This window comes from Fistularia commersonii, chromosome 1 (assembly GCF_037954325.1).
Source record: "Fistularia commersonii isolate RoL2024-O1a breed Wild chromosome 1, RoL_Fcom_v1.0, whole genome shotgun sequence".
In the NCBI taxonomy this organism is placed as follows: domain Eukaryota; kingdom Metazoa; phylum Chordata; class Actinopteri; order Syngnathiformes; family Fistulariidae; genus Fistularia; species Fistularia commersonii.
The window spans coordinates 27,353,960-27,414,907 of NC_141284.1; the positions used below are offsets into that span (position 1 = coordinate 27,353,960).

The window sequence follows — 60,948 nt, forward strand, 5'->3', positions numbered from 1 at the left end:
CCATGGATCTCAAGAAGAGTTCAGCTAATAAAATGTCAACTTTTCTCACTGTGGGTCTACCCGTTTGGATGCTGCTTATCAGCGCCGGAAGCGCTAAATACGAAGCTAACTGGAAGTCCATCGATTCCAGGCCGCTGCCGGACTGGTACGACCGGGCCAAATTCGGGATCTTTATCCACTGGGGGGTCTTCTCGGTCCCGAGCTTCGGCAGCGAGTGGTTCTGGTGAGATCCGGGCTCCATTTCCGAACAATTCTGCAGCTCCCTTTAGCCATGGGAGGATGACGTCACAGTTGGTTTCCAGGCAACCACAGACCCTCACATGATCATGTGATCTGTTTGTTTTGGTTTTTTTGAGGGGGGATATAACCCAATTAATAAAATATCAAAACTCTCAAATTCTGCAGAAGCTGAGAAATGTATCATACAAAACATGATAAAAAAAAAAACACACACGGATGGGGGGGGAAAAAAACAATAGCGATTGTATATTATATAGTTATCAGTATCAGAATCAGAACCAGAAAAAAATGTATCTGTCCCTGATGGGCAATTGGGGGGCAGCACAAAATTGTGAACATCAAGAATAAAAAAAAATATATATATAAATTATATAACTCTATAAATGTAATGTAAATAAATACAAATAAATAAAAGTAAATTATATATAAATGTGTAAATACATACATATATCTGATTATATGTATGTATGTATAGATTAATTGTGCAAATTTGTGAGTAAGCTCGCTCTGCATTCATATAATAAATACATCATGAGCGGCATTGCACTCGGTGTTGGGGGTTGGTATGGTGATGAGGGGTTTGCAGTTTTGCTGGGAATTGAGGAGTTGGACGGCTCTTGGGACGAAGGTTGCCCTTCTTCTCTGGTTTTTCAGGTGGTGCAGCGAAGTCTGCAACCAGAGGAGAGCCACTAAAAGGCCGGGTAGTAAGATGTGAGACCAGTCTGCGAGGATCTTTTAGGCTGTTTTTAGTATTTGAGTGTTATAGTCATCGCGCTTATTCACATAATTCATATTGAATGTCTCACATCAGAAATGCTGTTTTAGTGCCTCACATAGACAAATAGATTTAGATAATCTTGATTTAGATTAACAGTGGAAAAAAAACATGAAGTCTTCCCAGTTGACTCTGAAGACCAATTCTCCTTGGTTGTGGTCTGGAGGCTTCAAGCATTTGCATCATATTTGGTGAAACAGGAATTTTACTTGCAATACTTGCAAATATTAGAAAAACTTAATATCTAGTCTTGAATGGGATGAAAAACATGATTTACAGTTTTGATCAAATGACCATTTTTAGCATCTCCATAACCATTTCTTCTCTTCAAACTTGCATAATATTTGATCTTTTATAAGATAGGATTCTGATTATTTGACAGCTTTTTCCGATACCTTATCCCAATATACCTGAAACAATTTTAGTCAATTGTTCAGTAATGATCAGAACTTGTTTCGTGTAAAAGAGTATGTAACTAAAAGTGAAATCAGTGTGCAGTATCTGCAGAGCAGTAGCCTCACCTGTATTTGTTTCCCGCTCCAGGTGGTACTGGCAGAAACAAAAACTCAAGCCATATGTGGATTTTATGCAGAAGAATTATCCTCCCAATTTCAACTACCAGGATTTTGCACCTCTGTTCACCGCCGAGTTCTTCGATGCCAAAGAATGGACAGACATCGTCGTTTCATCGGGAGCGAAGTACGTCGTCCTGACCACCAAACACCATGAAGGTCCTGCAATCTCACCACAACACATGTTGACGTTTTCATTTCTAATTGCCGGGTAGGCAGCAATAAAATAAGGCACAATCGAGCCCATCAGAGGGACAGCACATGTCCAGATGTTCTGGAGCTGGTTTGGACATGTATAGAGGAGGGATAGTGAAGATCTGGGTGGAAGGATGCTGAGGTTGGAGCTGCCAGGCATGTTGTGACATCAGACATGAAGTTGGATGATGTGAGAGAAGAGGTTAGATGGATGCAATGATTAGCTGTGGTGACCGCTGAAAGGAAAAGAGCAAAGTCTTTCTTTTTTCTCTGTATTTTTGGCTTTTAGGTCTACAGGGCTGTTTCAGAAAATTAGAATATTGTGATAAAGTTCTTTATCTTCTGTAATGCAATTAAAAAAACAAAAATCACTTTTTCATGATATTCTAATATTTTGAGATAAGATTTTTGAGTTTTTTTAAGATGTAAGCCATAATCTGCAATATTAAAATAATAAAAGGCTTGCAATATTTCAGTTGATTTGTAATGAATCCAGAATGTATGACATTTTTGTTTTAGCATCACAGAAGATAAAGAACTTTATCACAATATTCTAATTTTCTCAGACAGTCCTGTATATCAGGATGATGTTAAAATTCACTTTAAAAGAAACCAGTGTCAGACGTCTTTCCAGATTTTTTGTTGAATCAAAAGAAACTATGATGATTTTCAGCCACACACAATCTTCGTCTTGTCTCTCAGGTTTTACACTTTGGGGCTCAAAAGCCTCCTGGAACTGGAACGCCGTGGACCTCGGACCCAAGAGAGATCTAGTGGAGGAAGTGGCGAGCGCCGTCCGTGCCAACGGCAGCCTAAGATTAGGGCTGTACCACTCTCTCTTTGAGTGGTTTAACCCACTCTTTGAACAGGACGCCGCTAACCTCTTCACTACCGACTACTTTCCGACCAGCAAAAGCCTGCCGGAGCTTTATGAACTCATCGCCAAGTACAAACCCGAGTTGCTGTGGTCCGATGGCGACGGAGACGCGCCGGACACCTATTGGAACAGCACCGGGTTCCTGGCCTGGCTTTATAATGACAGGTAACAGTTTAGCAACCTCACACCTCCTGGAAAGTCACGAGGTCTTTATTTATTATTGATCTATTTTTGTTATCGTTACCTAGGTCTGTTAAGACCTTAAAACACTTGATAGCTTAACCTTGACACTTTATATCTTATTGTATTTCTTATTCTCCCTTCTTCCTACTATTATCTATAACTGTTATGTTTTGCTTGAAACTCTGGCACAACAATTTCCTTCGGGATAAATAAAGTTGTTCTTACCTTATCTTATCTTATCTTATCTTATCTTATCTTATCTTATCTTATCTTATCTTATCTTATCTTATCTTATCTTATCTACTGGAAAGAAATTTCCTTAACGTTGGCTCAGACGTTTCCTTCTCAACCCCAATATAAAAAAAAAACACCAAAAATGTGAAAAATTGGTACAAATGGGGTAAAAATATAAAAGAAATTAACCGAAAGCTAACAAGAAATCCCCCCAAACCATCCCTGATGCTTACCTACCTGTCTATAATAAAAGGAAAGAAACAGTAAAAATAAATGTATGATCTATGTCTGAAAACATATGTGGAAAAAAAAGAAAATCCCCTCCCCCAACAAATTAATTGCCAAAAAATAAACATGAAAATACCCCCAAAACTAGTTTGTTGTGTGAAAATGTATCACAGTGAATATTAGAATGAGGTGCAGGAAGTGCTGAACACATTATCCTCCGTCACAACAGCCGCTTTGTAGCGGATAATGCAGAAAATAGCGTAAACCTTGTTGTAAATACAGCTTCTCATGGCTTCCCTGTTTCCTCCGCAGTCCCGTCCGCGACACGGTGGTGACAAACGACCGGTGGGGCAGAGGCTCCATCTGCACCCACGGCGGATATTACACCTGTGCCGATCGCTACCAGCCGGGACAGCTGCTCAAACACAAGTGGGAAAACTGCATGACCATCGACACAAAGTCCTGGGGCTACAGGCGAAACGCTCCCCTCGGGGACTACCTCACCATCCAGGAGCTTGTGGCGGTAAAACTCCATATTTTCAGTCCATCTGTCATTATTTACTAAAAGTCTTATGCTGCAGAGATTTCATAATAATAATGATTTTAATTCTTGTCTTGTCGTGGCAACCGGACTTCAAGACATTTCACCTCTCTCAGTCCAGATGCCTCAACAAGAAGATTACAAAATTAGCTATGAGCTACAATCTGGTGCAAACATCTCTGCCTCTGTGCTTAATGTAATCGTACACTGTCCTAATAAACTTCTAAACAAACAAACGACAAGAATTCATCATGACCTGGATGACCTATAACCTTCACAGAAATAATTTTAAATTCAAATTTTAAAATTCCAGGAAATTTGGTAAAAATTGGAAATAAAATGTCAAATGAAAAAATTAAGAATTCAGACCCAGATTTTGAGCAAGTTAGATTAAAAGAAAAAAAAAAAGGAATAATGATCTAAAAATTCCAATAAAACTCTCCCAAAAAAGAAAAATAATATTTGGATTCAAAAAAAAAAAATCTTTAATTAACCCATTATTATTGTCAAAGCATTTCTATTCTACTCAACAAAATTAAATGAAAATGCACAAATACAAGACACAAAATAGCTATCAGAAGGATCATTGTATGGATGAAAAGGCGCTTGTTTGTTAACAGCATCGGTCAAACCTCGCTAGCTGTCTTCCAGACGTTGGTGGAGACGGTGTCCTGTGGCGGGAACCTTCTGATGAACGTTGGCCCGACGCACGACGGACGGATCGCGCCGATCTTTGAGGAGCGTCTGAGGCAGATGGGTCGATGGCTGAGCGTCAACGGGGAGGCCATTTACAACAGCAGCGCTTGGCGGGCTCAGAACGATAGCTTGACCCCCAACGTCTGGTGCGTTTGCATGATCCAGGCTTTCAAACACCCCGAGATTCACGTTTAAAGTCATTTCCCGCAGTCCAAATACTGTACCCGGAGACTCAAAGTCATCCTGTATTGGTTTATTTACCAATTTAAAGTGCAAATTAATGACTATTTCGTAAATGGGCCAGTATTAGCCAATCGGCTAATTTTCCCCCCTTCGATCTCGCATCCTGTGTGCAGGAAAAGTGCTGAAAACTGAATATATATCATAACAACTTTAAACCTCTGAAGCGAGTTGTGTAGAAAACCAAAACCATCGACAAATAAGATCAAATATGTTGTGATTTTTTTTTTTCTTTCATTTTCCCACAGGTACACTTGCAGACCGCAGGAAGAGGCCATCTTTGCCATCTTACTGGAGTGGCCCGATGACAGTTATTTGACTCTCCACGAACCAGTGGTTTCACCAGGACTCACACAGGTGCCGTCAAACTATCGCTTTTCTTATCGGCGATATTTCGTCCCCAATCCTCCTCACACCCTGCCAGTATTTTGTTCCACGTTTCTGACTGAGATCTCCTTCAGATATTACATTTAAGGGCTAAATTACAAAGCCTGCAGGACAGAAATGCTCAAGAGGTGGAATCAGTATGAAAGAGTAACGTCACAACTGGTCCAGAATAAACCTCGAAAAATTCTTATTAAACATATCCGTCAAATGCATTTTTAAAACCCATTCATTCACATAAATATAAGGAATTTAAAAGCACATTGACAATTAAATTCCTCGTCGTAAACGTTGATTAGACGCACAAAGAATCTACCGCTCCGACGTCAATAAAGCCTTGAGCTTCAAAATAATTTCTGGAAAACGATGTTTTAATCGATTTATAAAATCACAGGACGTTTTTTTTTTTTTCTGATAACCGACTAATGAAGTGAGTTAGGCTGACGAGGAGGAAAGAGACAGCTAACTGCTTTCTAATTAAAGACTCAATATGTCGCCATATTGAATTATCACGCTCCATCAGAAACAGAAGGACTCACGGCCCGAGAAGAGCGGCTCCTTCCTTCGCGGCCACACCTCGACTTCACCGGCCCGTTCCTTCTCCACAGGTGGTGCTCCTGGGCCACGGGCCCCTGCAGTGGAAGCCCCTGAGTCCCAGTGGGCTGACGGTCCTCCTGCCTCGGCTATCCTTCAATCAGATGCCGTGCCAGTGGGCCTGGACTCTGAGAATGACCGGTGCCGCTTAAAGGCGACATGATGCGTTCGGGGAAAAGCCTGATAATTCTTTTAAATATTATGTGTTTTTTTTTTTTTTTTTTTTTTTTTTTTTTACTGACCAGTTGTAAATGATGCTGTTTGTGTAAAAATATATGACGAGAATTCATATGAAATGTTCTTGCTTGGCCTTTGGTATACAGGGCGGTCTTAGAAAATTAGAATATAAGATAAGATAAGATAAGATAAGATAAGATAAGATAAGATAAGATAAGAACAACTTTATTAATCCCGAAGGAAATTGTTGTGCCAGAGTTACAGAAAAAAATAACAGTAATAAATAATAAAAAGAAAAAGGCAGAATTAGAAATAAGAATAAACTATAAACTATAAAGTGTCTCAGTGAAACTATAAAGTGTCTTAGTAAACAAGTGATAAAACCATAAAACTATAAGTGTCTTAGTAACAAGTGAGGTGAGTAGTGCACAATAGAATGATAAAAGGAAAAATTGTAGTGTAGCTGTTATGAAATGAAAATATTGCACAAATATTGTGATAAAGTTCTTTATCTTCTGTAATGCAATTACAAAAACAAAAATATCATATATTCTGGATTCATTACAAATCAACTGCAAGACTTTTATTATTTTAATATTGCTGATTATGGCTTATGTCGTAAGGAAACTCAAAAAATCCTATCTCAAAATATTAGAATATCATGAAAAAGTTTTTTTTTTTTTTTTTTTTTTTTTAATTGCATTGCAGAAGATAAAGAAGTTTATCACAATATTCTAATTTTCTGAGACAGTCCTGTATTTCTCAAAAGGACAGGAAGTGATTTGTGTTGTATCTTTCCGTTTAAGTCCCGTCCACCAGACTCAACAGCATAGGAAATATTTAGATTTGTAAAGAAAGTAAGAAATTTGAAATGTATCTTTGGTTTTGCCTGCTTTTTTTTATGTTTTTGTTATTTTCTACATCAATAACCTTCTAGCGGGGCTTTTTTACTAATTCTCGCAAGATCAAAAAGAGATGTATTTGGTGGGGTTAACCCACAATGCTTAGAAAATGCTTATCTGGATTTTACTAAATGTGTTTTATAGGAACAGTTGGAAACTAATACACAAAGGGTTAAACAACTGAAGACGAACACATATTACATACATACAGGACTGTCTCAGAAAATTAGAATATTGTTAAAAACATAAATGTCATACATTCTTGATTCATTACAAATCAACTGAAATATTGCAAGCCTTTTATTATTTAACTATTGCTGATTATGGCTTACATCTTAAGAAAACTCAAAAATCCTATCTCAAATATTAGAATATCATGAAAAAGTATTTTTTGTTTTTTTTAATTGCATTACAGAAGATAAAGAACTATATCACAATATTCTAATTTTCGGAGACAGTCCTTTACATGCAGGCACACACCTTCTCCACAATAAGCACAGTTTAAAAATGAAAAATTAAATATTTGTCAAGTCGTAACCCAGCAGTAAGCCTTAGGGAGCATAACTAGAGGCTAGCTTAGCTCAAACTATTAGCTTTCTCAAAAAATAAAGATTTTAAGCCTATTCTTACACAAATAATGAGTGTCCAGATATTAGCCATTTTGAAAAAAATCTAACGCATCAAATGAAGAAGGCACTTTTGGAGCCCGAAATAAATGGAAATCGATTATTCCCTGAAATTGACACGAATTTATCAATTGCACATCTGAGAACCGCAAACATATAATACATACAAAGAACCCAGAAAAATAATCCCAAACGATTTGATCTGAAGTATAAGTGATCAACATATAACATTCAGATTAAGTGTTGTTTGATGAAATCTATCTATCTATCTATCTATCTATCTATCTATCTATCTATCTATCTATCTATCTATCTATCTATCTATCTATCTATCTATCTATCTATCTATCTATCTATCTATCTATCTATCCATCCATCCATCCATCCATCCATCCATCCATCCATCCATCCATCCATCCATCTATCTATCTATCTATCTATCTATCTATCTATCTATCTATCTATCTATCTATCTATCTATTTACAGTGTATGTACACATATACATGTGTATGTAATGTTATCGTATACATGTACTTGTACATTTGCAATAACATTCCATATTGTGGCGAGCTGGGGTTTTCCCCACGCTACTATATATATATATATATATATTTTTTTTTTTTTTACATACCTTTATTTTCATTTCTTTCTTTCTTTTTTCCCTTTTAGTAAGATTATTATTCGCTATGTAAATCCTTTTTATTTGTACTCCTATTTTGATTCTTCCCCACATTGGCAGGAGCTGCTTTCATCAAAATGCAAATTTCCCCCTGGAGAACCAATAAAATAATTTAATTCTGACACACACACACACACACACACATAAATATATAATCAATATGATTATTTACATGTTTATAACTCCCTCCCTCTTGATCAGTGCTACTTTGCCTCTAGCGCCCCCTAGAGGCCACCATGTGTAATTACACCATGAGGAAACCCACCATCCGAAGGCGACCGTGGAAAAAACAACATTCCCTCATATGCATGTCACACACATCCCTGTGGGTGTGTTGGTGAAGGGAGCAAGTGTGTGTGTGTGTGTGTGTTTCAGAATGACACACCGAGACGGGTAATTCTCCAGTTTCTTCCAACCGCCCGTTCTACGCATGCGCAGAAGCAGCAGGCGTATTTGTCACCTGAGCCGCTCGGTGCGTCCGGTACGCGGCGGATCCCGGTGTTGTGTCTGCACCCGGTCGCACGCCTTTAAGGCGGGAGGTCCCTCCTCCGCAAATGTTCCATGACGTGCGGATGGGGGGTTCGCAAGGGGTTCTCGGGTCCCTGCCGTGTCACTACCGACCCCCCAACCCCCCTTCCAGCCCCCTCCACCCAGCTGGATATCCCGAGACCGGGACCCGCGTCTGACCGTCCGACGCCGAGAAGCGGAAAAGCTCCGGGGATGCGCGTCGAACCCGCAGCCGGCCGGTAGGCGCCTCGACCCGGATACCGGCTGCTGCTGCCCCCGCTGCTGAGGTAAGGAGAGCTCCGGAGGGAACGAGTGCGTCGATATGTGGACGTTTGAGGTCGTGAGTCCTGCAACATATATATATATATATATATATATATATATATATATATATTATAATAATAATGATGACAACTTCAAAACCCTCCATGTTGAAGTTGGTTGCGTTATAATCCTAATATTATTTTTTTCGTTGTAAAATGAAATGATCAGTGAGGTGCAGTCAGGGGAGGCAGGAGAGGCCGTGCCTCACTTGTCAATCTTGGATAGAAAAAAAATGTAAATGGTAATATGTATCCGTGATTTGCACTATAAAGGCGGTTTTCATTTGATTTCATCGGTTTTCGCTGGATTTTCACATTGACTGTTTAAATACTGAGAAGAGACCCGCGGTGAGGCTGCCGACCGTCGAGCCTCAGCGTAGATTGCGCGATGATGGCTGACGGCTGTCTCTCTGTATGTCGCTATTAAAATGTTTAAACACTTTTGCTATATGAACTACATTTGCAATGTATAGAGTCTTTTTGTCAACAACTGTATGTGTGATAGTTACTAGTTTCTTGTGCTGAGGGATCATGAAACGGCTTCAAAGAGCTGCTAGGTGAGGCACGCAGTTCTCCTGCCTCATGGTAGGGGGCACTCGTGATTCCAGGGATTCCCCTTGCGACTCCTCGGCTGCAAAATACAGAACACATACGTTTGTAAATGTGATTGCAATGAAGCCATGAACTTCACCGCACGTCACTGGTAATGACGTATTTTTTCTAAAAATTAAAATGGATCAAATATACGTACCATGGGCGTAAACAGAGAAGTTGCCAGTTACGTTAAGGTGATTCATTTGTATTTAAAAATATATTTTTGAAAAAAATGAAGCAATCATACCAACTGAGGACTTGCTGTAAATTATAATCCAAATTTTTGTCCTCTTTCAGTGGAACAATTCGTTATCGTTTGGATTATCATAATGTCAGTAACCTGTTATTGAAAGTGTCACCTACATTGTTTCATCAATGCAGATTAAAAGAAATGAAACAAATCAGATTAACCCCAACAGTAGGTGTGTTGATGGGATTCCTCATAATCTGATAACAGCATTTATCTGATGAAGGATATTGGGCCGGGTCGTTGATCCGACCGCTCCAATCATCTGATAATGACCGGTTTATTACTCTGGATGTGAATGCCGTCGCTAAAAGCTGGATCTGATAGGCGCCCCCGGTGTGCGGGGTTTGTAACGTCCCAAATAAATTTGTGCGAGACGAGAGGCACCCATATATGAAACCGTACAAAATATAGATTTACTATTATGCTAGAGCATTCAAGGAGGGGCGGTTGCGTAATTTCATGTCCACACCGTCTTCATATACGGTGTGTACAAATTCATGAATCGGGGGGGGGGGGGGCGCTTCTATATTACCGGGAAAAGGAAGGTTAGCTTCTTTTTGATTTGTGATTTTACATTAATCCACGCTGCGAATACCAGTGTTTTCACTTCCCCTCATCCAACCTGTAATCACACTCCTGCACGACCCGCCCGAAGGCTTCCGTTACTCCTGCCGCCTCGCCGCTGTAATCTCCGTCGGTAATTATACATGTAGAAAGGAACCGGCAAACTGTTACAGACGGTTGGCCGGGTCGCCATGGAAACACACAATCATGTCAGATTATTTTCAGGTACCGCGGCGATAATGAGGAGAGCGGGCCCGTTTGAGAGGCTGATTTAAAAAAAAAAAAAAAAAAAAACTGAAAGTTTGCAGGCTGGCGTGTGCGTGTGTGTGTGTGTGTGTGTGTGCAGGGTCAGCGACATGAGGGGTCAGTCATGTGTCGGGCCACTACAGCTGAGGGCGTCATTCCTTTCATTCATAAATACCCCCTCCTTTCTCTCGCCCTGCTTATGTTTTCCCTTCCGTCACCCCCCCCCCCCCCCAGCACACACACACACACACACAAACACACACAGACGCATGCATCTGCTTTAATTTCACCCCCCCCCCTCTGCTCCTGTGGTCTGGCGGACTTCAATCACATGCAAATTCTGCAGCAGATTTGAGGCGGTCAGCAGAGCCCCCGGTGTGGCTGTTGATAGTGGAAATGCCGAGCGGTGTGGAACATCCTGGGGGACAGACCATTGTATTTATAGAGACGGGTGACTTGACCTTCACTGCACATTGAGTATCAGCCATTTTAGCGCCGCTCCTCCAGATACTGAATACAGCATAATGGATCTCAGCTGCAGTGCAGTTAGCCGGCTTCAACTTCATCCTCACTTTGTTACAGGCTATAGGCTATCTAATAATAGCTCTCTGCAATTCCATACAGCGGAGCTGCACCGTCAATACACTCTCTGCATGTTTTTTTGTTGTTGTTTTGCCACGGAGCAGGTTGTTCTGAAGCGGAAAGGGGTGATATTGCACTCGCCGAGACCCGGGGGATGAGATTTGGAGTTCGGATAAAAAAGTGCGGATATACAGACTTTTTGTAGAAGGTGTAAGACGGCTGTTGAATGCGCCTTAACGCTAAGCACAGCTGGTGTATCCACAAGCCAAGGACTCCTATTCATAGAGGCGGCCAGTTGTTCTCACCCAGTGGCCCGGAGTGAAACTGAGCAGGATGGTCAAGACGGGTTAGGTATTTATAGTTGTATAAATGTTGTCGTGTGTCACATAGTAAAGTTTTACACCGACGCCTGGGGTGACGGGATCAAGAAAAAATTAGGAGTGATCAATCGCACGGGCTCATCATACCGCAGACTGTTACGTCTTGGTTGACGTTCAAACGTCTTCATAAACACTCAGAAATCAGCGATCAGCGGAATGGCAGAAATCACAGAAAATACATTTTTAAAAACATTTTGAACAAATTAATTTATCCAACTTTGCAAGGCAATTATATGGTACCGAGCTAAGCTAAGCTAAGCCAAGCTAAACATTTTTAACAAGTAAGGAGCAATTTGAATCTGTAATCACATATATTTGGGGTTTGCCATAGGGTTTATATAATGAGATCCACATGAATAAATGACATAATATTGAATATTGATGCTACAAAATCTATTTTCTCCCACTGACGGAATTTTAGCACTCAACATTCTGTTTTTATATTAAGATGATAGTTCCTCGGTAACTTGTGAGAAAGATATTATCTTGTGTTGTCAGATAATGTTGTCAATCCAGTTTGTCTGTTTGAAGTGTGAAGGTTTGAACTACAGTAGCATGAAATTTCTGACAGTAAACTAAAGTGCACATGTGTCATTATGATACCAAGAGTGTTTTAATAAGCGCTCATTTCTATTTTGTGGCCATATTTCTCTGTAGCCCATGAAAGTCATAACCAGACAGAAAAAAAGATCCAGATCAGAGTAAAAAAAATACATCCCTCTAATCCTTGTTGGGGATCATTTAAGAGGAATCACACATAATTAAAAAAAAAAAAACACCTACAAATGATCTCTGTCCAAATATCCAAAACCCCTGCTTGTGTTTTTGACCACAACAAGTTGGTCAAGTTCTCAGTTTTCCTGTGAATGCTAGCTCACTGTGGATGCCACAATAATAATGATAATAATAGATGCTAATGATCTCAACCTAGATGGTGCTTTCATACCTTGTGCTTTCAAAGTGCTTTGCACTAGATAGCATTCAACCATTCTCCACACACACACACACACACACACACACACACACATAGACACACACACACACACTGATGCCATGCAAGGTGCAAAACAGGGCATCAGAAGCTACTTTGGGGGGTCAGTGTGTTGCACTGACACTTCGACATGTAGACAGGAAGACCCAAGTGGGAATCCAACCACAGACTCTATGATTGGAGGGATGACCAACAGCTGTCCCTTAATAATAATAATAAAATTAATAATAATAATAATATTAATAAGGCTCCAGCAACCAGATGATGGATGGATGGATAATTATAATCATAATAATAATAATGATTATTATTATGATTATTATTACAACAAAAACATCAACAATAATCATAATAATAATAATAATAATATATTATTATTATTGTTGTTGGTGTTGTTGTTGTTGTTGTGTTTTGTTATTATTATTAGATGAGATGAGATGCACTTAAATGATCCCATGCTTGGAAAATAGTTTTGCAGCAGCAGCAAGAAATACAAGGATAAGAAAAGCTAGAAAAAAAAAAAAGTTAAAAATAAATAAATAAATAAATAAATAAATAAATAAATAAATAAATAAATAATAAAAGTATCAAGTAAAATCTAAAACAAATGTCTCTCCATATTTACCAATATACAGGAATAAATCATGAGCAAAGTGGCCATGTGAAGTAACTTATTAGAGTGACTTATTGTATAGGTTTATGGCATGAGCTAAAAAAGATTTCCTGTATCTTTCCATTCGACTGTGGAGTTGTAATAATAATAGTAATAGTAATAATAATAACAATAATAATAATAATAATAATTTCGATTCCCACAGGAGGCCTTTCTGTATTTTGCATGTCCTCCCCGTGTCTGCGTGGGTTTCCTTCGGGTTCCCGCCCAATGATAGCTGGGACAGGCTCCAGCATTTCCCTTTGACCCCAAGTGCAGGATAAGCAGTAGATTAAAGATGGATGGCTAATAACAAAACAAAAAAAAATAAAATAATAATAATAATAATAATAGTAATAATAATAATAATAATAATAACCCCACTGGGGTCCCTGAGGGCCAGCTTTGTGGGCTGACCCCTGTTTGTTGTTGTAATACTCAATTCAACCACCATCTTTATTTAAAGTGAAAATACCTGAAAAGCAAGTGAGACTTTTTTTTTTTTTTTTTTTTTAACCCCCCCCTTCCCTCCATCCCTCCATAAATCTCCTTGATGGAAATAAATGGGCAACAAGATGTGTCTCATTATGGGCGTAAATCTGCAGAAAATGCAAGAGCTCAACTCTTGGCACCACTAGAACTGTCATTTTCTGGAGGAAAAGTGTGCACTGTGTTGGGGGGGAGCAAGGGGGGGTGTGTGTATATGTGTGTGTGTGTGTGTGTGTGTGTGTGTAGGGCTGCGGTGCACCGGATGAGCTCCGCAGCTGCCGTATTGTTCCCCCCGGTAATGACACCCTCCGTCACGACTCTCTCCATTCACAAAGCGGATCCTCAAATATAAAAAAAAAATAAAATAAAAATAAAATAACAGACGGCGAGTGTCTCAGAGAGAGAGAGAGAGAGAGAGAGCACGGAACATGCCTCCCGGTCCTGCAGCATCCTGGTGAATAGGCCACACACACACACACACACACACACACACACACACACACACACATCGAGAGGCTCTTGTTGAATCCTCCTCCTCCTCTTCTCATCCCATCCTGCTTGCACGCTTTTCCCGCATCCCCGGGATGAATGAACGCGGAGAAAGGTGCGACGTCTCCCGCGTCTTGACTTCCGGTCCCGCGCACGCACGCACGCACGCACTCACGCACGTATGCACGCACGGCGTGCAGCCGCGCCGGCTCCGGAGCGCGGAAAAAGCGCCCTGAAACGTGGGCTGTTGTGTAATCCCTCCCAGGGCCCCTTTGCTATTTTTGTGCCTGGGTTTCGCACGTCACGGCCGGGTATTTTCTCCGGTGACTCGCTCGCATCGATAGATCTTGTAACGTGGACGCGCACGGCCGACGGGACTTTATCCGGTTAATTTCCCGGGGGCGGCGGAGAGGACGGCCGCGGCAAAGGGGGGGGGAGGAACGCCACATGTGACCCGGCGATGTGGGACGGGGGATCCAAATGTCAGGTTCGTATGAGGATTATAGTGGAAAAAAAACAAAAAAAAAAATTAAAAAAAAAAATTTAAATGTCAGCTGCTTCCCCTCCCGCATCGTACCATGTGCTTTATGTCACTCCGGCTTTTTTTTTTTTTTTTGCGTGAGATGCGTTTCCGTCGGGAGCCGCTCGTCTCTTTTCTGATATTTATGGACTTGTTGTGCAGCTTCGGATCTCCACGTCTGTTCCCTTAAATGTCCAACTTCTCCTCTAATGATGTAATGCGGGGGCATAACGATGCAACGACGTCTGCGTTTCGATCGATTGTCCATCCGTGCGGACATACTGTACCCCCCCCCCGACACACACACACACACACACACACACACATTCACAGAGTCTCCTGCCGCCCACCTGCCTCCCGCGTCATTGCTGCTGTGTCACATTATTTCCGTGAATACATTAAAAAAAAAAAAAAAAGAGGCGAACCCCCCCCCTTTTCCTTCTTCAACCCCCCCGTTTCTCTGCTTGGAGGGTCTTATCTGCCCACCCTCCTCCTCCTCCTCCTCCTCCTCCTTCCCTCTTGTGGCTCGGAGAGGATGGAAACTAAGCAATGAGGTCAGGCCGACCTTGAAAGGGAGCTCCCTACAAGGCCTCTGTATTTTTTGTTATTTTTGTTCCCCCCCCCCCCCCGGGCAAACCCACTTAGATCGCCTCTTCGAAAACGCCGATCGCGCCGATTTCCGAGGCGTCCCCCCCGCCCGCCTTCCCATCCTCCCCCCCCCCCCTCCAGTCTGACAGCGGAGATCTTAAGTGGAAGTGCCTCCTTCGACCCCCCTGAAAAAAAAAAAAAAAAAAAAACAGGCGAGGAGGCAAAAAAAAAACAAAAAAAAACAGATTCTTTCCAAACCTTACATCTGCTTTCAGGCATCTGACCGCATCTCCAGAGTCACCTTGGATTCGTATCCTCTGGTTTTTATGTCCGAGGAGCGCGCGGCGGCGCTAACAAAGAGAGAGAGTCGGAGGATGTCCTAATTAAGGGGAACTCAGAGGGTTTGAACCAGATAATCTTACGTAACCTCGTTTGGGAGGACGCTGCGTTTGATAGCGAGAAGATGAAAATGACGTGCCCTCAGAGATCCGTCCCCCCCCCCTCACGGCGTGCGGCTCGAGTGTGAAAAAAAAAAAAAAAAAAAAAAAAAAAGGAAGGAAAGGTGTAAAAATCACGGAGGCCGCGGGATTAAAAAAACAAAAAAAAAAAAAACAAAACAGCGGTTCACGTCAAAGGGGTGGGAGAGCGGCGGGATCGGGTGTTTCTTCGGCGCCGCCGTCGAGTGAATCTTTTTTTTTTTTTTTTTTTCTCTGTTTTCGAATGAAATAAAAATCCGCAGTGCCGACGGGAAGGGGAGAAGTCGAACTCGCGGGGAAAGAGGTCGGCGGGGGGGGGGATTTTTCGACTTCGGGACTCGGTCGGCGAGCGTCCCTCGGGCGGCGAGGCGTCCGCGAGCGTCCGAAGGGGTCGACCGGGGTCGTCCCGGAAATCCGTCGGTAACGAGACCGACTTTTAAAACCCCCCCCCCTCGCGTTCACGACCCGGCCTAACCCTCGTTTCTGTCTTGTCCATTTCCAGATGACCCTTCCCTGCGATCGATCGATATTCAAGTTAACATCCCCTCTTCTACGCAAGAGATATTAACAGCTTCTATCCTTGAAAATTGGTCGCAGATCGAGCGACACCGGATTCATGGAGTCACCGGAAACTGCCGCGGGGGTGAAAAGCTCGACGGAGAGTCATCACGCGGGAGCGGGGAGATGCGAGTCCGAGGCGTCGGTGGAAAGGGAAGGTAAAGGTTGGCGCCAACAGCTGCGGGACGCCGGAGACACGTGCGGTTACAAAAAGCCGCCCGACTCAGGGAAATCGCCGAAATTCGAAGATCCGCACTCCCGGGTCTTTCAAGACGGCGAGGCCGGGGCGTCCGTTCCGCCGCCGCCGCCGCCGGCCGCCAAACCGTTCCCCGTCGGCAGACAGAAAGCCGTCGGCGCGGCGGTTTCCGCTCAATCCCCCGCCGGGCAAGGAGCGGCGCCGCACAGGAAGTCGCCCGGTTCACCCGAACAACACGCGGGGATGGACGCCGAGGCGGTTTGCAAGGCGGAGCAGAAACCCCAGAAGGCCGGGAGGTATGTTTGCGATTACTGCGGAAGGGCGTGTGCCAAACCCAGCGTGCTGAAGAAACATATTCGCTCGCACACCGGAGAACGGCCCTATCCCTGCGTCCCCTGCGGGTTCTCTTTCAAAACCAAGAGCAATTTGTACAAACACCGAAAGTCCCACGCTCACTCCGTCAAAGCTGGAACCGTGCCATTCTCAGAACTGGGTTCCTACAACGCCAACATGGATCAGGGGTCTTTCGAAGGGGAAGGCGAGATATTCTCCGACGGCGAGCAAAGCACCGACACGGACGAGGACGCTCTGAACGACCCGCTGCTGCTGCTGGATTCTCCGGCGGAGGGATCGGATAACACCGCCGTGAAGGTGCTGAACCTCATCGCTCAGAAAAAGGGAGCCGCGTCCACGTCGGCTCAGGACGGTTCGTCCCATCCGCAGGAAATCAACGCGCCTTCGAGCGCCGCCGTCGAGGCCAACCGCGCGATGCAGTCGTGCACGATCAAACAGAGGCTCGCGCTCCGGCTGTCGGAAAAAAGAAGCGGCGACTCCGACCAGAACCTCTCCCTCCCGAGTCAGTCCAGCAAAGGCAGCACCGACTCCGGCTACTTCTCGCGCTCCGAAAGCGCCGAGCACCAGACGGGTCCTCCCAACACCAACGCCAAATCCTACCAGGAGATAATGTTCGGGAAGTGTTACAGGCCCAGCCCGAAACAGACGGCGGCTTTCGCGTCCTGCGCCTCGGAGTCGGCCGAGCGACGCTCCGACAAAGGGGTTTCCCGCGTTTTCACCCAGGAGAAAGACACGGTGGAGTCCATCAAAATCAACACCAAGTCCTTCGCGAGGGAGGAGGCGAAGGATCAGCTGTCGGACGGCGGCTCGGACGCGGGGCCTCTGCTCCGGAGCAACTCCATGCCCGCGTCCTCGGCCGGCTGCCTGACGATGCCTCCGGCCCTGAGAGGCAGCCACTCCTTCGACGAGAGGACCAGCAACGGAGGGATGAGGAGACTCCGGCGGCAGGCCGCTTTCGAGGTCTCCCCGCACGACGGCCACGCCGATTCGGACGGCCACGGAAGGACCGGCGAGGGCGGCGACGTGGAAAACTATCCCCCCCACCAGAAGCACGCCGTGGAACTGGCGACGAGGAAGCGTCGGAAAGAAAAGAGGGAGGAGGAGGAGCCGCCGGGGCGCTACCAGGTGCATCTGGAGCAGTGCGAGGACATGTACGACTCGAGCAAGGACTACGACGCCAAACAGGTCGGCCTCCTGAAAGGACACGGTTCAGGTACGCTGGAAAGGGGTGACTCGGAGATGCCGCCGAGCCACGACGTTGCCGGGCGGAAAACGTTAGGGAATATGATTTCGGTGATTCAGCACACCAACTCGCTAAACCGGCCTCACGCCGAACAGCCGGACGCTCACAAGTATCACGGGCAGAGACGGGAGAGCGGCTCGGCGGTTCAACCGATGGAGGAGTCTTACGAGGCGGAGCGGCGCGACGGCAGGCCGCAGCAGCCTTTTCAAATCGGACCCAAACTCGTACGCCAGCCGAACATACAAGTCCCGGAAATCAGGGTCACGGTGGAGCCCGACAGTCCCGAAAAAGCCCCGGAGGTGCAGGCGAAGGAGCCGGAGAAGCACGTGGAGGAGTTTCAGTGGCCGCAGAGGAGCGAGACCTTAGCGCAGTTCCCTCCGGAGAAACTCCCGCCGAAGAAGAAGCGGCTGCGCCTCGCCGATATCGAGCACTCCTCGGGCGAATCCAGTTTCGAGTCGGCCTGCACCAGCCTCTCCCGCAGCCCCAGCCAAGACAGCAACTTATCGTACAGCTCCACCTTCTCCTTCGACCGGGAGGAGAGCATGAAGTCCGTCTCTCCGGCCAGACAGGATGAATTTGGCAAACCGCTGGAGCTCCTCGCCGTGCCGGGAAGCGCTCACTCCCTCTCCGTGCTCAACCAACGTCAACAGCACGAAATGAGACGCTCGTCCTCGGAGCAGGCGCCCTGCAACTTGCGCAAGGAGTTCCCGGAGGTACGCAGCGTATCCTTCGACTACGGCAGCCTTTCTCCGACGTCCAAAGTCAGACACGCGGACGTCGGCGCCGGCCACTCGGCCTCCAAGGAGGGTCGCCGCGGAAACCTGGTGCGGCAGGAGTCGCTGAATATGGACACGGAGATAACGCCGGCGTACCCGCCGTACCTCGCCAGCCCCTCCCCTCCGTTCACCGCCGTCGCTCTCCTGCAACAGACGCTTCCGATGTTTTCCGCCGCCAACCCCCGGCCGCCGCATCCCGGCTTGTCGGTTCCCGTCAGAATCCAAACCCACGTGCCGTGTTACGGCAGCCTCACCTACACGTCGGTGTCGCAGATCTTCGACAATCAGTCCGAGAACATCGGCCAAGCGTTACCTCAGAGTCAGAACTCGCACCCGTCCGGAAATGTAGACCCGCAAACCAAACCGCCCTCCGGTTGCCACCTCAGCGTGGAAGCTCTAGACCTGTCGTCGGCCAAGCTGAAGACCGGCATCCCCCTTTCCCTGACCTCCAGGACCATCTCCACCACCAACGCGTCCAGCGGCGGCGCCAACAAGCGCATGCTTTCCCCCGCCAGCAGCTTGGACCTCTTCGTGGAGGTCAAGCAGCAGAAACGCGTGAAGGAGGAAAGAATGTTCGGGCAGATCGTGGAGGAGCTCAGCGCGGTGGAGTTGGGGAAATGTAACCTGAGCGAAGAGCGAGGGCTCAGGTCGGAGTTGCGGGACGACTCACGTAGGAGCGCCTTCGTCGCGCTTCGGCAAAAAGCGACGGAGGCCGCCGAGCGCGAGTCGGCGATGGAAAGCAGCTCCTCGGACACCGGCGAAGGGAAAGAAGCCGGTCGAGACGTCCTGATCTCGGACGCCGAGCGTTCCGGCCCGCTATCTCAGTTCCCGAGCCTTCGCACGACGACGGGCGTCAGCTGGTGTTTTCTCAACTACACCAAGCCGAGCTGCTCCCATGACAACGCGCCTTTCTCCTCCGTTTACGCCACCTGGTGCGTTAGCGCCCGCAATCCCAACCCGCTTGAACTGAGCACCGGCGCCGCCCTGGCTCTGCTGCGGTCCAAACAGAAGGGCGACAAGGTGATTTACACCGTCGCCGCCATGTGTCAACCCGGTAAAGGGAAGCTGGTTTCCTCGCTTATCCTGTGGAGGCAGACGGTCGAACAGGTGAGAAACGCGACGCGGCACGAGCCTCGGGTAAATCTACGTTTTCACCCCAAAAAAAAAATAAAGACTCCTTGTTCGGCGAGGCCGATTGAAAGGTAGAAGTTTGAAGGACGACTTTCGGCCGAGGGATCGGACGCCGTTCGCCTTAATTTCTCCCCGAATGATTCATCTCTGAAAGATTTTTTGGCACCCAAAATACCAGACGGTGAAAACGCACTCAGGTGGATATTATGGGACAATAAGGTTTCAATCTTCACCGCTATGGGGTTTGTCCTTTTTTTTTTTTTTTTTTTTTCCCAAATTTTATTTTTATCGCTGATTCAATTTTACCGCTTGGCACGGAAGACCGATTCACATTCGCAAATGTGTCTGCGATTACCGCAGGGCGTTTTTTTTTTTTTTTTTTTTTTTTTTTTTTCCCTGACGCGCGTTCAACCAATACGTGCAGCAAAGTGTGTGACGTTGCGCAGACGCATCTGTCTTATTAACAAAAGCTCAAGATGCATTTTTTTTTTTTTTTTTTGTCCCGTCTCCCGTCTTTAGAGAAAATATCCATCTGGGGTTGTTTTTTTTTTTTTTCAATCCGCTAGGAAAGCAGATTCAGCATCTTGGTTGTCGGTGAGAAAGCATCAGCTGCGCATTTGTCAGTCAGGACATGAAAAAAAAAAAAAAAAAAAAAAAATTAAAAAAATTTAAAAAAACGCCCCGGATTTGTCGCTGCGATCGTCTCGTCGAAGCTCAGCTCGGGCGTAAAGAAATAAACTCAAGACTTGAAAATTCCTCGGTTTGCAGACCGACAAAATTTGATTTTCTTTTTGCACGTCTATAAGAGAGACAGACATTTGAATGAAAAAATGTTTACATATTACGAAGGAGCTGCGTTTTTAAATCGTCCTCAGACCTCAAGAGCGCGGTCTCCCGCTGTCATGAAGCACTAAAACTGATCAGAGGAACCTCATATTCCTACTGATGGTTATATAAACTAGAACGATGATCAGAGAGTGGAGATCGGCCAATGTGAAAAAAAAAAAAATTAAATTGAATAGATCTGCAACCAAATTTTTTCTTTGGGTCTCGTGAAAAGTTATTTCGCGTCATCCCGCTGACAGACACACCAACAGATGTGGGCCAAAAAAAAAAAAAAAAAAAAATGTAAAAACCTCACAGAAGGTAATAAAAACCATGCTTTCCACTGGAAAAATCTCCCGAAAAAAAAAAAAAAAAAAAAAATCAATCTAATTGAAACGGAGGTGAGCGGGGAGGAGGGATTTCCCAGCAGCGACATCGCTTGTGTTTGCACAACTAGCCGTGTAAAGCCGATACGCCGACCGCTCGGAAAGGGGATGTTAACAAAATGTCTGCTCATCCGATTCAGCTGCAGAGGAAACCGGAGCCCAAAGAGGTGGACGTCACCTACGGGAAGAAGGTGAAAGAGGCCAGCTTCAGACTGAAGACTGCCAAGGAGGAGTGGAAGGAACGGGAGGCTGCCACGACCCAGACGGTGCCAACACGCATTAAGATCTTCGAAGGAGGGTCAGTCCGGATATTAGTTATCATGACGCCTCGCCGCCTTATCCAACTATTCCTCAATCGAAAGGCCCGACTATCTATCTTCCAGGTACAAATCCAACGAAGACTACGTGTACGTCAGGGGTCGAGGTCGGGGGAAGTACATCTGCGAGGAGTGCGGCATCCGCTGCAAGAAGCCCAGCATGCTGAAGAAACACATCAGGACGCACACGGATGTGAGACCCTACATCTGCAAGGTCTGCAATTTTGCCTTCAAAACCAAAGGTGAGCGCGTGGATTTAAATTCGGCGTTTAAAAAAAAAGGTGGAGAATGTTTAGGTAGAAAAGAGGAAACGAGCAGTGACGAAAATAGGTGGATCCGAAATTAAATTGAAATTTTAATTAAAAAATCACAGATTTCCAGCTTCGAGAAGAAGAACATTTGAAAGCGATGTTTTTTTTTTTTTTTTTTTACACATTTGTCTTTTGTCCAAAAGAAAAAAAACGACGTCGGCTGGGAATTGTTTACCGCCTTGTCGTCGTGCACGATCAGCTCATTCGTATCTACTCCCACCTCGCGTTCTGTGCAAAGCGGGGCGAAGTTATTTATAAAACGCGGTACGAGAGAAAAGACAAAGGACCTTTTTTTTTTTTTTATTTTTTTTTTTTTCCTTAAACATGGGTGGGACCTTGTTTACTTAGCCATCCGTGTCTTTTTTGAGGGGGTAAAAAAGAGGGTCCCGATCGGAGGGGGCGACGTTTATTTTCGCGAGGCGAGGAGGCGAAACGGGCCTCGGCTTGAAACAAGAGCGTCGGGTGGAGGCGTGGAGGGGGGGGGGGGGAAGCCGGCGACACCGGAGACGGAGCTAAAACACAAACTCGATACGCGCTAATTACACAACGGACAAGCGCACAACAGGAGGGCCGGTGGGCAGCTGATAGGAAGGGAGGACAATGGAGACAACAGGGACGGAGACTGATAAGGTGACAGGACGAGACAAACGGGCGGGGAAGTAAAACACGCTCGGACAGGATGAGGAAACATCGAGCGCCGACGCTGATAAAACACGCGTGATTTGCGAGTTTTCTTTCCGTCGTTCTTCGCCGGGGTGACGAATTGTGGGGTCGGATTTTTATTTGTAAAGTTTGTAGTTTCATGGCGCGGGAAGCGGCGGGCGGCTTTCTGTCTCGAGCGGTTGAGATAGAAAACTAGCGGCGGTACAAGCGCTAACAGTTGCACGCTAATAGAAAGAAGAAAACATTTCACCCACGCCGCAACTGAAAATTGTCTATAAAATGATTCTATGTAAACGTCAGCGCGATGTTGTATCCTTATTAACGTGTCAGAAAAGAAAAATAGTGCAATAAATAATAACTTATAACATTTACCGAAGCGGCTTTCATAAAGCGGTCGGGAAAAATTCAGCATGTTTTCGCTAAAAAAACTCAAGCGGCTTATCAGCGTAATAGCGGTGTGACGTCTTGAATTTATTTGGCTTCACGCTGTTTGCTGACAACATTTTTAGAGCCGACAACATTTTTAGAGCCGGTAAACAAACCGGTCTTTCCTCGCGGTCACGAGGCCTCGAAGCCAAACGCTACATACGTTTAGCTTTCATCTTAGCTTTCGTCTGGCTTTTTCCAGTTACCTCATTATCTTCGTCTCTCGCCGCATTTCTTATCGTCCTTGTTAAATATTTTTCCGCGGTGTCTCTTGAGGGTTTGTTCACCGCACTTCATATCTCCAGCTTCGTGCTGTGTGTGCAGATGCTCGTTGCAAAAACAAAAAAACCTACACCGTACTGCTAATGCTACACCGTTAGCATGTTCCCAGCTGCCCAGCTTCGTGCTGTGTGTGCAGATGCTCGGTGCAAAAGCAAAAAAAACCTTCACCGTAATGCTAATGCTACACCGTTAGCATGTTCCCACGCGCCTCCCCTTGCATCACAACCATTATTTGAGAAGCACTGGGTTGCGGTAATTGAAAGGCTACGGCAGCGTAGCTAGGTAACTAGGGGCTAGCCTAGCTTTCTCAAAAAAGCCTATATGTAAACGAAATTTGAATTAATTACTTTATTTAATCTTAATTCCTCTCCCTTCAGCCGCAGGAAATCTCAAAATCTTAAACTATTAAAAAAAAAAAAAAAATCTCACCCACTTACTGTAAATCGTAATAATTTATCTGTATATATTCATAACTGTGCAACATTTTATTTCATAACAGCTGCATGTGCAATATTTTTTCCATACTCTTTCGCACTCCTTAGCCTTGACTTGTTACTTAGACACTTTATAGTTTTATTTGTATTTATCCCCCCCCCTTTTTTTTTTTTTTTTTCATACAATTGTGTTCGTACAATTTTCTACTATTATTTATTATTGTTACAATTTTCTTGTAACCCACAACAATTTCCTTTGGGATAAATAAAGTTATTCTTATTTTTAAAAATGAGATTCGTTAAGGAGCTCAGTAACCCAACGTTCTGCTTCGGCAGAAGCCGTGTCTCAGGATCGCCGGCTTCTTTTTCTAAATTTGTCTTTTTGTTTGTTTTTAATGCGCCGTCCCCAAACTTTTTTATACCAGGGACCACTTTTAAGCATGACAATGTTTCCGCGGTTCACAGTATTTAATCTGAATACAATTATTACACTTTATATATCAGGCAATTCCAACCAGGTGAAGGCGGAAACAGTTGTTTTTCAAAATAAGATCCAGAGGGTCGAATAAAAAAAAAAAAAAAAAAAGAAATATTTTCTTTAGGGACTGCTATTAAACGTGCCGCAGACTGGGGGTTTGTTTTTTATTTACTTTGTGCCTCAAAACCAGGAGCATTGAAAGGAAGCTATCAAAAGACAGCCTTCATCTCCCAAGTTTTTGGCTTTTTTTTTGTCCCCCCTTTTCAAGTCTTCCTTTACATTCATTTTCAAGTTTATTGTAAATCATTCATTGTGTGCACCGCTTATCCCGCGCTCAGGGTCGCCAGGGATTTCACACAGTTTGGGCAATGTAGGGTCTCCAAATGAACCTCCGCCTTGATTTTGGACAATATCGAAATCATTACCGGCCTTCCAGACGTAAATGGCTGCAAAATGGAAATGTTTTGGAGCACAGCTGCAGGCGGGGAATCATGCGTGATCGCAACAGGGAGAACTTAGGGTCCAGAACGTAGGAGAGAGTGGAAAAGTGGTGAAGCAGGTTGGAATGGGTGGAGAAAAGTGTTAGAAGACTATCAGCCAGAAAGGAAAGGTGGTGAGATCACCGTATGCCCAACAACAGGGGCGGGCAAACTACGGCCCGCGGGCCACATCCGGCCCGTTGGTCTTTTTAACCCGGCCCGCCAAAGATCGGTACAGAATTCATACTTGATTGAATGTTTGGATCAGAGATTCTTTCATTTTTGGAGCTACTTGAGCTACTTTACCTAAACTGAATGACTCTTGGCCTTTACTGTGGACGTACTGGCACATTTGAATGAGCTGATGTGAAGGGAAAAAAGCGATATGTGCATGAAATGCAAGCAAACGTCAGAGCCCTCAAAACTAAGCTGGTTTTATCATGTCTTGTTCGAAATGCTTTTTTTTTTTTTTTTTATATATGTACGGTATCTTGTGGTGAAGTCAATGCGGCCCCTGAGCCAAAAAGTTTGCCCAACCCTGACCTACAAATAAGAATAAGAATAAGAACAACTTTATTCATCCTGAAGGAGATTGTTGTGCCAGAGTTTCATGTAAAAACATAACAATTATAAATAATAGTAGGAAGGAGGGAGAATAAGAACTACAAATAAAACCATAAAGTGTCAAAGACAAGGCTATAAAGTGTTTTAAGGTCTTAAAAAGTACAAAGATTTGAAGATTCCCTTCGGCTGAAGGAAGAGGAATTAAAAAGTCTTGATAGCCTCAGGTAGGAAAGACCTCCTGTGGCGTTCAGTGGAGCTCCTCGGAGAGAAGGTCAGAGATGGTTGGGTCATGTAGTGAATATATTGGTAGACGGATGCTGGAATTGGAGGTCTAGATGAAGACCGAGGAGAAGATTGATGGACGTCTGGAGAGAGGAAGATGCAGAGAAGTAGGTTTAGATGGAGAAGGTTGATTCGAAGGGAAAACAAGGAACAGAAGAAGACGGGGAATAATGTGTGAAAACAGTGACGGGGGTTTGGAAGCCGTCCACGGTGGCTCAGACACCAAGCGAAACCAGAGGGATTTAATTTACAAATTGACGTCTGCGAAGATCCTCGGTCGCCCCCGGAGATGCTGAATCACCGGCGGCCGATCAACAAAATGCGTCCAGTCGCCCTCGATTCAACCCTGAATCGGCTCGCGGAAACTAAAACGCGGAAATGTCCGAAAGGTCGGGGCGGGACGGCGGCGCAGGGAACGTAAAATCCATGAAAAGAAAGTAAATCACCGATGACCTACAAACGCCTCGCGGACGCTTCTCTGCTCCAGGGAACTTGACGAAACACATGAAGTCCAAGGCGCACATGAAGAAATGTCTGGAGCTGGGCGTGTCGGTGTCGATGGACGACGCCGAGATCCAGGAACACGGTAAGAACCCGACATGCGCGCTTTTTCCAAAAAGAAAAGTACGCAATCGCTGTCCAAATCCTCTCGCGGCGGCGAGCGGATTTGAATTTCTTCACTCGAAGACGAATCGGCTCGAAGGAGCCTCTCTTAAAGTGAAGAAATGACCAATCCGACGAGAATTCACCGTAACCTGGATGACGTAAATGGATGAATAACGAACGTACGACAACAAGAAACCGGAAAGCGCGTTGGACTCCGGCGTGACCGGTGGTTTTAGTTCGGCAGGAAATGACGTGACGCTTCTGGATCCGTCGCCAGGAAAAAAACAAAACAAGATCGTTTTATCGGGCTTTAGCCGTTGACGGACGACGCACGTCTTAAAAATCGTCCCTTTTCCCGACTGCGCCCGATCCTACCTTTCTCTCTCGCAGTGGACGACGTCCAGCTGGAGTCCAAGGCGGAGGCGACGGTCGCCGCCAAACACCAGTTCTCCGACGCCGAAGACTCGGACGGCATGGACGAAGAGGTGGACGAAAACGACGAGGAAGACGACGAGGACGACGAGTACGAAGGCGATTCCACCCCGAAGCTTCGCTCCAGGAGCACCAGTCCTCAGCCGTGCGGCGTCACGTCCCTTTCGGTCACCGCCGGCGCCGCCGTCCACGGCTGCTCCCTGGCGTCCGTCCGGCGGGGCGACCGGAGCGTCCTGGCGGCGGAGCACAGGGAAAAATCCGTAGACGAGGACTCCCTGACGATGCTTTCCCCGGATCAGTCCAGCTTCCTCTTCGACCCGTACTCCTTCTGTCTCCTCTCTCCGGGCTGGGAGTCTCCCATCAGGGAGCCGTCCCCGTCGCGGCTACGCTACCCGTCGCCACGGCGAGAACTGTCCCCGCGGGGTCGGTCCTCCCCGCTGAGGCCCGCCTCCCCCGGATTCACCCACTTCTCCCCGGGCGCCATGGAGAGGCCGCTGTCCCCCGGAGGCGAGCTGGCCGGGAAGCGTGAGACGGCGGTCCGAGGCAGGCAGAGGGTGGTGCTGAGAGCCATCTCGCCACGTAGGGGGTCCCATCAGCACAAAGGCGTCGGGGACAAGGCCAGACATCACGCCAAGATGGACGCCGTCCAGCAACAAGGCGCCTTTGAGATGGAACTGGTAGGTGGACGCCGCCGGTTTTGACCGGAACACCCGATGCGGTTGGGTTTTTTTGCGATACGCACGGCTAGAACAGAAACGTGGCGTTGATTCGGTCGGACGTCGGGGAGTCGAGGCCGGTGAGGTTTTTTTTTTTTTTTTTTTTGGAAAACAAACCCCAAGGAAATATAAAACCCGCAGGTAATCCGATTACATTCCCAAATCTTTTAAAAGATCACTTTGCAGGACGGCTTCAGCCATGCTCAGTCGGTGCAACTGATGCCTTTGAGTGCAGCTCCTAATAATAATAATAATAATAATAATAATAACAATATTAACAATAATAATAATAAAAATGACCTGTGTTGCATTTTTAATTTTTTTTTTTACTTAATGTGTTGGTTTTTATCTTGGTAAAAAGCATGCATGGGATTTGCTATTGCACAAAAATAACAACAATAACAATAACAATAATGATCATAATTTTGACAATAATAATAACTGTGATTATTAAATAATCAATTAATAATAATCACAATAATAATTGTGGTTATAATATAATATAATATAATATAATATAATATAATATAATCACAATAATGATTGTGATTATTATTCTAAATAATATTCAAATAACAGGGAAAATATTTTCTTCTTTAAAGCGCAATTGTAAATATGTAGACACAAACAGTTCGGTCAGTTTTTTTGTACATTTTTGAAGTTAACTATCCGCAGTGTTAACTTGGAAAAAAGTATTTTTTGTATTAAAATACATACGGGCATAAAGGGTGAATGATGACACTTAAATATTTCTGCCAACACAGGAAAAGATAAGGAACCTCAATCTCGGTCGTACTTTAGCGTTTTCATTTTAGAAAATAAACTCTTTAGCTTTTGTCCCCAATGAGGTCATTAGCAATTGCGCTAACTGGTTTACGGACAGAATATCCGACTGGAAATAACGTAATGTTTAACATCGAATCGAGGACATCTTTTCCAAATGAGAAACGGTCTGAACTGGTGTTGTTCCAGGATCAGAGGATCTTCCCGCCCGTCGCCATCGCCGCCGCCGCCGCCGCATCTCCTCAGAACCTCCTCAGCCACCTCCCTCTCCACTCGCAGCAGCAAACCTCCACTCTGCTGCCCGTCGTCCCCGTCGGGGGTCTCCGGGCGTCGCGGTCCCCGCCTCCCGCCGCCGCCGAAGCCGCTCCCTCCAGCCCCCCGAGCATGGAGGGCTCGGCGGCGGCGAGCGAAGAGGAGCGTCCCTGCGGCGACCCTACCGTCAAACAGGAGGAGAGCGTCCAAACCTGCCTGAAAGCCATCGCCTCGCTGAAGATCACCGCAGAGGACCCTCAGTAAGACCTCCTGAACCTTCTGCCCTCCTTTTTCAGGCCTCGCTTACCGTCCTCCGCTCCCTCCGGGCCGCCACGTATTTCGGCGGCGGGGCGGCGGGGGATCCACGCTTTCGTCCCACGCGCTCGCCTTCCCGGGAGCCGAGCGGCAGGAAGCGGAATCGGGACGGAGAATCATTAATGGGTGCAGGTGCAATACGGAGAGATATTATGCTAATATGCCTTTTGTTCGACAGTAGTTTGCGTACAATTGCACATAAATTATATTTATGGATCCTGTACAAATCAAAACGTCCTTAACGTATACTCCTTCTTAGATGCATACAAACAGTGTATTTTACTGTATGTGTACTTTGAAAATAGACTGTTGTTTCATGTAATCATATCGAGGTGTGACGCAGTAGTGCAGTAACTATTTATAAGGGGAAAAAGTGTGTATGTGTGTGTGTGTGTGTGTGTGCGTGTGTGTACTATGAAAAACAAGTCTGACCAAAATTTGAAGTAGACGCTTCTTGTGCGGTTCGGTGCTTCTGATCAAGCGGCAGAGGGTCTGTGCCTTTACTTTGCTTTTTTCGGGGACGGGGGTCGGTATCGAGGTTTTCGGGAGCGTCCGTTAAAGAAAGGCTTTTTTTTTTTTTTTTTTTTTTTTTTTTTTTCCCGCCCCCCCCCCTCCACCCGGATTTTACGTGAAACAATCTTAGAAGAAGAAAAAAAAACAAAAAAAAAAAAAAAAAAAAAGGAAAACGGTTACCTATGTTGCATTTTTTAATTTTTTTTTTTTTTTCTTAATGTTGTGGTTTTTATCTTGGTAAAAAGCATGCATGGGATTTGCTATTGCACAAAAATAGAGGAAGTTAATATGTAATTATGGATCCTGTAAGATGTATTTATATATTAGAACGTAAGCACTTATTGATACTGGTAAATATTTGACTACTATTTATATGGTATATCTGTACTTATGCAGCAGTGATGCAGTTATGCAGTGAGCCAGGCTGGCGTCGCTTTTGATATCTTTGCTTTGATTAAACGGATGGCTTTTTCTTTTTCTTTTTGTTGCCCTCTCTCTCTCTCTTTCTGTCTCTTACACAGACGACCACAAGTATTTTATGAGTTTTATCGATGCACTTTCATCCTTTTCATCTTTGATGTCGCGCTGACTCGGTCAGCCGAAAAGAAAAAAAAAACAAAAAAAAAAAAACGGGAGTGAAACATATTATGTTCTCTTGTGGTTTTTTTTTTTTTTTAAACATTCCAGCTGTTTCTTTCTTTCTTTTCTTTCTTTCTTTCTTTCTTTCTTACATGATCTCACCGTGTGAAACTTTGCACACCAATCCAAGGGGCTATAATAATCAGTCAATGGTATTTTTTTTTCCTTTATTTCTTTTTTTTCTTGCATTTCTTGCAAACCACTTCACTGTAATTACCATGACATAAACGTTAACAGCGATTGATTATTTCTGTGCTTCAGCTCCAAATGTAAGTAATCATTCAAACAAATGCATTACTTGGTCTCTGTATATATATGTGTATTTTTATGATTTAAACTATTTTTGCAGTGTTGAATTCTAAAAAAACAAAAACATACAAAAAAACCAAAACAAAAACAACAAAAAAGAACTTTTTATGTGGATTGTTTATATCTCTTTAAGAGGTAAAATTGTTGGACATCACGCGGGTTCTGGGGGTGGGGGTCACGAGAACAGCGCCGTGCTGACCTCAATCTTTTTTGAAGGAAAAAAAAAACAAAATATGAAAAAAAAAAAAAAAAATCAATTGGTTAGTTTTAAGACTGGATTTCAAAATCAGAATCGTTCACTCATGTTTACATAAAAAAACATTTAAAGGTGCACTGCTTTCTTTCATTTCTGAAGGTGTTTGTTGCTTTTTTTTCGTCGTGAAGCAGATGAAATGTAAAGGGAATTATTATTATTATTATTATTATTATTATTATTTTGCTTTGGCATATGTATTCAAGATTGTGTTGGTGTTTCCGTTTGGATCGTGCATCTTCATGTCACAAATCCCTTCACCTCCCGGCCGAAGATCCAAGGAGTGGCGGGAAACCTCAGTAGCCAATCAAGATTTCTTTTAGCGATTAGCATCAGGAGCGGTCGATCGGGACGGAGTGCCTCTTTCTTGCTATGAGGAATTTATTTGTTTGGTGCTCTACTTTTTCAGATTCAATTCAAAAATTGTTAAAAAAAAAAACAAAAAAAAAAAACAGAATATACTTCTAACCCAAGAAATCGTGTCGCAGCTTATTTCATGTGTCGGATGGAAGTGGGAGGAAGGGAGGGAGGGAGGGAGGGGGGGGGAGGGGGCGGGGCTTCGGGGAAAGGGATTGGGACTCACTGGCGACACCTACTGGTGAAAGAGTGTTACTGCAGTCATACCATGGCACAAGAAAATAAATGAATCCTTCCAAAAATAGTTCTCACCTTGTGGCTAATATTCCTCCGGGCTGCTGCAGCAGCACAGGCACTGCTCGGATAAATCTGTAGGTGGATGCACCGGACACACACACACATACACACACACGCACACACACACACACACACAAAGGTAGAATCAAACATGTCACAAATTATACATTACACGTACTATATTTACACCCCCTCCCCGTAATGTCATTTTTTTAATGGTTAATCATTACAATATTTGAAGAAAAAAAAAATACTTCTAATGATTCATATTAGAAATAGTTTTTGCAATTCTCATTGTGTTTTCCGGTGACTTTTAGGTTAATTATGAGAAAGTGGTTGGATCTTAGGCTTATCTGCCAACATCGCTTGTTCACGCTTGAGGTTTTTCTCGTTCACCCCTGGCTCGTTTCTTATTAATTTGCACTGTTATTTTGTAAAAAAAATAAAAAAATAAAATAAAATAATGAAGCTGTAATTACTGACACTTTCACGGGACGTCTCATATTAATATACCTGTAGTGCTTTTTTTTTTAATGCCATTTCAAATCTAGTTTTCAGAAAATGATAAGTTAATTACAGAAAATTATTTTTCTTCAGGCTTTTCACACTGGCTCCGACACTCCCCTCCAGGGTGTGTGTGTGTGTGTGTGTGTGTGTGTGTGTTCTAATTCCACCCAATCAGGGAGACGGTCAATTTTTTTCCCCCCTGCTCTGCAAGGAGGCCTGTCAGATCCATTTGTTAGAATAATTGCACGGCTGTTAAAAGCATCCTGGCCTGAAATAAAAAAAAACCTGGGTTTGCATCGCATTAAGATCTGAGAGCTGTAAATGTTCCTCGATTGTTTTCCACTGCTTTCGTGTGTGTGTGTGTGTGTGTGTGTGTGTGTGTGTGTGTGTGTGTGTGAAAGAGGCGTCTTGTTTTTCCCTTTATTTCTTTTAAAGCGTGGCGTCCAGGACAGGCTGACGGTGTCTCTGTCCTCCCTTCTCTTTGCTCCCGGGGTTTATTTTGAGGTGGTCTTATCACAGCTGTCGTGTCTGCGGCGGCTGCCTGAACGAGCCCCCTACACACACACACACACACACACACACACACACACACACACAGTCAGACACACACACTCTTCCTCTTGCCCCTCTGACTGGCCCTCGGTCCCGGTAAGACCCCGTTCGCTCTTTAGCGTGACATTTACACTTAAAAAGAAGCCCTTTTTCATCCTTCCGCCTGCTTCTTATTCCTTTTTCAAAGCTCTTTGTTTTCCTAGTTTCCTTGTTTTCGTGACTGTGTGAGAGCATGTGTTTGTGCGGGTGAAATTTAGCGAGACGTCTATGTATCAACATTTCACGACAAGAATCCAGCTTGTTTTGAACGAGAACTCGATTTTTGTTGTTTTTTTTTTTTTTTTTTCCCGGAGAAATCAGTCATGCATATTTCCCGCGGATTTCAAGCTAACTCCGGGGCGCCGACGGGGTCACTCCCGCTTTTTCCTCACGCCGCGTGTTTTTTTTTACTGCTAAAGAGTGAAATGCAGCCTTTACGCTCTCAACCGCCGACACCCGACATCAATAAGAGCGGATTAGAAATAAATAAATAACTTTGCCATATTAAGAAGTTCCTAAAATAGCCTGGAGTACTGGAACAGGTGCCATGTGCTCGGCTTGTGAAAGAGCAGGCCGCGTGAAGGCTCTGCACTAATTTTATGCACGTAAACAGGCCGGGGCTGCAAGGCTCAACCACATGAAACGGCTGCAGGGTGCCGGCGAGGCGCAGTTTTACCTTTGCGTGAAGTTTACGCGCCTGTCAGATCACTGACGTTTAAATCGACTGGTTGTCAAAAAAGAAAAAAAAAAAAAAAAAAAAAAAGGAAAAAATAGAGGCAAAGCTTTCCAGACTGTGACTGGATCAAGAAACACTAATACTGAACTGATTAAAAGGAAAAAAAACAACAAATACAACCTTTATGTAATTGTATTTCAACTGGAATACTTTGGGGTATTTCTGATGATATGTTATTAAGCTTTTCCTTCCTGTGTTCCCGGTAAAGCTAATCTGAATCCAACCACAGAAATTATTTCATATTTAATCACAACATCCTCAAAAACACTGTTATTAAATAGTTTTTAATTATGATCAAAAATAAATTCTTAATATTGATTGACTGAATACTTTGTAGGTTTCATTCTAGACTGATTCCACTCTTGATCATTGAAATTATTCCCATGAAAAAAAGATTTTTAGATAAAATAAAAAAAAACAGAAAAAAAACAAAGGTGTCATAAATATGATATTTATGTGGGAAAAAAAAATCTGCAAAAATATGATGAGGAATGCCTGAACTGGATCTTTTAAATCTATTCTTGGTTTTAAAATTTGAGGACATTTTGGGTTGAACTTCCAAGGTAAAAATCCTGATATTTCACCTGAGTGTGCCATTCCTCTGTCAGATATTACTGCCCTCAAGCAGTATTCAGTACTTGTATTTCTTGTCTCTGAGTATTTAAATACCTTTGGGTGGAAACAGCGCCCCCTACAGGCCAGAAAGATATGAGAAGGTCAATTTCCGGCCGCGATATTTCCCCTTTTTACTTTTTAATCTGAACATTTGTAGTCGTTTCTTTTCAGATTTTAACAGGAAAACTTGATGTGAAACGCAAGACAGTTTTAGCAGATTTATTTTTAAATAACTGAAGCAAATTGGCACAGAATGATGTTTCTTTTTAAAATTTAAAAAAAAAAAAGGAGCTGTTTTTTTTTTTTCTACCCACAAACAATGAAGCTCATCTCAATGTAAAACGATGCTTTAGATTTTTTCCAAGTGATAAAATCAAATAAAAAGGAGATAAATCCAGTAAAGTAATGCATCACAGTCAGAGAATACTGGCTTTGTATTGATCATTGCCATGCAATGCAAGCAGGAGACAAAAACTGCATCGGTTAAACCTGCAATGATATTTTCAATTTGCGCCTTTTGACACGGTAACCGAGAAGGTCCGGTGACTCCAACCATCTGTTGGTCAGCTCTACTTCCACAGAATGGAGGCGTGTCAGGAGAACAGTCCCGCCCCGGCGCCGGCCGAGTGCCGGCACATCGACCTGACGGAGGACCTGGGCAAGCAGCTGGAGGACATCATTAGCACCTACCAGGCTGCGGAGATCCTGGCTGACGGCGAGGACGGCGAGGAGGTCGCCCCCGCCAAGGAGGCCGACAGCCGCAGGGACCAGAAGCTGGAGAAGAAGATGCTGAAGAACTTGGGTTTGTCTTGGTCGCGTCAGGACGTCAAATATCAGCTGACATTCCTTATTTCACTCACCGAAATCCAGGAGGGAGATGGCTTGAGGTAGATGTTTTGGAGATGAAGTCAGACTGAGATGGTTTGGACGTGGTTTGGAGGAGGCCTGGAGCTGAGGTTAGAGTCGGAGGCCTGAGAGGAGATTTATGGCTGGAGGGAAAGAGGATATGAAGTTAGTTGTTGGGGGAAGATGGGAGGGAGCAGCGCAAAGGAAAAGAAGAAGACAAATCCAAATCTAGCTCTAAATGTAAGATAAGGTAAGATATGGTAAGATAAGGCAAGATAAGATAAGATAAGATAAGATAAGATAAGATAAGATAAGATAAGATAAGATAAGATAAGATATGGTATGGTATGGTAAGGTAAGGTAAGGTAAGGTAAGATAAGATAAGATAAGCGTTTTGATCCCCATAGGAGAAATTCCTTTGTCCCGGCAGTGTAACAGTTATAGTACCCTTAAATATGATAGACAATTAGAAGATAGGAAAAGACTTCCTAAATGAATAGACAGCAGAGAAAACAACAACAACAACAACAACAACAACAACAACAACAACAACAACAAGGATAAGAATAACAACAAGGATAAGAATAACAATGAGGAAAAAAACGCACAACCAAAACGACAACAACAGGGATAGCAACATAAACAGTGACAAGAGCAATGAAGCAAATAAACAAAAAAATAAGCAGGATGTGAATGGGCTGAAACCAGCAAGGGTACCCAAGAAGATACCCAAGAAGATACCCAGGAAGGCATCCAAGAAGATACCTAAGAAGATACCCAAGAAGATACCCAACAAGGGTACCCAAGAAGACACCCAAGAAGATACCCAACAAGGGTACCCAGGAAGACACCCAAGACGATACCTAAGAAGATACCCAAGAAGATACCCAACAAGGGTACCCAAGAAGATACCCAAGAAGAGTGCGCTGGCTACCATAGACCGGTAGAGGGTGTTTTGGAGCTACAGACGCCAAACCACCTCAGTCTCCTTGGGAAGAACATCCTGTTCCGACCGTTCCTGCAGAGGGCATCCATGTTTGTGTGTCCAGTCCAGTTTTCTGTCCATGTGGACCCCAATGTACTCATGTCGTCACTCCAATTGACGTTTTAGCCGTCTTCGAAACGGACGACTCATCGGGTTTCCTCCTCCTGGTGTTTATCGGCGTCTGTTTCGAGTCCAAAAGCAGCTTCACTTGTAGAAATGACCTTAAACGATAAGTAACCAGGAGTTTAATGAAGCCGGAACTTTGCAAATCTGCGTATTTTCTTGACGCCGCTTCACATGTAAAGAACATCCGCCCACGTTTGGAAGAGCAACATGAACATCTTTATGTCAGCAGAAAGTCAGAAATGTGTTTCCGCTCAACCCGAGACCGTGAAGTTCGCCCGATCTCAGACGGGTTGTTCCTCGGTGATATCCTCCCAGATTATTTACTTTGAGATTTACATATTCAAACATCGCTTTGCGTGTGTTATTAAAATAAATTAGACTAAACCAGGATCCTGAAGTTCTCTGCCGCTCCTCAGGGAAGGAGGCCATGTTGCTCATGCAGAGTCTGAACAAACTCGACACTCCGGAGCAGAAACTGGAGGCCATCATCAAGAAGCACGCCGAGCTGGTGGGTGGATTACGCACCGGCCGGGGAGATGGAATAAAACGCCAATTAATCCGGTGATAATCTCCACGCTGTGTGTGTGTGTGTGTGTGTGTTTTGCAGCTGGAGGACCACCGGAGCGATCAGAAGCAGCTGAAGGTTCTGCAGAAGAAGTTGCTCCAGGTGATGAAGGAGAAGGACCAGCTGCAGAGCGAACACAGCCGAGCCGTTCTGGCTCGCAGCAAACTGGAGGGACTCTGTAGGGAGCTGCAGAGGCACAACAAGACCCTCAAGGTGCGGCCGCTGCGCCCAAACTTCGCTTTAAATCGGGGAGGGCGATTATTTTGGCTTTTTTTTTTTTATGCGCGGGCTGACTAAGCATCATGTAAATCATACAAAGTGAAAATTTCAATTGAAATATTTTAATTTTTGGGTATTTTATTTCAACTTTAAAATCGTTAATGATTATATAAATGTGCCGATGTTATTTTGTATGTAAACATCCATACAAAAAGAAAAAAAAAGGAGTTTCTAAATTCAATATGGATTGAAAATGATGAAGAAAAATTGCAATTGAAATTTTAAAATTTTGGGGGCATTTTATTTCGACTTTAAAATGATTAACGATCATATAAACGTACCAACATTATTTTGTATGTAATCATCCATACAAAATTAAAAAGCAAAAAATTAGGAGTTTTGAAATTCAATATGGATTGAAAATGATGAAGAAAAATTGCAATTGAAATTTTAAAATTTTGGGGGCATTTTATTTCGACTTTAAAATGATTAACGATCATATAAACGTACCAACATTATTTTGTATGTAATCATCCATACAAAATTAAAAAGCAAAAAATTAGGAGTTTTGAAATTCAATATGGATTGAAAATGATGAAGAAAAATTGCAATTGAAATTTTAAAATTTTGGGGGCATTTTATTTCGACTTTAAAATGATTAACGATCATATAAACGTACCAACATTATTTTGTATGTAATCATCCATACAAAATTAAAAAGCAAAAAATTAGGAGTTTTGAAATTCAATATGGATTGAAAATGATGAAGAAAAATTGCAATTGAAATTTTAAAATTTTGGGGGCATTTTATTTCGACTTTAAAATGATTAACGATCATATAAACGTACCAACATTATTTTGTATGTAATCATCCATACAAAATTAAAAAGCAAAAAATTAGGAGTTTTGAAATTCAATATGGATTGAAAATGATGAAGAAAAATTGCAATTGAAATTTTAAAATTTTGGGGCATTTTATTTCGACTTTAAAATGATTAACGATCATATAAACGTACCAACATTATTTTGTATGTAATCATCCATACAAAATTAAAAAGCAAAAAATTAGGAGTTTCGAAATTCAATATGGATTGAAAATGATGAAGAAAAATTGCAATTGAAATTTTAAAATTTTGGGGCATTTTATTTCGACTTTAAAATGATTAATGATCAAATAAACGTACCAACATTATTTTGTATGTAATCATCCATACAAAATTAAAAAGTAAAAAATTAGGAGTTTTGAAATTCAATATGGATTGAAAATGATGAAGAAAAATTGCAATTGAAATATTTAAATTTTGGGGCATTTTATTTTGACTTTAAAATTATTAATGGTCATATAAACGTACCAACATTATTTTGTATGTAATCATCCATTCAAAGTCAACAAAATGAAAAAATAAGGAGTTTTTAAATTCAATATGGATTGAAAATACTAAATGAAAATTGAAATTTAATATTTATATTTTTCGGCATTTTACTTCGACTTTAAATTATTGATGATCATATAAATGTACCAACATTATTTTGTATGTAATCATCCATTCAAAGTCAACAAAATGAAAAAATAAGGAGTTTTTAAATTCAATATGGATTGAAAATACTAAATGAAAATTGAAATTTAATATCTATATTTTTCAGCATTTTATTTCGACTTTAAAATTATTAATGCTCATATAAATGTGTCGATGTTATTTCGTATGTAAACATCCATACAAAATTAAAAAGGAAAAAATAGGGAGTTTCTAAATTCAATATGGATTGAAAATACTAACGGTTCTGATGACTCATCCAAATGTGACATGTGATCTGAAAAAAGAAAAAAAAAAAGATTCAAATTTTATTTATTTATTTATTTTTTTGTAATTAGACTCTTAGATTAAAATAAATTCAAATTTCACAATTTTTTTTCCAGAATGGGGGAATAAATTCCTGTTTCTATGGGGTTTGCAAAGAATCAAGCAGAAATCTCATTTGCAAATCATTTTTAAATGTAATTTGCCCCGTAACCTCAGTAATTTATTCCCATTTGGATTCATTCGACATTTTTCTGTATTTCAATGACCTTCGATGGACAGTTTTTGCAAAAGCTCTCCCCATTCCTTTTGATGCGATATCTCACAAAAGATCATTTCACGACTTGAAGGTATTTTTCCGCTGCTTTATTTCTTCTGGGCTCTAAAAAAACCCCAAACCTTGAAATCCCCGAACATTTTTGAACATCAATAATGCGCTTTTTGCAAGAAGGGCTACACGTTAAATGACAGTTATCAGACGTATCGGTCGGTATGGTTCCTCAAAGCCGAGGGATTTTGTTTTCCATTTCTGGAGCTTCTGATTTTTATTTATGGTTATCGGGCTGCGGCTCAGAAGTCCAGGTTTTGGCGGTTACCTTGGATTGGGTTCCGCGCACATTTATACGAAGCGACTGGACCCAATGACGTCAAACGGGAAGGAAAGCAAAATAAATCTATTTTAGTCTCCGCTTGAAAAACCAAACATTTTAATCCTGATTTATGGATGGTTTGATAAAGGGGGCGGGGAGGTGAACTCCCGCCAAAAACAAACTCATTTTCTAGGCAGAGAAGGAGAGAAATGTCGAGAATAAAAGCAGGATGAATTTATGGGTTAAACTAGGAACAAATAAAGAAGAAATTAGTTTCCCCTTTTGGGATTTTTTTTTTTGTTTCAGTACTGTTGAGCCGCATTTTGTTATATCAGTGCAGTTTTATGATAAACGTCCAAAATGTAATAACTTTTTCATTTCATTTTGTAATAAAGCTGCATTTTGTAATACATTTTTGCCGCATTATGTAATAAATTATTACATTTTGAGAAGATTATTACAAAATGCACTTGCAACTTTTTTAATCTCTAGGAAATGTAATAACATAGAATTTACAGAATATTCTCTGTTAATGCAACCTTTGAATAGTGTACTGATAGTAATTGCTAAGTGCTGCTACTAGGCTAATACAGTGATACTAATAATAGGCCGAGCTTTTACAAATACTTTAAAGTAAAATAAAATACAATTAACAAACAAATAAACTATGCTTTAGAATTGTTATTACATAATGCACCATGTTATTACATTTCCTAGAGAATAAAAAAGTTGCAATTGCATTTTGTAATAATCGTCTCAATATGTAATAAATTATTACATAATGCGGCAAATTTACTACAAAATGCGTTGGGGCAGTTTATTACAAAATACGGCTTTATTCCAAAATGAAATGAAAAAATTATTACATTTTGGACGTTTATTACAAAATGCGGCTCAACAGTACTTTGAGTACCTAAACAATCCCATGCTTTGGAAATTGTTTAGCAGCAGCTAAAGCGACAGTGACAAGAAGCTAGCTAAAAATACAAGTAAAACAATAGATGAAATAAATAAACACAGGTGTGTAAAAGCATAAAGTATAATCTATAAAAATATTGAAAAAATAATAAAAAAACATGCGTCTTCACCTCGCATTCCGTTCGATTTTAACATTTTTATCCCGTTGTTCACTTTGCAATCAATATTTTTTTTTATCCTCGTTTTTCCACTCCATACTCATCCTGTTTGTTTTTATCCTTGTTGTCATTCTGTTATCTGTTGCTATCTTTATGACTGTCTTTGTCCTTTAAATTGTCTCCTCTGTTTATATATCTATTCATATCCAGCCATATTGTTAGTAATTGTAATTTCCCCGATGGGGATCAATAAAGTATTATCTTATCTGAACTTAAAATGACAGCATATTTTCCCCAACAACTCTGCATGCAAAGGCCGCTAACCGTTTCGTTTTTACAAATAATAACCACCTAAAATGTCGCCGGGAGGTAACGAAATAACGTTGGGACCCGTAATGGCCCATTCGGGATTAGTTTTACGTGGATAATTTACAAGAAAATTTGAGCTGGTAGTTAAACTGTACTTGATGTGATCAGGAGGAGACGCTGCAGCGTTGCCGGGAGGACGACCTGAAGAGGAAGGAGATCACCACCCACTTCCAGGGGACGCTCGGCGAGATCCAGGCCCAGATCGAGGAGCACAGCAGCCGCAACGCCAAGCTGTGCCAGGAAAACGCCGCGCTGACCGAGAAACTGAAGGGGCTCATTTCCCAGTACGACCAGCGGGAGGCGGTACTGATCCTGCTGCACGCTCCCTTCTGGGAGGGTCGTCATGGCGACGCAAAAACAAACCGGGGGATTCAATGTCCGAGCTTGTAGACAGAAATATTGACATGATTTTTTTTTTTGCACATCAATTTTGATTTGAATTTAAATATTTGTGTCGATTTTTTTAAATTTGAATTAAATTGAATTTTGAATTTTTCGCTCTTTCGTTTCTCTGCCCCTCGATGGTTTTTAATTTTGTCGTTCAAATCATCGTTAAATTTGAATTCAATTATTTGTGTCGATTTTTTTTTAAATTTCAACTTTTGAACTTTTTGCTCTTTCGTTTCTCTGCCCCTCGATGGTTTTTAATTTTGTCGTTAAAATCATGGTTTAATTTGAATTCAAATATTTGTGTCGATTTTCAAATTTTGAATTTTTTGCTCTTTTGTTTCTCTGCCCCTCGATGGTTTTTAATTTTGTCGTTCAAATCATCGTTAAATTTGAATTCAAATATTCGTGTAGATTTTTCAAGATTTCAACTTTTGAATTTTTTTGCTCTTTCTTTTCTCTGCCCCTCGATGGTTTTTAATTTTGTCGTTAAAATCATGGTTTAATTTGAATTCAAATATTTGTGTTGATTTTTCAAATTTTCAAATTTTGAATTTTTTGCTCTTTTGTTTCTCTGCCCCTCGATGGTTTTTAATTTTGTCGTTAAAATCATCGTTAAATTTGAATTCAATTATTTGTGTCGATTTTTTTTAAATTTCAACTTTTGAATTTTTCGCTCTTTTGTTTCTCTGCCCCTCGATGGTTTTTAATTTTGTCGTTAAAATCATGGTTTAATTTGAATTCAATTATTTGTGTCAATTTTTCAAATTTTCAAATTTTGAATTTTTTGGTCTTTTGTTTCTCTGCCCCTCGATGGTTTTTAATTTTGTCGTTAAAATCATCATTTAATTTGAATTCAAATATTCGTGTAGATTTTTCAAGATTTCAACTTTTGAATTTTTCGCTCTTTTGTTTCTCTGCCCCTCGATGGTTTTTAATTTTGTCGTTAAAATCATCATTTAATTTGAATTCAATTATTTGTGTCAATTTTTCAAATTTTCAAATTTTGAATTTTTTGATCTTTTGTTTCTCTGCCCCTCAATGGTTTTTAATTTTGTCGTTAAAATCATCATTTAATTTGAATTCAAATATTCGTGTAGATTTTTCAAGATTTCAACTTTTGAATTTTTTCGCTCTTTTGTTTCTCTGCCCCTCGAAGGTTTTTAATGTTGTCATTAAAATCTTCGTTTCATTTGAATTCAAATATTTGTGTCAATCTTTCAAAATTTCAACTTTTGAATTTTTCGCTCGTTCGTTTCTCTGCCCCTCGAAGGTTTTTATTTTTGTCGTTAAAATCATAGTTTAATTTGAATTCAAATATTAATTTTTCAAAATTTCAACTTAAGAATTTTTCGCTAAAATCATCATTTAATTTGAATTCAATTATTTGTGTTTGAGTTTTCATAATTTCAACTTTGAATTTTTCGGGCTTTTGTTTCTCTGCCACTTGAGTTTTTTTTTTATTTTGTTGTTATAATCAAATTTTTAATTTGAATTCAAATATTTGAGTCGATTTTTCAAAATTTCAACTTTTGAATTTTTTGCGCTTTTGTTGCTCTGCCCCTCGAAGGTTTTCAATTTTGTTGTTAAAATCATCGTTTAATTTGAATTCAAATATTTGTGTCGATTTTTCAAAATTGCAACTTGTTTTTTTTTCGCTTTTTCACTTCTCTGCCCCCCGAAGGTTTTTAACTTTGTCGTTAAAATCATTGTTAAGTTTGATCAACAACACAAAGTTTGATGTTCGTGATTTTCTTTTCAGTTTTCTAGTAAATCGGGACGATTCTACCACTTTTACAACAACGATTGCGATCGTCATTTTCTGCTTGAGAATAAGTGAACCTGCACAGCCTCCATGAGATCGAACTAATGAAGAGAGAACAAATGTCTTTCCAGAACCTGGACAAGGTCTTCAAGCACAGGGACCTGAAAGAAAAGCTGCTGGAAACCAAACTCACGCAGGCGACCGTGATCCTGAAGGAGGCCGAGGAGAAGCACAAGCTGGAGAAGGAGCTGGTGAGCCTCCCTGGTTTATTAGTATTCAATATTTTAGGATTTAAAATAAAGATTCAAAATAGTTACAATTACTTGAAAGATTGTTTTCTAGTGTTTTGAGCCAAATAAATTGAATTAAATTGAAATATAAAATGAAATAAAATGGAACAAAACAAGACAAAAAAAAAAAGAACAAAGTAAAAAGTGTTAAATAAAAAATCTAAATAAAATGAAATGAAATAAAAAAGAACAAAATAAGAAAATAAAACAAAATAAAATAAAAAAGGAAAATAAAATCAAACAAAATAGAAGTGAAATGATATAAAAATAAAACCAAACCAAAGCGAACAAAATAAAATAAAATGAAACAAAACAAAGCAAAACAAATCAAAATAAAATAACATAGACAAAACAAAAAAAAAAAGTAAAATCAAATCAAACAAAATAGAAGTGAAATGAAGTAAAAATAAAACCAAAACAAACCAAACAAAACAAAATAAAATGAAACAAAACAAAGCAAAAACAAATCAAAATAAAATAAAACAAAACAAAGCAAAATAAAAAAAGCAAAATAAAATAAAACAAAATAGAAGTGAAATGAAATAAAAATAAAACCAAACCAAAAAAAAACAAAACAAAATAGAAGTGAAATGAAATAAAAATAAAACCAAACCAAAAAAAACAAAACAAAATAAATGAACCAAAAAAAGCAAAATAAAATGAAACAAAGCAAAGCAAAATAAAAATTAACAAAACAAATCAAACCAAAACAAAATAAAAAAGTAAAATAAAATAAAACAAAATAGAAGTGAAATTAAATAAAAACAAAACCAAAACAAACAAAACAAAACAAAATAAAATAAAATAAGTCAAATAAAATCAAACAAAATAATAGTGAAATTAAATCAAAAGAAAACCAATCCAAACCAAAACAAAACAAAATTAAATTAAAAAAGTAGAATAAAATAAAACAAAATAGAAGTGAAATGAAATAAAAATAAAACCAATCCAAACCAAAAATAAAAAAATAAAAAATTAAATAAGTAGAATAAAATAAAACAAAATAGAAGCGAAATTAAATAAAAATAAAACCAATCCAAACCAAAACAAACAAAACAAAACAAAACAAAAAAATAGGATAAAATAAAACAAAATAGCGGTGAAATGAAATAAAAATAAACCCAAATAAAACAAAATAAAATAAAATATACTTAATAATTGTGGTATATCATCGCCGTGCTCCCACCACCACCACCTTTGTATGTGCATCTTATCTGAGCGTCTCTCCGGTGCAGCTGCTGAAACAGGTGACGGAGTGTAAGCTGCAGGTCAAGTCCCTGAAGGAGCAGGAAAGCAACATGAAGGCCCAGGTAGGGTGACGGAGCATCACCTGCCAATCACACACACACACCGACACACACCGGAAACGTTAATTCTATCCGTCATATTTCCCTTCTCCTCTCCCCAGCTGGCGATGTACTCCCAGAAATTCGACGAATTCCAGGGCACGGTTTCAAAGAGCAACAGCGTCTACAGCGGCTTCAAACAGGACATGGACAAAGTGAGAATAAAAATACCCGAAGCCGGATACACGATGCGATTGTTTACTTTACCTGCGAGTACAAAGATGATTTCAGAAAAAAAAAAAAAAAAAAAAAAAAAAAAAATCAAGTGTAGTATCGCTCTATTTTTAGGGCTGCTTTTGATTCCTCTTTTTTTTTTTTCTTGTCCTAGATGGCGAAGAAAATGAAAAAGCTGGAGAAGGAGTGTCAGTCGTGGAAGAGTCGCTTTGACGGCTGCAACAAGAGCCTGGTGGAGATGGTGTCGGACGTGAGAGGCGTTTTCGCTTATTTTAGCTGGTTCTCCGATTAGCCGGCCCAGATGAGCATCGAGATTAACGCGAAAAAATATAATGCTTAGATAGACGCCGCTCGGAAAAATAAAGGGAACACTAAAATAACACATCCTAGATCCGAATGGATGAAATATTCTTATTAGATGCTTCGTTTTTTTGACATAGTTGAAGGTGTTGACCACAAAATCACACAAAAATAGTCGGGAAATGAAATGTATGAAAGTGGAAAAACACATGTAAAACACATGAAAAGTGCTATACTAATCCTATGTATTATTATTATTATTATCATTATTACTATTTATGTAATGTTCTTCAAATAAGAATAAGAACAACTTTATATATCTCAAGGGAATTGTTGTGTCAGAGTTACAAGAAAAATATAACAATAATAAATAATAGCAGAAAATTGTATAAACAGTATAAAAAATAAGAAAAAAGGCAGAATATGAAATGAGAATAAACTATAAAGTGTCTTAAGTAACAAGTGAAAACTATAAAGATTCTTATGTAACAAGGGAAAGATAAGGAGTGCACAAGAGTATGAAAAAATAGCTGTTATGAAATGAAATATTGCACAGTTATGAACATATATACAGATAAATTATTACAGTTGAAAATGATTGCAATTTACAGTAAGTGGGTCAGATTTTTTTTTTATTTTTTCTTAAAGTTTAAGATTTTAAGATTTTCCTTCAGCTGAAGGGAGAGAAATTAAAAAATTCAACAAAAACAAGAACAAAGTCCAAATGAATCTGTATTGCTGAATCCATTGTGTTGTTTAAGAGTTCCCTTTATTTTTTGAAGTTGTATATCTTTAAAATATTTTAAAAAATGTACTAAATATAATATACAACATATACAATCATATTGTAATATACAAGATAAATATTGCATTAGTTTCGTACAGGTTTTGAACCATTTTTTTTTTTTTTAGATTTTGTGAATTTGTGTCCATCGGCCTCATGCATTGTTTTATAAAATAATATTTTTTTCAGGGAAATTAAAAAAAAAAAAAAAAAAAAAAAAAGGATAATCGAACCGCGTTGATCTGCACCGTGGAACCTGTTCCCATCTCTTCCAGAAAGCCCTGAAGGAGAAAGAGTTTGAGCTCATCACCATCAAGAACCAGAAGCTGGAGAACCTGTGCAGGGCTCTGCAGGAGGAGAGGAGGAGCCTCTATGAGAAGGCCCGAGGAGCCGGAGGTGAAGAAGAAGTAGAAGATGAGGAGCAGAAGAAGAAGAAGGAGAAGAAGGAGGAGGAGGTGGAGACCCCGAAAGAAGAACCTCCTGCCGGGATCCAGGAACCCGGCTCGCCCCGAGTCCAGGAACTGGCCAAACTGAAGGCGGAGCAGGAGCTCCTGAAGGAGATCGCCAGCTCCTTCACCATCTCCCACACGGATGAAGGTCGAGCTAACGGACTCTCGGAGGCGGGTCGGGAACAGGAGAAGGAGGAGGAACTCACGGAGCAGAACCACCAGGAGGTCCTCCGAGAAGATGAAGACGCCAGACGGCAGGAAGAGAGGGATTTGGAAATGGAGTCCGTCGACTGATGTGGAAACGAGTTGGCAATAAATATTGATTCGCAGCAATAAAAGGAATGATGTCTGAGGGTTCATTTCGGCGCAGACATCCTGAAAGGAAGTCCTCCAGATGCCTTCAGATTTTCACCGTTTATTAGCGGTTTAAAAGACATGCAAAGTCAGCCTTGTAATTTTTTCATCGATTACAATTTTCCTTCTCCTTGGTCGACCTTGCAGTGTTTTTTTTTTTTACGCCCCGCCGAGGAGAATGAGGTTCGCCTCAGCAAGATAGAGTAGGAATCGAGTGGAACGGTGAAGTTCCAGGTTGTGGAGATAAAGAAGTTGACTTTGGGAGATTTGAAGTACTTGGGGTCAACGGACCAGAGAAAGGTGGATGTTGAGGTTCTCTTTGGGAGCGAGGAGGGTGGAGGAGATCAGGAACCACTGAGATGGTTTGGACACGTTACATTACATTACATTATATTACGTTCCAGTCATTCGGCAGACGCTTTTATCCAAAGCGACTTACAAAAAGTGCAATTCAGCCCCCGAAGATCCGAAGTACCAGTTATCGGACGTCAGAAGTGACCACTCAACCAAATATCCATCTCAGAAAATCATATACATACATACATTCATTTAGTTTTTTTTCTTTTTTGCTTTTTTTTTGTCTTCGGGGTGTTGGGGGCTAAGTGCGATGAGTAGGGTAGTACTTGGGGAAGAGGTATGAAGAGGTATGTTTTCAGCTGTTCTGACCTTTTTCGGGAGTTCGTTCCACCGTCGAGGAGGCCGGGGGCTCTGAGCGATGGGGTGGACGGTCGCCCAGAGGTGGCGGATCGGAGGGGACGGGTATGTCCTGTTCACTGCCCGGTAGGCTACCGGGAGCTACTGGGAGCTGGTGAAGGGATATAAGAAGGGGGAGACGACATGTAAAGGAGAATGAGTAAATAAAAAAAATCCTTTACGAACATGACAAACAACCTGAGAGTCATGAAGAAAAGTAAGTGCAATTTCAACAACACTATGTGAGTCTCATAGCGGCACTGAAACTCGCTGCATTCACACCGAGCATACATGTCCACTTTCTCTTTTTTGACAACGACATCTTGCCGATGAGGGTGTCGGGTCCGACGGTAAAGCTGGTATGTTTCTAACAATATTTACAGACCCGGAAGCCACATTGCCGCCATCTGCTGGAAGTTCTGAGTCACACAGTGTTGGGTTATGTTGCTAACACTGACTGAAACAGCGCAACCCTAGCAGACAATATGGGAACTGTAAGTAGTTTGTCAAATTGTAGATTTATTCCACGGGCTGTATGCTTGACGCCTCTGGGTTAGATGGAGGAAGATGATTGGATGTGACGACCCCTGAAGGGAGCAGCCAGAAGAAGAAGATAGAGAGGAATAACTCCACTCCAAACTCCTTATCTCTTCTTCCTATTTGGGCTTTTCCCCTCAGGGGTCGCCACAGCGAATCAACCTTCTCCATTTAACCCTATTCTCTGGATCCTCTTCTCTCACACCAACCACCTTAATATCCATCAATCTTCTCTTTGGTCCTCCAATTCCAGCATCCCCCTACCAACATATTCACTCTCCCTCCTCTGTCCATGACCCAGTACTCCAGAGTATCCAAAACATCTAACATGTGGCGTCTCTGATGGACTCATTCCTGATCCTCTCCATCCTGGAACCTCAACATCTTCATCTCTGCAACCTCCAGTCTCTTGGTCATTGTCAGTGTTTGTAGATCATACAGCACCGCTGGTCTCACCACTGTCATGTCCATCATTCCTTTCTTTCTGGCTGATAGTCTTTTATCTCTTCGTACCCCTGACACTTTCCTCCACCCATTCCAACCTGCTTGAACCCGTCTCTTCACCTCTTTTCCACACTCTCCTACACTCTGGACTGTTGACCACAAGTACCTGAAATCCTCCAACTTCTTGATCACCTGTAGCCTCACCGTTCCAACCGGGTTCCCCTCAATCACATACATCTATTCTGTCTTGCTGCCACGAACCTTCATTCCTCTCCCTTCCAGCACATACCTCCACCTCTCAAGAGTTTCCTCAACCTGTTGTCTGTTCTCACTACAGATCACAATGTCATCTGCAAACATCTTGGAGATTCCTGTCTAACCTCTGTCATCTGTCAGCCTGTCCACCACCACTGCAAACAAGAAGGGGCTCAGAGCTGATCCTTGATGAAGCCCCACCTCCACTTGGAACTTCTCTGTTACACCTACAGCACACCTCACCACTGTCTCACAGCGAGCATACATGTCCTGCACCAGTCTAATATACTTAAGGAAAAAAAACAAACCAAAACACATAAATACGGCACTTCTAATGGCTGACCGGTGATCCCGTGTGAAAAGGATGGAGTTCCCCTTTAAGCCCGGCCTGGCGTGAACTCGCAGAAAGTGTGGGGGCTGTTCGCTTGGCAGCAGCGCTGTCCTGATAAGATACCGCGTTCAACTACTGAGACTCTGCGCTCAAAGAGCGATCGGCCGAAGGAGTACCGTCAATGGCGGCCACCTGCCTGAGAGCGCTAACGGATTTCCTTCTCAGAGGCGAAGCCCTGCTGGACCTCGCAGAGAAGCAGAGCAAGGAAGGTAAGCGGCGTCCCGTGCATGTTAAAAATAAACGGAGACGCCGTGTTCTGCGGCCGGCGGGAGATTTACGGCCTTGGCGGCAGCAGACCCGTCAATTATTAGCCGCAGAGTGAAATCCGGGGCAGAGTGCTACATGCTAACATGCTAACATGCTACGCTTGATCCCGCAGGCTCCCTGCAGGAATTCATCCGGGAGAAAATCCGCATCGAGCAGAAAGAGTCGCTTCTGGGTTTGATTGATGCGGCGGCGGCTTTGTACAAAAGGTTCGGAGGCGTCGTGTGAAAATGCCGCCACCCGGAGAGATTTTACCAAATAGAATAAATGAATTCTTAATTTGCATATTTTTTTTCAATTCAAAATCATGCTACGCTTGTCTTTGCCTTCTTAGATATGCGGAGATTTGCTTCTATAACAGTTTTTTTTATTTTTTTATAATATTTAATATTATTTTTTTTTGCATTCAACTCCACAGCCTGTCCGTCAAGAGGAAACGGGATGTGGACGAGCTACTGGAGAAATATAACCAGTGAGAAACAACGCAATTCTAACTGCAGACTTTTTTTTATTTTTATTCATAAATACTTATCCGGTGCTGATCACCAACATGAATCAATAAATGTTTCTATTCTCCAGGCATTTTGCCAATAAAAAAGACCCTTTTTGCAATAAGGTGACCGAACATCTGCTGATTCATAATTTAAAGTTAAATTGAAAACACAAGAAGATGTATTTAAAAAAAAAAAAAAAAGTGTTTTATTAGTTATATATTATATGTTAATTTTTAATCAAATTTTTCCCCGGAAAACCTAAAAATAAGTATTGTTCCTATCATTATTTCACAACAGAGATTTTAATTTAAATTGATTTTTTTTAATATATTTCATGTTGAGACTTGTAACAAAGAATTTTGTTTTATATTTGATGATAAAACACATTGAATAAGTAATAATTTGTGTCTTTGGCCATAAAGAAATATTGTTATGTTGTATTTCTGAATTTTGTATGCAAACAGAAAAGTTTTAAGGCATCTTCTAGTTAACTTCGAGTATCATTTAAGAGTTTCCTCTTTTTTTGAAAATCAAAAATATAGCTCATCCCACCTGGTTAACTTGAGATTTTTTTAAAAAAATCTGCAGGGATGCTCAGCTGCAGGCAGCCGTGCAGGCGTTTCAACAGCTGCAGGTAAAATGTCATGATTTTCGAATTAACGTGCGCGGAAGACGGGATTTTCCATTCGTGCTTAACTGAGTGGAACACACACACACACACACACACACACACATGCAGGATCGGTGGGACGGCTTTCTGCAGCGTCTGGACGACGAGTTGCAACTGAGCTCTGAAATCCTGGATGCCGACAATCAGTCAAAGGAGGTTTCGCCCGACGTCCCTCTCATCGATGCCAGAACGGGAGAGTGAGCGGATAAAAGTGCCTCTAAGATTCTAAATCTAAGCTCATATAATCTGCGAAAACACTCCATCTCAGTGTGTTACAGTGTCGGTGTGTGTTGCAGAGCGGTGACCTTGCAGAAGTATCTCGGGAGAGGAAAGAAGCTCCTGCTGGTGCTGATCCGCCAGTTCTCCTGTCTGCTCTGCCGCCTCCATCTCAAAGATCTGGAGAAAAACAAGGTAAAAAAAAAAAAACCAACATAAAACACCTGCTCAGAAGGATTATCTGATTTATCGTATTTTTCGCACTAAAAGACACTTAAAATCCTTACATTTTCCCGCCCATCCCTTCATGCATCTTGTGCTTACTGACCTCCAACCAACTTTTTAAGGTCCACTGCGCTAAAAAACATCTGTCCAAATATTTTAGCACCAGAACGTCCAATTGAAGTCGGTCTTTGGTTGAATCTGGGTTGCAAAGCGGTTAGTCAATGTTCGATAACTACCCATGTCATGCCGGAATACGACGTTGTCCCGACCTCACGCTACCGTCAGGTGTCCACCATCACCGCTAACGATAAACCAATCAGAGAACAGCAGGTGGTACGTTTACCTCTGCAACTTTTAGCAATAGCGCTACGTTCTGCGCTTCAACGGAATATTACTGTACATTTGTGTGTGTGAGGACCCCCAAAAACGACACCTGTTAAGAAACATGCTAACGAAGCGGAGTTCAAACTCAAGGCTATCAGTCCCGCAGTGGATGATGGGAACAGAGCAGCAATTCAACATGAATTCAACAATGGGACGGAAGTGGAGGAAGAGCAGATGAACGATAAGAAGACCAAAGTGTTTCTGAAGCCGGATGAATCAAGTTCGTCTAAACTGACTGGTTTGTTTGGCTTTAAATACCGTATGTTTTATCGTGCGCCTTATAACGCAGTGCGCCTTATAGATGGAAATAGACCCGTTTGTCGATATTGCGTCCTCGCTTAACGACGACTCCGAGTTACAACTTTGCGATAATTTTAAATTACGGGCCGAATTTTAAGTGGGTATTTACGGTATGCAATTAGAATTGGCCTGTAGTCATACAAATGTAAACATTAAAAGGAAAAAAAAAGGGAAAATAGCATGGTAGAAATGGACGATAGATATGCAAATACCGAACAGTACAATGTACAGTCACGGCCAGAAGTTTTGAGAATGACACTTTCCAAAAGTCTGTTCCTTCTGGGTTTTTAGGTGTTTGCTAGATGTTTCCATGGTTGTGTCATTCTCAAAACTTTTGGCCATAACTGTAGTACGGTATTACGAGTGTGGACGTAATCCCGTTGTTAAATTAGGACCGACTTTTTATGGGCCGCAAAATGCAGTACCTGAAGTTGAAGAAAATGAATGTAGCTAAACTGAAAATGTGTGCATTCTCACTCCTGGCCGCAAGAAGAAGCCAACATTACAGATGACAAGTTTATGACCCTTCCATCCATCCATCTAAAATATTCCCCGGTTTATAATCTTGCTCAGCTGCTCATCATCCGTGTCATGGATTTGTCCGATGTAAAACAACACACACTGAATTGTACGTGAAGCAAAAATATCGGAGGAATCGGACAAAGAGGCAAAAGGTGAGAAGATGAGGAGAAAACAGAAGCTTCGTATTAAAGCTTCTTCTTACTATTCTCTGTATCTACGACTCCCCCACCGACTAACTTCATGTCCACCTTCACTCCATCCATAACCTTCTTCTTCAGCTGGTTTCCAGACTTCCTGCCTGGCAGTTCCAACCTCTACCAAAATATTGGTAGAGGTTGTCCTCTGGACACGTCCTACCTCATCTCCAAACCATCTAACATGTGCTGGACTCATTTCTGAGGTGTTCAAGACAGTGGTTAGATGAAGATACATTGGTTGGAGGTCGCAGAGATGAAGATGTGGAGGTTCCAGGGTGGAGAGGATCAGGAATGAGTCCATCAGAGGGACGGCAGATGGTAGATGTTTTGGAGAGAAGGTCAGAGGTGGTTGGGTCATGAAGTGAATATATTGGTAGACGGACGCTGGAATCGGAGGTCTAGATCAGGGGTCAGGAACCTTTCTGAGCCATAAAAGACAAATATTTCGAAATATATTTCATCGAGAGCCATATAGTATTTTTAACGTATAGTAAATTAGATATTTCTTACTTTTAATGTGACCTCCGGTGGCGCATGGATTTGTTTTTGACCGTTTCATCGATGCAGTTTTTATCATTGCGTGTTAGACATACCGCAGATCCAAATGCCAAAATCCTCCGTCCACGATAATCATCCTCTTTTTTTTTCTTTTCGCCATCGGATAAACTAGTCGGTTATCTGATGAAATTAATTTCTACACCTTTATAATGACCCGGCATTTGGAAGCCATCGGTTCCCGACCCGACCGACGGGTGAAACCGTGAAATTTATCTTCAAAACGAATTTTTGTTCGCATTAAAACGAGACAGAATTATGAAGAAATATCAGATCCGAACTGATTTTTTTTGTGTTCAAGTCAAAATTGTCTGGGAGCCAAACGCCAGATATGGTTCCCGACCACCAAAGAGAAGATTGATGGACGTCATGAGAGAGGATCTGAAGGTAGTTGGTGCGAGAGAGGAGGATCCAGAGAGTCGGGTTAGATGGAGAAGGTTGGAGACCCTGAAGGGAAAAGCCCAAAGGAGAAGAAGAAGTCTTCTATCTCATAGAACCCCTTTAGAGAACCTTAGCATCTTCATCTCTTCATCTCAACAGCTTTAAGATAAGATGATTTCCATCCATCCATCTTCTGCGGTTCACCCTGGACTGCTCATCACTCAAATATTGACAAACAAACATTCACTCATTCATTCGGACCAATTTTACCCATTTTTCCCAATGAACCCCTTACATGATTTTGGACTGCGGGAGGAAAAACCCGGAAGAAACCCATGCAGACACGGGGAGAACATGCAAACTCCACAAAGAACCACCCCTAAGATAAGATAAGATAAGATAAGATGAGATAAAGAATGACAAAAGAATTTCCCCTATAGGGATCAGCAATAAATATGAATATAAATATAAATACAGAGACAATTAGAAGATAGCGAAAGACATCCACAAATAGACAGCAGTGAACAACAACAACAACAAGGATAAGAATTGAGAAAAAAAACAAACAAAAAAAAAACAAAACAGCAAGTGTGAGAATAGACAACGAAACAAAAATAAACAAAAATAAACATATGTTCACACTCACGTGAATTGATATACACGTCCATGTGCGGGACGGCTTCATATGTAAAGAGGTTGAGGAAATATTATCCAATGTGTTAGATATCGTGGGTTTTGTAAGATAATTATTACAAGGATGTCGAGTAAAGTATCAGAAGAGGTCATCGGCGTCAACGTCCCGCGTCGTTCCTGGAGGAAAACGAAAAAATAAAGCAGAGAGAAGATGAGCAAGAGTACTAAAATATATGTAAATATATATAAATCAAAAAAATTATTTCATTCATTCAGATCTAGGATGTGTTATTTTAGCGTTCCCTTTTATTTTTCTGAAAACATCTGGACGAAAATGCCCTTTTTTTTTTTTTTTCCCAAAAATGGTTTTATTCCGTTATTTCACTTATTTTTTTGAATTTTTTTTGACGTTGCGTTTTGTTCGGCAGGCGTCTCTGGACGCCCACTCCCTGGAGGTGCTGGTGGTGTCGTTCGGCTGTCGAGAAGGAGCTCTGCACTGGCTGGAGGAGACCGGCTGCCCCTTCCACATGCTCCTGGATCCACATCGGAAGGTCAGGGGTCAAACTCTCACCGATCATTCGGATCGAAGGCTGAACTCAACTGGCACTTTGCTATCGGACTGAACGCACAATAACCTGAGTTGACGACTGTCTGTATTAGTGTTGTACAATTTGATGTCAGTTTCAATTCTTCTTCTTCTTCCCTCTTCCACTTCTTCTTCTTCTCCTTCTTCTTCCACTTCTTCTTCTTCTTCTTCTTCTTCTTCTTCCACTTCTTCTTCTTCTCCTTCTTCTTCCACTTCTTCTTCTCCTTCTTCTTCTTCTTCTTCTTCCACTTCTTCTTCTTTTTCTTCTTCCACTTCTTCTTCCTCCTCTTCTTCCCTCTTCCACTTCTTCTTCCTCCTCTTCTTCCTTCTTCCACTTCTTCTTCCTCCTTTTCTTCTTCTTCCCTCTTCCACTTCTTCTTCCTCCTTTTCTTCTTCTTCCCTCTTCTTCTTCTTCTTCTTCCCTCTTCCACTTCTTCTTCCTCCTCTTCTTCCTTCTTCCACTTCTTCTTCTTCTTCTTCTTCCCTCTTCCACTTCTTCTTCTTCTCCTTCTTCTTCCACTTCTTCTTCTTCTCCTTCTTCTTCTTCCACTTCTTCTTCTTCTTCTTCTTCTTCTTCCACTTCTTCTTCTTCTTCTTCTTCTTCTTCTTCTTCTTCTTCTTCTTCCCTCTTCCACTTCTTCTTCTCCTTCTTCTTCTTCCACTTCTTCTTCTTCTCCTTCTCCTTCTTCTTCTTCCACTTCTTCTTCTTCTCCTTCTTCTTCCCTCTTCCACTTCTTCTTCTTCCCTCTTCCACTTCTTCTTCTTCTCCTTCTTCCTCTTCTTCTTCCTTCTTCTTCCCTCTTCCACTTCTTCTTCTCCTTCTTCTTCTTCCACTTCTTCTTCTTCTTCCCTCTTCCACTTCTTCTTCTCCTTCTTCTTCTTCTTCCCTCTTCCACTTCTTCTTCCTCCTTTTCTTCTTCTTCCTTCTTCTTCCCTCTTCTTCTTCTTCTTCTTCCCTCTTCCTCTTCTTCTTCCCTCTTTCTTCTTCTTCTTCTTCTTCTTCTTCTTCTTCTTCTTCTTCTTCTTCCCTCTTCCACTTCTTCTTCTCCTTCTTCTTCTTCCACTTCTTCTTCTTCTCCTTCTTCTTCCCTCTTCCACTTCTTCTTCTTCCCTCTTCCACTTCTTCTTCTTCTCCTTCTTCTTCTCCTTCTTCCTCTTCTTCTTCCTTCTTCTTCCCTCTTCCACTTCTTCTTCTCCTTCTTCTTCTTCCACTTCTTCTTCTTCTTCCCTCTTCCACTTCTTCTTCTCCTTCTTCTTCTTCTTCCCTCTTCCACTTCTTCTTCCTCCTTTTCTTCTTCTTCCTTCTTCTTCCCTCTTCTTCTTCTTCTTCTTCCCTCTTCCTCTTCTTCTTCCCTCTTTCTTCTTCTTCTTCTTCTTCTTCTTCTTCTTCTTCTTCTTCTTCTTCTTCTTCTTCTTCTTCTTCTTCTTCTTCTTCTTCTTCTTCGGGCTCCACAGGCAATCCACCTTCTCCATTGAACCCTATTCTTTGGATCCTCCTCTCTCAAACCAACCACCTTCATATCCATCCATCTTCTCCTTGGTCGTCCTCTAGACTTCCAATTCCAGCGTCCTTCTACCAATATATTTACTACATCAGTGTTTCCAGACCTTTTTTGAGCCACGGCACATATTTTACATAGAAAAATCACACAGTACCACCAAATAAATATGTCAAAAAACATTTTTTAACGAATTAGAATGAAACCGTGGTCTCAATTTACTTAGTGAGAAATCTAATATATCTAATATCTGTAGATTCGTCAAGTTGCAATGCAAATTTCCCACTGATGTGCAACTTTTCCAGAACACTTTTTCCAATATCTGAAGACATGTCATCAATATGTCTGAAAATGGTATTATTTGAGCGAACTGGCTATTTCTTTATCAACGCCAGAGCCGAGCATTTCTTCTCCAATGATTTTGCCGGCAGGTAGTATTAATGTTTTGCTGTTTGGATTTAGAGACGAGTTCAGCAACTTTATAGCAGCTTTCACTGCTTTCTCACTCGTCTTGGTAGTTTTCAACAACGCTGCCTGTTTGTTTACGCAGATACAAGTACTTTTTATTTTAAAAATGTATCACGCAAAGCGTCGCTAATCCCTCTGATACACAGATGCACAGGTTCATTCACTACCCGTTGCCATGGAATGGACACGCTGCCCACATAGACATAGGAAGACACATTATTTGCGTTGGATAAGTAATTTTTGGACCAATCAGGTGAAAGTGGGCATTTTTCCACGGCACCTGATGATCTCTGTGGTTGGGAAACACTGCGCTACATGACCCAACCATCTCTGACCTTCTCTCCAAAACATCTTACCACTGTCTTGTACACCTTTTTTTTTCAAGACTAGAAGGAACCAGAAGGAAAAGAAAGGTGGAGGAGACGGTGGTGAGATGATCACATTTCTCCATGTAAATTAGTAGTTAGTTCCCGTCTAAAGTCGACAACATTTAATGCACACATCCCTCTGTATAATAAGATAAGATAAGAAGAACTTTTACCACTCATAGAGCCATTTTAGCCGTTTCTCCACAGTAAAGAAAACACCGGGAGCCACGCAACCCTTTTGAAATTAAATTTAAAACGAATTAACACGACATATAACATCATATACAGCTCAAAAAAAAAAAAAAAAAAAAAAAAAGGGAACACTTAAACAACGTAAATTAACTCCAAGTTTTGTTGGCAGCACGTTCAACTATGTAAAGAACAAAGTATTTAATAAGAATATTTCATTCATTCAGGTCTAGGATGTGTTATTTTAGTGTTGCATTCATTTTTCTGAGCAGTGTAATTTTTTATTTTTTTTGCCTTTATGCTACGTATCCAAACGTACAGGGAAACATGTTTCTCAACTGTGACAATAAAAATACAAAAAATTTTGAACTCTGGAAAAAAAGATGTTTGGTTGAAGTTTACTTTTAAGAAAAATACTCAATGTCTATTTGAGTTCTTCTTGTATTTATGAAACTTAAATTATCCACCGGCAGCAAAACAAAAATGCTGTCATCCTTTTACTGCCACGTGCAGTTGTTTATTAAGAGCGGCAAAAATATTTGAACACGTTTTATTAAGATATTACAAGATCGCCATAATCTTCGAATTAAAAATTTAATTTTAAAAACGAACAAACTAAAACAAAATGCGTTTTGATTAAATTACATTATTTTCAAAAGCTACAGGGAGACGATAAAGAAATACTTTATCGATCCCAATAGAAATTATTTTGTCACAGCATCGTAACACTTATCAATAAATAACAATTAATATAATTTAAATAGAGAGAAAGTTAGAAGATAGCGAAAGACATCCCCAAATAAATAGATAGAGTGCACAAAAAGACAGCAAGGGTGTCAAATACATTGTCACAGCAGCAATAACTGTATTAATAAATATGAATATAAATATTATATAGAAGAGAAATATATAAACAGAAGAAACAAGTCACAATAGAAGGAAAAAAAACAACAAAAACAAGGGAAAAATTGGATAAGCAGGGTGAGAATGGAGTGACAGTGACAAAAAGAATTTGAAAAATAGAAAAATGAATAGATAATGGAATTAGACTATTGAATATGAGCCGCAGCGGCTAAAATCAAGTAAACAAATATGTGTACATATAAAGGCCAAACATGTTTTTTAAGCGACAAGTGTCCACGTTGTAACATGAGATATTTACACAAAAACATTTTTTACTTCCTTTTTTTTACGGTAACATCCACAAAGATGTACTGGAAATGCTTTTTTTTTTTCCAGTTTAACAGTAACGTAACACAGCTGATGAAAAAGAGGAATAATAAATAACGCAAGTTAAATCCATCCGTTGTCCTGCTCCAGCTGATCGCCATCTTGGTTTTCCTCCCGCGCGATAAAATCGTCTTCTTCGGTGTCGGAATTAAACGGCCTCGGCGTTTCACGGACGTTTCATGCGTCCGATGCGACGAGGCTAAATGTTTTGGCGGCGAGAAGCTTGTTAGCCCCCCAAAATCCATAAAATAGCCATATTGTTGTTCAAAGCACGGAAAAAAGTAGCGGCTTATCCTCCGAAAATGATGGTATACAGTGATCCCTCGCTATAACGCGGTTTCGCTACTTCACGGATTTGCATTGCGCATCGTGTTCTGCATTCTGATTGGCTAAACAGTCACTTCTTCTCTACCTGCGCGTCAATAACGTTGCAGTTTAATATGTACACGTACGTAAAACAGCTTGACGAATTTACATGACGTACGTGCAAATTCTCTCGCGATTTCGAGTTTCTCTAAAACCCACCATGTTGACAAAACACTTTAATGACAAACGCTTTAATAAAGTTAAACTTCTGGACATGCTAAGGGAAGCTAAAAGCTATGCGGCTGTAGGTCGGCATTACGGAATTAATGAATCTTCCGTTCTTTCCATAAAAGAAGGAAGAAAAAAACATAAGGGCGACAACAGTGATGTATAATAGAGTATTTAATTGTATAATAATTGTAAAAAAAAGAAAAATAAAAGTTTCTACTTCACGGATTTTGCCTATCACGGGTTCTTTTTGGAACGTGACCCCTGCGAAAAACAAGGGTTTACTGTACATGCTAAACACACAGTGGGAGAATTAAGAAACTGAGGATTTGAACTGTTTAATATGTACACATGCGTAAAACAGCTTGCCAAATTTACATGACATACGTGCAAATTCTCTCGCAATTTCGAGTTTCTCTAAAACCCATAATGTTGACAAAACGCTCTGGAGCGACAAAAGGCAGCGGAAGATGCTATCTATGGCAGATAAAGTTAAACTTCTGGACATGCTAAGGGAAGCTAAAAGCTATGCGGCTGCAGGTCGGCATTACGGAATTAATGAATCTTCCGTTCGTTCCATAAAAGAAGGAAGAAGAAAACATAAGGGCGACAGCAGCGATAAGTTTTAATAAAGAAGCAAAAAGGGTTGAAACTGTCCGCAATTTTTTTCATAATCATTTTTAATTTTCTCCCGTTTAATCCAATTACTCGGGGCGCGGTGGGCGGCGCTAATCTCCGCAATTTGTAGCCTTCTGTTCACATTGATGATTAAAATTATTATTTGACAGTGCAGTACAGAAGTTATTTGTTGAAAAAAAACATTTCTAAAGTACAATACTTTTATTTGTGAAACAAATGATTGAGCCTGTAAAATGGTTTGTTCTTTCTTTTCAATGTATAATAGAGTATTTAATTGTATAATAATAAAAAAAAAAAAAAAATAAAGGTTTCTACTTCACGGATTTTGCCTATCACGGGGTCTTTTTGGAACGTAACCCCCGCGAAAAACAAGTGTTTACTGTATTTATTAGTGATGCATCTCCTGCTTTTTTTTGGAACGGCTGGTTAGATGCTAAACTGCATTTTGTGTCCCAAAAAAAAAAAAAAAAAATCTAACATAATCTAACTCTCCCGCTGGATATTCGCAGATGTACTCGGCCTTCGGGTTAGCAGCCTCCCTGAGTCGGGTGTTAAACTTTGGCAACATGATGCTTTACGCCGAGTACGTGGCCGACAACTTCCAGTTTCCAAGAGGACTCGCGTCGATTCAAGATGACATGTTTCAGGTAAAACCAAAGAGGTTTAAGAGTTAGTAGAAAAACACCGATTCGATGACGCGACCTCTTTGTTTTTCAGCTGGGGGGCGACTTTGTGCTGGATGAACGCGGGAGGGTTCTGTTCTCCCACGGCTGCCAGACGCCCGTAGACCGACCGCCGCCGGGGGAAATTCTGTCGGCGCTGCGAAGAACGAGCTCGTCCGCCGACGGCTAAGATTATAATCACAACTGATTCGCGATCGAGAAACTACAGATTTCAAGACGGGGTGGAAAAAATACCGGATCCTTTCCGTCCGGCGAGATGTTGAAGAGAAAATACTTGTGTTGTTGGAGAACAAATGGTTGGAGAATTATGTCATTAAAATAGCTTTTGATAGGTTAACCCTCGCGCGATCTTAACATTGTGTTTACTCCCTTTTTCCTACGGGTCAAAAATGACCCATAAGACAATCTTTGTACCCTAGTGATGTACAGCCCACATGGAAACATAAACAAAAAAAAAATATATCACTTTTTCTAATTAAGGGGTCTCTTTAGGAAAAGTCATAAGATTTCAAGTTGGAAAAAAATAGGTTAAGGTGTTTTTTCTACAGCTGAACATGGTAGTGGGTCGCTTTTGACCCGCAAGACAACACAAGGGTTAAAATTGTTCGTTTAATCAAAGAAATGCAATCCTGGTTGTTATTATAAAGTCAGAATTTTGTCTCAGGACATTTTTTTTTTGATTATTTTAAGCATCTTTTTTGTGAACCCAGGCCTCTTTTATTTTTCTTGCCCATTTGCTCCTATAGGATTCACTCCTGCCGCCTCACCAGGCTTGTTGTACGAGTTACCTCTTACCTCTCCATCTTCACACTCTGCACCCGAGTCCTCGTCTTCGTCTTCTTCTTTTTTTCTTTTTCCACGCTCCGTTCTTCGCTCCCTGCTTTGCCCCTGCTGATTTCCACCTGCAAAAATCCCATTCCATGTCAACCATATTAAACACATACGGTCGTTGCTCTAGAATATACAGAGGAGTCCCTCTGGAAATAATGGACGCAAGGAAACATGGGCAGTACCTGTAAGATCTAGTTCATGCCTCACGTTCTGGACGAGGAGATGGACGGACTCGAGAACACGGCTGTCAGTTGGGAGGCTCGACGGAAAACACGGCCCAAAAAAACGACAAAAATGATGGATACTTATGGTTTCAGGGTTGGTCCAAGAGGCCCCTTCGGGAAGAGACACAGTCTAGGTATTCAACCTGGATCTTACGTCACTGTGCTCCTCACACAGATCCTCCTTTGACAGCAGGAGAGGCCGAGGACGGACCGGCTAATCATTGATAGGACAACTGGATCGACCCGTTGGACTTGAGGAAAAGTAGCATTGGGTAATCCAGATCATGGTACACCTTTTACCCAGAAGTGCTGTGGGTACGGTTAATCTTTAGATGGTACGTTGCGACAGTATGATCTTCAAATGATCTTCTCTTTCACAACATGAACGGGAGTTTAAAATTTGGACAAATTCAACTCTTATCAGTGAATTCGCTTCAACGGAAGTGCAGCGTTCGTCTTCTCAGGCCAGAATTGCAGTCCTCAAAGGAGCGACCCTTGTCCTTCAGGCGTAAGTGGACCGTGGAGTCCCGTTCCGAAGTGGTGGCTCTTCAGTGTCGGGCCTAATATTTGTGCGGAGGTTGTTTTGTTTCCCTTAATGGAGTCTCGGGATTTGATGTTCCTTGCAAACCGTATGGTATTACGATGTCCTCCTCCAGCGATGTACAGAGAAGACGGATGATTCTGGCAAAGG

General features: G+C 41.6%; 4 protein-coding genes and 1 long non-coding RNA gene across 7 annotated transcripts in view; 4 read left to right on the forward strand and 1 right to left on the reverse strand.

Annotated features, from left to right (window-relative positions):
- The window catches only part of fuca2 (alpha-L-fucosidase 2), a 6,274-nt gene extending 46 nt beyond the window's left edge, over positions 1 to 6,228 (forward strand). The window contains exons 1-7 of one of the 2 annotated variants that reach the window (XM_086157715.1): positions 1 to 223; positions 1,559 to 1,746; positions 2,485 to 2,824; positions 3,617 to 3,827; positions 4,497 to 4,687; positions 5,030 to 5,138; positions 5,774 to 6,228. The exon at positions 1 to 223 is cut by the window's left edge and continues 46 nt beyond it. In XM_086157715.1, coding sequence (XP_086013841.1) covers positions 3 to 223; positions 1,559 to 1,746; positions 2,485 to 2,824; positions 3,617 to 3,827; positions 4,497 to 4,687; positions 5,030 to 5,138; positions 5,774 to 5,911 — 1,398 coding nt within the window. In that variant the 5' untranslated portion in view covers positions 1 to 2 and the 3' untranslated portion in view covers positions 5,912 to 6,228. The remainder of the gene's footprint in view (positions 224 to 1,558; positions 1,747 to 2,484; positions 2,825 to 3,616; positions 3,828 to 4,496; positions 4,688 to 5,029; positions 5,139 to 5,773) is intronic. The other variant, XM_086157723.1, reaches the window with a different exon arrangement.
- Positions 6,229 to 16,076: 9,848 nt separating this feature from the next.
- On the forward strand, positions 16,077 to 30,795 carry hivep2b (HIVEP zinc finger 2b). 2 transcript variants are annotated; one of them, XM_086157666.1, is made up of 7 exons: positions 16,077 to 20,029; positions 21,405 to 21,562; positions 21,648 to 21,823; positions 25,988 to 26,086; positions 26,497 to 27,215; positions 28,227 to 28,549; positions 29,639 to 30,795. In XM_086157666.1, exons 1-7 carry the CDS (start codon positions 16,412 to 16,414, stop codon positions 29,754 to 29,756), a joined length of 5,211 nt encoding a protein of 1,736 aa, XP_086013792.1. In that variant the 5' UTR covers positions 16,077 to 16,411; the 3' UTR covers positions 29,757 to 30,795. The 2 variants fall into 2 exon arrangements, with proteins under 2 accessions (XP_086013792.1, XP_086013793.1); XM_086157667.1 differs by having other exon boundaries at positions 28,227 to 30,795.
- A 1,170-nt stretch (positions 30,796 to 31,965) lies between these two features.
- On the forward strand, positions 31,966 to 45,829 carry txlnbb (taxilin beta b). Its single transcript, XM_086157689.1, has 10 exons — positions 31,966 to 32,127; positions 33,989 to 34,223; positions 35,795 to 35,886; positions 35,986 to 36,156; positions 40,105 to 40,299; positions 42,280 to 42,399; positions 43,674 to 43,748; positions 43,847 to 43,939; positions 44,113 to 44,208; positions 45,318 to 45,829. Exons 2-10 carry the CDS (start codon positions 34,004 to 34,006, stop codon positions 45,783 to 45,785), a joined length of 1,530 nt encoding a protein of 509 aa, XP_086013815.1. The 5' UTR covers positions 31,966 to 32,127; positions 33,989 to 34,003; the 3' UTR covers positions 45,786 to 45,829.
- A 714-nt stretch (positions 45,830 to 46,543) lies between these two features.
- Positions 46,544 to 60,623, reverse strand: LOC147238040 (uncharacterized). The gene is made up of 5 exons (XR_015107016.1): positions 60,216 to 60,623; positions 59,998 to 60,104; positions 53,020 to 53,183; positions 49,899 to 49,989; positions 46,544 to 46,650 (listed from the first exon to the last, which is right to left on the reverse strand). It is a non-coding gene; the product is annotated as an uncharacterized LOC147238040 (long non-coding RNA).
- Positions 48,154 to 59,539, forward strand: LOC147238041 (prostamide/prostaglandin F synthase-like). The gene is made up of 9 exons (XM_086157805.1): positions 48,154 to 48,374; positions 48,545 to 48,638; positions 48,848 to 48,901; positions 49,512 to 49,557; positions 49,663 to 49,790; positions 49,890 to 50,004; positions 53,435 to 53,557; positions 59,029 to 59,166; positions 59,237 to 59,539. The coding sequence occupies exons 1-9, from the start codon at positions 48,287 to 48,289 to the stop codon at positions 59,369 to 59,371; spliced, it is 921 nt and encodes a 306-aa protein (XP_086013931.1). The 5' UTR covers positions 48,154 to 48,286; the 3' UTR covers positions 59,372 to 59,539.
- Positions 60,624 to 60,948: the final 325 nt, after the last annotated feature.

Coding starts and splice junctions, on each gene's coding strand:
- hivep2b (XM_086157666.1), top strand. CDS start 16,412: ATGGAGTCACCGGAAACTGCCGCGGGGGTGAAAAGCTCGACGGAGAGT. Junction 26,087..26,496: donor CGCCGAGATCCAGGAACACG/GTAAGAACCCGA, acceptor TCTCTCTCGCAG/TGGACGACGTCCAGCTGGAG. Junction 27,216..28,226: donor GCGCCTTTGAGATGGAACTG/GTAGGTGGACGC, acceptor GTGTTGTTCCAG/GATCAGAGGATCTTCCCGCC.
- txlnbb (XM_086157689.1), top strand. CDS start 34,004: ATGGAGGCGTGTCAGGAGAACAGTCCCGCCCCGGCGCCGGCCGAGTGC. Junction 35,887..35,985: donor TCAAGAAGCACGCCGAGCTG/GTGGGTGGATTA, acceptor TGTGTTTTGCAG/CTGGAGGACCACCGGAGCGA. Junction 44,209..45,317: donor TGGTGGAGATGGTGTCGGAC/GTGAGAGGCGTT, acceptor CATCTCTTCCAG/AAAGCCCTGAAGGAGAAAGA.
- LOC147238041 (XM_086157805.1), top strand. CDS start 48,287: ATGGCGGCCACCTGCCTGAGAGCGCTAACGGATTTCCTTCTCAGAGGC. Junction 49,791..49,889: donor ATCGATGCCAGAACGGGAGA/GTGAGCGGATAA, acceptor TGTGTGTTGCAG/AGCGGTGACCTTGCAGAAGT. Junction 50,005..53,434: donor AAGATCTGGAGAAAAACAAG/GTAAAAAAAAAA, acceptor TTTGTTCGGCAG/GCGTCTCTGGACGCCCACTC.